The sequence below is a fragment of the Euphorbia lathyris genome, chromosome 2 (genome assembly GCF_963576675.1).
Source record: "Euphorbia lathyris chromosome 2, ddEupLath1.1, whole genome shotgun sequence".
Classification (NCBI taxonomy): domain Eukaryota; kingdom Viridiplantae; phylum Streptophyta; class Magnoliopsida; order Malpighiales; family Euphorbiaceae; genus Euphorbia; species Euphorbia lathyris.
In genome coordinates this window covers 107,838,357-107,910,445 of record NC_088911.1, presented here as the reverse complement: position 1 = coordinate 107,910,445, position 72,089 = coordinate 107,838,357, and the positions used below count along the sequence as shown (strand labels likewise).

The window sequence follows — 72,089 nt, the reverse complement described above, 5'->3', positions numbered from 1 at the left end:
AGATTTGACAGTTTGAATAAAAGATGCATAAATATATAGGTGATCAGCATTAACAAAATAGAACACACCAGATAAAACTACAAGTCAAGAACTAGGACTAGCCAATCTATTTCTTCCTATTGACTTGAGCTTGGTTAGCTAATCCTTTGCCTTTGGCAGTTCTTTGTTGCTGACTAGTTCCGGCGGACAGAGTTATCTCCCCCATTTTATGCTGAGTTCCAGCAGCACGTTCTTTCTCCCCCGTTTTGCCAACATCAGATAAAGGAGGAGTAAATGTCCCGTGAATAACATCACGAGTCAGCTTTGATGAGTACGCTTGAAGTTGACTCGTACTACCGCGAAGACCGTCGAAGACTGCCATGCCATCGGCCATAGTGTCAGCGGGGATCCGAATGTTAGCACCGAGCATACTCAAGAGATACTCTTGAGATTTCCCGATCCAAGTTATGGATTCTATCAGCTTGGCATAAGATTGATGATACATTTTGAGCAACGCAGCATCATAGAACTCACGTTGAGCATTGGTATACCGAACATGTTTAAATGTGGCTTGAGAGTACTGCAGAATCTCATTTGTCTTTACTTGGTCAGTGATGGGGGTCTAGCGTACGGGTAGAGTTTCTGCGACGAAATGTATGTATATGATAAGTGCATTACGACTATGTATGTGATCTTCCTAAATGCTCTATCTCTACTAGACGCCACTACTTAGGGGCAAGTGTACCTCGTCGTATCAAGTAATAATCCGATTAAGACCGGGTATCGAATCCACGGGATTTATAACTACAAGTATTAAACGACTCGGTTTTATAAGTTATCTAAGCGGTGAATACTTTGAGTTGATTCGGGGAACAACTACAAACTACTCCTAACTATGGGTGAGACAAATTTATATAACAAAAACTCTACGAAATGATGCGGATGGCGATAAGTTATAACTATGACAAACAATGACTCCCAATATATATACGGTTAATGATTTACTCTTGTAATGACGACTACGTGTAGTGTGACCGACCCGTGAAGTACTTAGATTACGTGGTTCCTAGTCAAGGTGTGTCTAATGCTTGGGACCAGAAATTAGGGCCTGTAAGTTCCGTGGTTTGTCAATTCCTACGGTTTCCGGAGCGTCACTTCCGATAAGGCAAACTCCCTAAAGATAGCCCGAATGGCGTCGGAAATCGCGTTCTCCTACACAATAATCAATTACGAGTATCAAAACAAGTAACAAACATCAACACATATATAGAAAAAGAGATTATGAATCATAAATTATAAATATGGAGAATGTAAATATGAAATACAACCAAGCCTAGTACATAGGAAGAGTACAAGCTAATTAGCAAGTGAAAAGGGAAGAATCCACCCTCGGAACTAGCTAACCGGACTCAAGGCCGTCTCTTAGGACTTGGAGGTGGAACTTTCGAGCTTGGTGAACGGAGGTGGAACGGAACTTTGACGGAATGCCGGAATCAACGAACAAGCTCTCAAGGTGATAGAGAATTGCTATGTAAATTAAAATCTCAAACTATAACAAAAGCTTAAACTATATTAAGAATTGTAAAACAAAAGCTTGGATCTCCAAAGTTAAAAAGTTGTATAAATGAGTGCTAGTCACTCCTATTTATACACATCAAGCTAGGGTAGATTTGTAATTTCACAAGATACAAGTATGGAGGAACATGATTTTCTGCAGATTTCCCATGACACGCCTCGCGTACGGTGGTGTACGCCCCGCGTATTTGCCCATTCCGTCAGAAATCTCCTGCATGTGGACCAAATCCAGATCTTGTTGTCTCAACCACGCCCCGCGTAGACTGGGGTGCGCCTCGCGTGGTTGAGTTTCTGAGATTTTATTGCTTGAATTGGGTCCTTTACACCACGCGTAGCTGAAACATGCCTCGCGTAAATAAGTCTCTGAGCTTTTTGGACTGAAGAACTTCCTTACACGCCCCGCGTAGGAGCAGTTGACTCCGGGAGACCATGCAGTCTGACTTTCAGGATTAGGCTTATCATTTCTGACATTTGTCACACGCCTCGTGTGGTGGTTGATACGCCCCGCGTATCGTGACTAGATCCCACGTGGTGCCTATGGATTGAACAATTATTTCTGACCAAGAGTTCCACGCCCCGCGTATGTCGGTGGATTTTCGCTCCTTGCTCGTACCTGAAATACAATTCTCGAGAGCCGAGTTAGCTTGACGTTTTATTTTCTAAATTAATCAAAAATAAGGAAAATTAACCGAAAGTACGGAATTTATTTTTATTTCGTTATTTCATTAAAACACTCTATTTTTGTAATTAAACTTATTTATTTCATCTAAAATTAAACCGTAAATCACACTAAAAAATAGGGACGAAACGCCCCTATCAGTCAGTATCCATTTCTTTTTTACTCAAGTTGAGTAGGCAAACAGCTTCAGTAATTTGCTCAATGGAACACTAGGAGGAGGAAGGGATTAATTCATGAGCTCCGGTCAGCTCAGAAGTTAGCTGGGTAAAGAGTTGATGAACCTCAGCAGAGGTTGCATAGATTGAGTTCGCAGTTGACAAGGTATTAAGTTGGCCTTGAATAGAGTTTATATGATTTACCATGGTCAGCTGGAGTTCAGCCAGCTTTACTATTGATTCTTGCTTGGGTTGTTGAGATTGAAAGGATGTCATGAAACTTAGTAAGTCCTTGAGACCCTTGATTTCAGTCAAAAGTTGAGTGATTGAAGAAAGTTGTGTTGGCTCAACATTAACAGACCCAGCATCATTGGCATTAGTTTGATGAATATCCTGGAGTAAGGCTTGAGCTGAGTCAATGATTCTTCGTCCAGACTCAGTAGCATGCAAGTAAGCATAGGATTCATCATTTCGTGGTTCAGATGCCAAAATTGGAATAGCAACGAATGGAGGAGGAGTTTGGTGTTGTCCAGAAGCACATGTGCCAGCATGGTCAACAGCTGGACTTTTGTTCAGGTCAGCAGCATGAACTGACTGGTTATCATTCTGCGATAAAGGATTTGGAAGAGGTTGATCGGCAGAGATATTGACTTGCTCAGGGTCAGTCTGAAGCTGACTAGTTTCAGAAATATGAGGTAGTTCAGAGCTGACCTGAGCAGGATTTTCCTTTGCTAACTCTGTGTCTTGAGTAGCAGGAACTTCGAGCACTGGCTCGGCAGAAATAAAACCTTGAGGAGCTTTGGGATCGGCTTGTTCTTCAGCTTGAGAAATAGAGGCTTGCTTTTTCTTGATTTGGTTCAGAGTTGGCTCAACGGCGGTGTTAAAGAACTGGAACTGGAGTGTGGTGAGGTCAGTAATCGGTTCCCTTAGTGGAGAGTCGTCCAAAAGATCGATGATGGGAGATTTCTGAGCTTTTCGTTTGAGTCGTTTGCCTGTGCTGCCCTTTTTGGTTTGAGGTGAGGGATCAGCAGGAATGGAGTCAAGAGACTCAGAAGAGGAGTTCAGTCCAGGGTCAGCATTGAGACCTTCCACAACATTGTCCTGTACAAGCTGCTCAGTTTGATTCTCAGTCTGCCCAGCATCAACTGTTTGATTTTGCTCAGCAGCAATTTCCTCACTTGGCTCAGCAGAGCCTGTCTTATCAGTAGGAAACTGACCTCCAAGATTACCCAGTTCTTCCTCCTAGTTAGTAGGAGTCTTTTCAAGGTCAATATCTTGACTTCTCATAAAGTGTGAGTCTTCAGAAACTACGAAATCAAGAGGAGGTGCGTCAATCGGAGTCAGCCCAGAAGTCTTCTTCTTCTTAGTCAAGGGTTGCTCAGGGGTTTCTTCACTCCCTTCCTCAGGCTCAACTTGCCTTTTCTCCGCTGACTTAGGTTCCCCTTTTTCTAGCTCAGCATCAGCTTTCTTCGCACTGGATATTATTCTTAGCTTTTTCGGAGCTGTGTTGACATCCTTTGCTGACTGGTCAGCTTTTCGCTTCTTGTCTTGCCTAGTGTGGTCAGTAGGTTTTACCATCACTTTCTTTCCTTTTTTGGTTAGCTCGGCCTGTGCTTCTTCAATCGCGGCCCCCTTTCCTTTATTGGGTTTGAAGGGTTGGTCATAGGCCAAACCGAATAGTATACCAGCAGTAATTTCCGTACCCCAAACATTAATTTCCTCTACCAAGCTCACTTGTTGGTCTACGAGTATCCGGGTGATAAGAGATCCCAGCCTGAGTGTGCCGGTACTGCGTTGAAATGCGTCGATAAGAAAAACGGGCATATTGAGTGGTTGGTAGGTCAGCATGTGCCAGATGAAGCACTGCTCGAAATTGGAAGCTGATGAGATGGAGTTGACCTTAGGGAATATGAAGTTGGTCAGGATGTAATGAGCCATTTTCTGATTCTGACCCATACACATGCTGGCTATTTCTCCTTTGTGGGGTTTTGGCTTACAGAACTCAACATGGTATTTGATTTTGTTGGAGTCGTTTGTGCATCTGAGTTTAGTTCCTTTATTTTTCAGTTTAAGCAGTGTAGCGAGATAGGGAGGATTGACGAAGATTTCCTTCCCCTTGACCTTGGTAACCATGTAGTCACAGTCATCATCAGCATCTCTTAAATTGGCGTAGAATTCCCTTACCAATTCTAGATAGGTGGCTTCACGGAGAGAAAATAGCTCGGTCCAGCCATTTTTCGAGATCCATTCGCAGAAGGGTTGTTCAGCTTCTACAAACCCCTTAGAGAACCAGCGGGAATGGTCGATCTTGCATCCCCTTACACTATTGAAAACTAGAGAATAAGTTCTTTCCATTGGTTTCTTGCCCTTCTCCTTTTTCTGTTTCTTTGATGGAGTTGCTTGGTCAACTTGAGGGTCTTTACCGGAGGTGCTGACCTTAGATTGGTCATGCTGACCATGACATTGAGACTCAGTTGAAGTCTCTTCATAATCCTGCTGAGCAAGAGAAGGAGGATTTTCATCGGAGCGATTTTGATCGTAATCGCCACCGGAGATGTTCTGGGAATCGTCAGACATGATTTTTGAGAGATTTTAGAGAGATTTTGGGATTTGAGAGATGAAGAAATTGAATGCCAAGGATTTCAGATGTAAAGAGAGATAAGTGGGAATTCATCCACCATTTATAGGAGTGCCGAGTTGATCTGAAACGTTGGAGTGACGGTTTGACCTCGAGATGATCAATCGACAGGTATCCCTGGCATTTATGACACATTCAGCGCATGTGTTTTCTAATTATTGTGCTTACGTCATCCTAGGTGGCTATTTAATACGCGTTCTAGCATTTATTGTGCTCGAGAGTTTTACTCAGTTTCGAGAATACTAAATGTTTGAGATTCTAGGAAGTCAGTTTTACGTAGAAGAATTTAGTCATGCTTAGTAACTCAGCTTATAATAATTACTCAGTATGTACGTCTACTCAGCATGCAATAGTTACTAATTTAGCACAAATCACTCAACATGGTAATCACCCAATATTCAATTAAGCATAGAATTTTATTGAGGAGGATTAGACATACCGATAGCTTCCCTTAGTATGTCAAATTGCTCACGAGCCAGAGGCTTTGTGAAGATATCTGCAAGCTGTTCATCTGTTGGAACATAGGTCAGCTTGATCTCACCCTTGAGTACATGATCTCTGATGAAGTGATGCATTATGCTGACATGCTTCATCCTGCTATGTTGGATTAGATTTTTAGATAGGTCAATGGCACTCTTGTTGTTGCATTTGACCTCTATTGTTTCCGTTTTTACACCATAATCCTCAAGCGGTTGCTTAATCCATAGGACTTGAACCACACAGCTTCCAGCAGAAATGTACTCAGCTTCAATTGTTGACAGGGCTACTAATGATTGCTTCGTGCTGAACCAAGATACTAGACAGCTTCCAAGGAAGTGACATCCTCCTGAAGTACTCTTACGCTCTAGCTTATCTCGTCCATAGTCAACGTTAGTGTATCTAATGAGTGTGAAGTCATTTGTATTCGGATACCATAAACCTGCATTAACTGAGCTCTGCAAATATCTAAAAATTCTCTTTACAACTATAAGGTGAGATTCCCTGGGGTCAGCTTGATATCTTGCGCAATAACATACTGAGTACTGAATGTCAGGCCTACTAGCAGTAAGATAGAGTAGAGAACCAATCATACCTCGATATAACTTGCTATCTACAGACTTACCTTTCTCGTCAGCCCAAAGGACAGTGTCAGTACCCATTGGGGTAGATATGGACTTACATTCTTCCATATCGAATTTCTTTAACATTTCTTTGGCATACTTAGACTGACTAATGAAGATGCCGTTCTTCCCTTGCTTAATTTGAAGACAGAGGAAGAAGTTGAGTTCGCCCATCATTGACATCTCGAACTCAGTTTGTATTTGTTTACTAAATTCTTTGCACATAGATTCATTAGTAGCACCAAAGATTATACCATCTACGTATATCTGAGCCAATATGGTATCCTTACCCTTTTTCTTAATGAATAAGGTTGTGTCAGCTTTACTTCTGACGTAGTTCCTAGTCAGCAGGAAACTGGTCAACCTCTCGTACCAAGCACGTGGTGCTTGTTTCAGGCCGTACAGGGCCTTTTTGAGTTTATAAACATGGTTTGGAAGTTTTGGATCTTCAAACCCTGGAGGCTGATTAACATATACCTCTTCGTTTATAAATCCATTAAGAAATGCACTCTTAACATCCATTTGATATAGTTTGAAATTCATGAAGCTAGCATATGCACATAATATACGTATAGCCTCTAACCTAGCAACGGAAGCAAAGGTCTCACCGTAGTCAATGCCTTCTTGCTGACTATAGCCTTGGGCTACAAGTCGGGCTTTGTTCCTGACTACATTGCCTTGCTCATCTAGTTTATTTCTAAAGACCCACTTAGTTCCTATGGTCTTTTGATTCCTAGGTTTCGGTACTAAGTCCCATACCTTATTTCTCTTGAATTGATGAAGCTCTTCTTGCATCTCATTGATCCAGAATTTGTCATGCTCAGCTTCGGTGAAGTTCTTTGGTTCATGAACTGAGACGAACGCAACATTGCTAAGATATCTCCTGAGTTGATTTCTTCTCATCAGATTGTTCTCAGCAGCATCAAGAATGGACTTCTCCGAGTGTCCTCTTGGAATTTTGATTTCTTTGGGTAATGTTGCGTTGTCAGCAGCAGGTGTTTCAACAATCTCTGCAGTTTTAGATTGGTCAGCATAGGTAATTTCGGGTTCGTTTTTACCTTTGGTCAGCCCGTGTGGTAATGACTCAGCGGCTCCATTTTGGTCAACGGAAGCTGAGCCTGGGTCATCTTCGGCAGACTGACTTGACTTACCTGTAGGGTCAGTTTCATCGAATTCTATATGGGCAGACTCTTCTACAACTTGAGTTCGTTTATTGAATACCCTATATGCTTTACTGTTAGTTGAGTACCCTAGAAAGATCACTTCGTCAGCTTTAGCATCAAATTTAGCAAGGTTTTCTTTTGTGTTGAGTATAAAGCATTTACACCCAAAGGCACGAAAGTAGCCAATGTTGGGCTTTTGTCCTTTCCAAAGTCCATAAGGGGTTTTCTTGAGTATAGGTCTAACTAAAGCCCTATTGAGTATATAGCATGCTGTGTGAACAGCTTCTCCCCAGAAATACTTTGGAAGCCTATTTTCGCTCAACATTGTCCTAGCAATTACAACTATTGTTCTGTTCTTCCTTTCAACAACCCCATTTTGTTGAGGAGTCCTAGGAGCAGAAAAATTATGGTCAATGCCACTGACTTCACAGAATTCGTCAAACTATTGGTTTTTGAATTCTTCGCCATTATCACTTCTAATATGAGCTATTTTTAGGTCTTTGTCAGTTTCAAGCCTTTTGACTAATGTGGAAAACATCTCAAATGTTTCATCCTTGCTACTCAACAGGATGATCCAAGTGTACCGAGATAAATCGTCTACAATGACTAAGGAGAATTTCTTACCGCCCAAGCTGAGTGGTTGGACAGGTCCGAAAAGGTCCAAATATAGTAATTCCAATAGACGCTTGGTTGAGACAATATTTTTACTTTGAAACGACTTTTTCGTTTGTTTACCTTGCTGACAAGCATTACATAATTGATCTTTTTCAAATCTCAGTTTGGGCAATCCCTCAACTAATTGCTTTCTTGCTAATTTGGCAAGGAGGTCCACGCTTACATGACCAGGTCTCCTATGCCATAGCCAGGAGTTGTCCTCCTTTGACACTAAGCATATGTTTTTCGAAAAATTCTTTTCCAAACTCAACATAAACACATTGTCAACACGAGGGGCAGTTAAAATCAAATTATTTGTTTTTCCCTCGAGTATATGACACTCAGTGGCATCAAATACAACCTTTCTACCGCTGTCACACAGCTGAGCCACACTCAATAGGTTATATTTGAGACCCCTGACTAAGGAGACTGACTCAATGGTAGGGTTACCTCCGATAGTACCTGAACCAACTATATTACCCTTTTTATTGTCTCCGAAGCTTACACTTCCACCTCGTTTACGCTCAAGTGTGATGAATTGAGTTTCATCACTGGTCATATGCCTCGAGCATGCGCTGTCAATATACCAAAGTTTTGACTTCTCCACGCATCTCAGACTCACCTGCATTTTGAATCATTCATCTTTAGGTACCCAATTATTTTTGGGTCCTCGTTGGTTAGCATAAACAGGTGACACATCATGTTTTAATTTGTGACGACATACATTTATTGTGTGGCCAGCTTTACCATAGAAGTGACAATAGGTTACCCTTTGAGGGTGATTTGGCTTTTGGTCAGCATGATTGTGCTGAGCATGCCAACATACCTTAGTGGTATGGCCTTTCTTTCCGCAAAAGTCACATTGGACATTCCGCCTATGATGTGTCCTCTTTTCCCATAACAGTCACACTGACTATTCTGCTGAGTGTACCATTTATGCTGACCAGTACCTTGATACTCAGCATTGGGATAGAACCCTTTCTTAGCCGATTTACTCAGCTGGTTCTGTATGGTTGTGATGTCCTTTCTAAGTTTCTTTGACTCAGTTTGGACTTCCGAGACAAAACCATGCATGACTTTTAGATTTTCATCTTGCCTGGTGTTGTCTTGGAGAAGATATCGGAGGTCACTCAGTTTGACCTCTTCAATCTCATCACATCGCCTGCTGAGTGCCTTTATTTTCTTGTTACACTTTTTAGTCAGTGTATATAGATCACTCAGGGCATTAACCATTTCATTTCTAAGCAAGAGTAGAGATGTTACCTCATGGGAGTGTTCCTCTTGGTCAGAACCGCCAGAGAGGTCAGCTTGCTCAGATTGGCTCTGGTCAGCAGCGTCATCGGCCATGAAGCATATATTTGCTGTCTCATTTGCATCAGCTTCTGATGAGGTTGACTCATCACTGTCACTCCATGTGGCCACCATTGCCTTTTTGCTTCCCCTCTTTTCTTTCTTTAAGTTAGGGAAGCTTGACTTAATGTGCCCAGTTTGATGGCACTCGAAGCATGTGACAGGCTTTGAGCTGTCCTTTTTGTATCTGCTGTCGATGGACTCAACTCTGTATTTGTCGCTTCTTCTGAATGGCCTTTTGCTGTTCCTGTCACTCTTTCTAAACAACTTCTTCATCTTTCTCGTGAACATGGCCGTTTCCTCATCATCTGATGAGTCAGCTTCGGTCGAGTCAGCTTTCATGACAAGAGATTTTTGCTTCTTGTCTTTTGACTTTTCTTTTGCTTCGGAGTTTTTCATGGAGATCTCATGGGTCAGAAGAGATCCGATCAGCTCGTCGTATTTGTACGTGGTCAAGTCCTGAGCTTCTTCCACAACTGTCTTCTTAGCTTGCCAACTTTTGGGGAGACTCCTCAATATTTTCTTCACCTGTTCCTCTTCGGTGAAATTTTTTCCGAGTCACTTGAGCTCATTTATGATATTGGTGAATGTTAAGCCCAAAATATACCTAAAATATCATCAATAATTACATCAATATTGCTACGAATTTATGCTATTTATAACTGTTTAGGAAGCTTTTACTCTCGAATATGTTTCTTTCTTGTAAGGTACATAAATATTTGGTAAAATCCAAATAGGAACGAAAAGAGCTCGAAAACAGAAGAAAAACCCTACAAAAGGAGTCGAAGACGACAGAAATTAATAACGCCAAATCGAGGACGCGAACGAAAGCAGAAGAACTGAAAAACGTTCCGTGCCGCGACCGCGGCCCCCAAATTCACGATCGCGACACGCGTTCCCCAGCTTTTCCTTCCTTCGTTTGAAGACCAATTGATGCTCCCCCATTCTCGATAGAGAATTTAATATTCTCGGTGCGAGCAGGAGTTTTTAGAAGCCTAGTTACACACTTTCGTTTTCGACGAAACGCGATCGTTCGGGTGGATAAAGACGTCCTTCCGCAATGGACAGGATCCTTCACAACGGACACGACACTTCAATCAAGACTCTTCAACATCTATAAATAAAGAGTTGATGGAGAGTTGAAGATATGTAGAAAAAAGAGATTAGTATAGAATTTATGCAGAAATTCCGAGTCAAGTGATTCAGAAGTTAGATTTTGATTCTGTTAAAAGCAATATGTTGTACACACATTGTTTATTCAATAATAACAAGTTTAGTAGCGTTTAGACATTGTTCCAGTTTAGTTTTCATTTTGGTAGTAGACTGACCCAGTCTCTATTACGAAGATTCAACGAGAAGATTGAGTAGAGGATCCGCCCCTGAGCCTGACAAACTCTAACGAAACCTAAGGAAAGGATTGACAACCCGTTCACTTGCAAGTCATCGAATGTTTCCATGCTCCATGCTCTCTGTAAACTTGTATCAATTTATATTTCATCTAATAAAGTCCGTTCTATTCGATAGATTTTTATGCAGCACTTATGGTAACCAATCCACTAAAGTGACTGCTGGTGTTTTCATTAAAACGTATTTAATCCAAAATCTTTACAAGGAAACTTTGTTGAACACTTAGGCAAATTATTATCTCGAAAGAGTTTTAATTTGATTAAGGGCAACTATCCCGAAAGGGTTTTGTCATGTTCAAAGCCAATTAATTAGAGGTTCCGTCATTTATTTCATCTTTATAATTCGTACAAAGTTTAAAGTTGTTTTCTTTGCTTAATGCAAACAAATACATCTGTTTACTTTTCTAAAAGTACTGAACGTTCCTATCTTGCAAATTCATTCTTAAATCAGAATATTTTCTAACGTTTTCATACTCTATCTAATTCTCATTCTAGCAATTTCAAAACCAAAACCGATTAAACGATTTTTCCATATTATAAACCTAAAAGTAAATTTAACCGATTATAAATAAGTTTTGTTTAAAAAACGTTCCCTATGGGATCGATATCTTTTATTACTACAAGCGTATACCGTGCACTTGCGGAAATCGCTCAACAAGTTTTTGGCGCCGTTGCCGGGGAACGCCAAAATTTTTGACAAAATTTTAAATTTTTCGTGTTTTATTACGAATCTAGGTTTATTCATACTTATTCAAACTTTTATATTTTATTTATTTTCAATTACTAACATATTTATTTTTCAAATTCTGTTTTGTAGGTAGTTTCGGTTCGTGCGAAATTTCAAGTTCATGCGCAGTTCTCGAACTTCAGGCACGTCACCAGATCCTATTGACCCAGAAATTGAAAGAACTCTTAAAAAGAACAAGAAAGAAAAGAAAAATAAAAACTAAACCCCAATAAAAACTAAAATTACCGAGCCAGAAGTTATGGCCACACTTATGGATTACGCTAGGCTAGGAGTGGCCGGTGTAACAAACAGTATAGTTAGACCCCAAATTAATGCACATCATTTTGAAATTAAGCCTGCGTTGCTTAATATGTTGCAAAATAATGTAACGTTTTACGGGTTACCTAACGAAGATCCTAATACCCATTTGACAAATTTCTTAGAAATTTGTGACACTTTTAAAATTACTGATGTAACTGCAGAAGCAATCAAACTTCACCTTTTTCCTTTTACTTTGAAGGATCGAGCCAAAGAATGGTTAACTTCTATGCCAGCCGCATCAATTGAGACTTGGGAGCAATTAGCCCAAGCATTTTTATCAAAAAAATTTCCTTTAGCAAAAACCGCAAGAGTCATTAAAGAGTTAACATCTTTTTCTCAAAATGATAATGAAACTCTTTATGAGGCTTGGGAACGTTTTAAAGAACTTCAACGTTTATGCCCACACCACCAATTGCCCGCTGAACTTTTAATGCAAACATTTTATAATGGATTAAATCCTACGACTAGAGGTTCATTGGATGCTATGTCTGGAGGGTTATTCATGAAGAAAACATCTGCCCAAGCAAGAGAACTTTTGGAGGAAATGGCAATCAACAGCAGTATGTGGCCCGCGGAACGTGGACACGTACCATTAGCAAAACCATCATCCTCAACTACTTCATCAGTTAAAGGTATAGTGAATCTTGATCCAGTAGCGATGTTGCAAGCCCAATTTTCTGTCTTATCGCACAAAATTGATAGGTTTATGGCACCGTGTGATTCTAATGGTAAGCCAATCCAAACGGATGTGGACTACGAAGGTATGAGTGAAATTGAACTGGTAAACTTTGTCCAAGGGCAAAACCAAAATAATAACCCTTATTCCAATACATATAATCCTGGATGGAGAAATCATCCTAACTTTAACTGGAGAGATAATAATAATGCTAATGCTAATCAAAATCGTACTACTAATTATCAAAATCAATCAAGAGATACGATTAGCACTTTATCTTCTAAAATCGACAAATTTATTGATGCTATGAGCGGAAAAATAAGTAATCACGACGATGGTTTTAAACGGATCGAGAATAAATTGGATCAGCTTATTAAAAACCAATCATCTAGCATCCATAATTTGGAGATTCAAATTGGACAACTCGCTAAATCAATTCCATCCCGCAAAGAGGGAAGTCTTCCAAGCCATACGGAAGAAAATCCGAAAGAGCATGTTAAGGCTATTACTCTTCGTTCAGGGAAAAATTACTTAGGCCCGGAAATGCCCGGAAATTCGACCTTACCTGGAACTGATTTACTGAAGCCCAAAGAAGATACATTAAAATAAAAAGATGCACCAATTGACTCTAGTACAAAAACTTTTGTACCCAAACCACCTTTTCCACACAAAGTCCGCAATAAGGACTAAGACAAACAACTTTTAACATTTTTAGACAAACTTAAGAATTTGCATATTAATTTAACGTTTATGGATGCGATTACGCAAATTCCCAATTATGGTAAATTACTCAAAGATTTAATTTCAAAGAAAATCAGTTGGGAAGGAATTTCATCCATTTCACTAACTGAAGATTGTAGTTCAATTGTGTCAAGTAATTTGCCCACAAAACTCAAGGATCCCGAATGTTTTACCATTCTGTGTAAATTGGGAGATATTGAATTTCCCAGTTGTCTCTGTGATTTAGGAGCAAGCATTAACTTGATGCCATTGTCTATTTTTAATAAGTTAGGCTTAGAAAAAGACATCAAACGTACCAATATGGTTTTGCAATTAGCGGATCAAACCACTAAAAGACCATACAGTATAATTGAGGATGTTTTAGTTAAAGTTGACAAATTTATTTTTCCTACCGATTTCGTTATTTTAGATTTTGCTTATGACGTAAATTGTCCGCTAATCTTTGGTAGACCGTTCATGAACACGGGACGTGCTCTAGTTGATGTGTCGGAAGGGAAAGTAGTTTTAAGAATAGGCAATGATAAGATTGAGTTTGATATGAATCAAGCGATGAAGTATCCTATGGAGGATTTCGCTTGTATGAAACTTGATTTAATTGAAGAATGTGTAAATGACATTATTCAAAAAGAAGAAATAATAGAACCTATAATGAGTGAGGAACTAGAAGATAAGGACCCAGAACCTTTGATTCGAGAAGATGGACCAGTTCCGCCTTCAATTATAGTTCCACCTAAATTAGAACTTAAAGAATTACCAAGTCATTTGAGGTACGCTTTCTTAGGCGAAGACGATTCTCTACCTATAATTATCTCTAACAAATTAACACAAGTCCAAGAAGAGAAATTGAAAGAAGTTGTTAGAAATAGGATAGGAAGTATGGGTTGGCAAATTTCAGACTTAAAAGGTATTAATCCGAGCATTGTAATGCACAGAATTCACTTAGAAGAAGATAAGCCACCTAAAGCGGATAGGCAAAGACGCCTAAATCCGAATATGAAAGAAGTAGTAAAAAATGAGATTACTAAACTTCTGGACAATGGAATCATCTACCTTATTTCAGATAGTGAATGGGTTAGTCCAATCCATTGTGTACCTAAAAAGGGAGGCATAACAGTTGTAAGGAATGAAGAAGGTGAATTAATACCTACGCGAACCACCACTGGTTGGAGGGTTTGTGTAACACCCCTTTTTATAAAACCGTCACTTTCTTGAACAGTAATAAATTCCATTTAATATACTAACAAAACTCAAAAGCGTAGCAACATTTCATTTACAAATGCATTTCAATAGGTTCAAATAAATGAACCCCAAACGTTTAAATTTACCAAAAGTACAGACAAGCTAGACTATTAGTAATATGAACCTAATAATGATGAATCTACACACTGGCTGATCCAAACGAGCATCGCTAAACATTTCATGACATTAACCTGACAAGAAAACTGATGGAGAGGGGGTGAGCTTGGGAGGCCCAGTAAGATAGCCAATTAAATACATAGCACAACCACACACGCATACAATTCAGTTTACATGCATTTAATATTTATTAGTTGTCAAGCAGAACATCCAATACTCAATGAATTACTATTAATTTATTCAAGGGCCCTGCTTACTCTAGTCTAGTAATACCCAATGGTTGCTTGGCCAATAAAATCATATCCTGGGATACCCTGTCGTAACAAATACCCGGTATCCCGTCTTCTAGGTACCCTATCGTAACAAATACCCGGTACCTTAACACTCTGTCGTAACAAATACCCGGTGTTTATATTTCACGTGATCACAATATTCCTTTTTCTCATTTCAATTGCAACCATTGAATATACTATCCTAGTTTAAGCTTTTATTCTCATATCTCTGACATTTCTAGAATCAAAATTACACATCTCATATATATATTTTACTCAATTCTCATATCATTATCATCATCATCCTTCTCAAATTTATTTATACCAACATGACTATTGTCAATGTACGAGATACACATGTTAAACACGGAGATCAAACCAACAGACAGTTTATCTCAACAAATCAACACGACGGCAAACATACAATTAACATACCCTATATTTAATTAACTACTCACATTCATTACAAGTATAACAGTCAATTAAAATAGACATATAAACAATCAAACAAAGAACTATGTATATAATTAACTACTTACCTCTACTCCGAGAAAGAACGCTAAATTACTATGCGACGACGGCCTATCTCCAAATTGATACATGTATACTATCTAAGAGAATAAATTTTCTTTTTCCAGAATATCAATGAGTTTTGCGGCTCTCCCCCTCCAAAATAAGCTTTCATGATATATATATATATATATATATATATATATATATATATATATATATATATATATATATATATATATATATATATATATATATGTAGGGAGAAGTTTACCCTAATTAAATTAATTAAAGTGAAACTATTTTTAATATATATATATTTTGAACAAATTAGTTTACAATGTAAACACCTCTACCTTGCCATTCTCGGACTCTAGAATTAATAATATTTTCATTTTATTTTTAATTTTCTTTTTTATAATAGTATTGGTAAGATTTTAATATTAATTTATTACTCTAACTACAAATCTATCACAATGAATTAATATAGAGAAAAAATATATTTTTCAAATATAATTATATAACATTAACATTTGATTTTATTAAATTAAATAAATCTTAATAATTAATTATTTTAGAATCCTAATTTATATGTATGCTTATAATGAATTTTTTTTCGGGGCGTTACAGTTCTTCCCCTCTAAAAAGAATTTCGTCCTCGAAATTTAAAAGAGATGTATTTTGAAATACATAGGCTTTAAGTATAAAAAATATATATTGAAAATTAAGTATTGTGAATAAATGTATAATGTGAAAGATGAAATTTCAGATAATCTAACTAATTATTTTTTTTTTCGAATTGGCCCAAAAGAAATCCATTTGGAAGTAAAACAAATAAGAACATTCTCATCCAGAGAACAAATCTTAATTGAAATAAGAGACCTACTTATATTAATAAAAGGAAGGTCGTTGAATGACCAATTATAAATAAGAAATTCAATAAGAGTTGGTAATCATGTTTAAAATTAATACAACTGATGATTATAACAATAGGAATTCAATGAATTCAAAATTGAGTATATATTAAAATAACAAATCAAATTTTATTCCTATGAAAATAGTTTTTTTCTTTTTTGGTTAAAAATAATTTATTTAAATTTTTGACTAAATTCAACAGAAATAGCAAGTAACTGGCTCAAAAGAACGAAAGAAAAAAAAATCTATTCATAAATATTTATTTTGTACCCAGAAAAAGAACAATTAGAACATAAACACCTTAAAGTGTGTAGAATAAAATGTTCATGTTTCGTTTGAAATTTGATAAACTAGGTGTATTATGAAGTGGCATAGATAGAACCTGAAACTTGAATTTCGTCTCAAATTAAAGGAGAAAAAAATATATATATATATGGACAGATCTTATTATGGCATATTTTGTAATCACTTGCTAAAATGGATTGTACTGGGCAAACAATGCTCTTTCGCATATGAATGGACTAAACAAAAAAAATATTATATATGCGCCTATAGGATATCACAGCCACAAACTTAACCAATGTGAAAAAAAAAATATCTTGAAACCAAAAACAATGGCAATAATAGCAACATCATATGTTAAATTAGAAAATCATATCAGTTGAACATGTAAATTTTAATCACATATCTTTCACAATACTTAATTATTTAATCAATGTAAAAGAAAAAAAAGTATAGCATTCACATTTAATTACAAGAAAAATGATAGATAGCGTAATCTAACAAGTTTATGTTGAGATCACACCTGATTCTTTTACTCGGAAAAATTCAGTCAAACATTAGCAAAGGTAAAAAGAATTAAAAGACTCAAAGTTCAAATAATGAGGATAAATTACATACTAACTGGTTTAAAAATTTACAAGTTTCACATGTTTTAAAAAAAATTCTTGAAATGTCAAATTCATATAAATTTAAACAACTTTATAATGGAAAATCACACTTATGGGAATTATCCTTATTTAAAAAAAAAAAAAAAACAAATCAGCTTCTCCATATCTCATGTCCAAGTGTGAAGATGAACCAAACCAACACCACCCAATTCAATCATTCCTACTGCCATCCTTCACATAGTAACCTTATTTAAAAGAACCCTCCATCTTAACATGAGGGTCACAACCAAAAACCATGTCAGAAACTAATCTTGCGTTTTCTGGTTTTTTTTTTTAATTTTACAGAGAATTCATAAATAGAATAATTTAATGTTAGATAACTGTTAATTTGATAAAATTAAAAATATTTGAATATAATCTGATAAGTACCTATGATAATATATAAAAAAAAAAGTGAATAGTTAATTGTAAAATAAAATCTAAAACTGACTTAATGTGTAACTTCCTCAAATAATGACCGTGTTCCCAAATCATATTTGACCTCTTGACCTGTTGAGTAAATTTTAAAACTTGTAACCAAGCATTTTAAAATTAAGATATGAGTTTCAATGCTTTAGATAATTTCATTAGACGCTCGGCTAGTATGTATCCTATATTCTGACACTGTGTCCCTAGGAACGTAGACCCGCTCTGATACCATTAAATGTAACACCCCTTTTTATAAAACCGTCACTTTCTTGAACAGTAATAAATTTCATTTAATATACTAACAAAACTCAAAAGCGTAGCAACATTTCATTTACAAATGCATTCCAATAGGTTCAAATAAATGAACCCCAAACGTTTAAAATTTACCAAAAGTACAGACAAGCTAGACTATTAGTAATATGAACCTAATAATGACGAATCTACACACTGGCCGATCCAAACGAGCATCGCTAAACATTTCATGACATTAACCTGACAAGAAAACTGATGGAGAGGGGGTGAGCTTGGGAGGCCCAGTAAGATAGCCAATTAAATACATAGCACAACCACACACGCATACAATTCAGTTTACATGCATTTAATATTTATTAGTTGTCAAGCAGAACATCCAATACTCAATGAATTACTATTAATTTATTCAAGGGCCCTGCTTACTCTAGTCTAGTAATACCCAATGGTTGCTTGGCCAATAAAATCATATCCTGGGATACCCTGTCGTAACAAATACCCGGTATCCCGTCTTCTAGGTACCCTATCGTAACAAATACCCGGTACCTTAACACTCTGTCGTAACAAATACCCGGTGTTTATATTTCACGTGATCACAATATTCCTTTTTCTCATTTCAATTGCAACCATTGAATATACTATCCTAGTTTAAGCTTTTATTCTCATATCTCTGACATTTCTAGAATCAAAATTACACATCTCATATATATATTTTACTCAATTCTCATATCATTATCATCATCATCCTTCTCAAATTTATTTATACCAACATGACTATTGTCAATGTACGAGATACACATGTTAAACACGGAGATCAAACCAACAGACAGTTTATCTCAACAAATCAACACGACGGCAAACATACAATTAACATACCCTATATTTAATTAACTACTCACATTCATTACAAGTATAACAGTCAATTAAAATAGACATATAAACAATCAAACAAAGAACTATGTATATAATTAACTACTTACCTCTACTCCGAGAAAGAACGCTAAATTACTATGCGACGACGGCCTATCTCCAAATTGATACATGTATACTATCTAAGAGAATAAATTTTCTTTTTCCAGAATATCAATGAGTTTTGCGGCTCTCCCCCTCCAAAATAAGCTTTCATGATATATATATATATATATATGTAGGGAGAAGTTTACCCTAATTAAATTAATTAAAGTGAAACTATTTTTAATATATATATATTTTGAACAAATTAGTTTACAATGTAAACACCTCTACCTTGCCATTCTCGGACTCTAGAATTAATAATATTTTCATTTTATTTTTAATTTTCTTTTTTATAATAGTATTGGTAAGATTTTAATATTAATTTATTACTCTAACTACAAATCTATCACAATAAATTAATATAGAGAAAAAATATATTTTTCAAATATAATTATATAACATTAACATTTGATTTTATTAAATTAAATAAATCTTAATAATTAATTATTTTAGAATCCTAATTTATATGTATGCTTATAATGAATTTTTTTTCGGGGCGTTACAGTTTGTATAGATTATAGAAATCTAAATAAAGCAACTAGGAAAGATCATTTTCCTCTTCCTTTCATTGATCAAATGATCGAAAGGATAGCTGGTCATGCTTTCTACTGTTTTCTAGATGGTTACTCCGGATTCTTTCAAATATACATTTACCCGGATGACCAAGATAAAACAACCTTCACATATCCTTACGGAACATTTGCATATAGGAGAATGCCCTTTGGTCTATGTAACGCACCTGCAACATTTCAACGTTGTATGACTGCGATTTTTAATGATTTCATTGAAGATATCATGGAAGTTTTTATGGACGATTTTTCAGTTTATGGAGATTCTTTTGATTCGTGCCTAGAAAACTTGGATAAAGTTTTGTCTAGGTGTGAAGAAACAAATTTAGTATTAAACTGGGAAAAATGGCATTTCATGGTTGACGAATGAATTGTTTTAGGTCACAAAATATCTGAAAAAGGATTAGAAGTAGATAGAGCAAAAACCTCAGTAATAGAGAAATTACCCCCTCCAACTACTATTAAGGGAGTAAGATCATTTTTAGGACATGCCGTTTTTTACAGAAGATTTATTAAGAATTTTTCTGTAATTTCCAAACCACTCACTAATCTACTCATGAAAGATTCTACCTTTGATTTTAATGAAGATTGCGTTAAAGCTTTCGAAACATTAAAAACAGCTTTAGTCAGTGCACCTATTATTGCTAAACCCGATTGGGATTTACCATTTGAAATTATGTGTGATGCAAGTGACTTAGCTGTCGGATGTGTTTTAGGACAAAGGAAGGATAAGAAACTTCATGTCATTTATTATGCCAGTCACACACTTTCCGGTGCACAATTAAACTACACCACAACTGAGAAAGAAATGTTAGTTGTAGTTTTTACGTGTGATAAGTTTAGGTCATACTTGTTAGGTTCGAAAGTTATTATTTACACTGATCATGCAGCATTAAGATATTTATTTGCTAAAAAGGATGCAAAACCACGTCTAATTAGATGGGTTTTATTGTTGCAAGAATTTGATATAGAAATAAAAGACAAAAAGGGAGTAGAAAACCTTGTCGCCGATCATCTATCGAGACTTGAAGATGAGAATGGTCCCATAGGTGAAACTAAAGGTATACGAGATGATTTCCCTGATGAACATCTCTATCAAATGAAAAGCGTCATGTCACCATGGTATGCAGATATTGCTAATTATCTTGCAGCCAATATTGTTCTGGAAGGATTAAATTTCCAACAAAAGAAGAAATTTTTCTTCGACATTAAACAGTACTTTTGGGAAGATCCTTTTTTGTTCAAGACCTGTGGTGACGGGATAATTAGGAGATGCGTTGGTGAAAATGAATATGAATCCATAATGTCGGAATGTCATTCTAGCTCTTATGGAGGACATAATGGAGCTAACAAGACAGCAGCTAGAATATTTGAATGTGGTTTCTTTTGGCCTACGATGTTTAAAGACGTCTGTTCATTTATTACTCATTGTGATAAGTGCCAAAGAACAGGAAATCTAGGAAGAAAAGATGAGATGCCCCTCACAACCATATTAGAAGTTGAAGTCTTCGATATGTAGGGAATAGATTTCATGGGACCTTTTCCCCCTTCTTTTGGTAAAACTTACATATTAGTTGCCGTTGATTATGTTTCAAAGTGGGTTGAAGCAATTGCAACCCCGACGAGCGATTCTAAAGTTGTCATTAATTTTCTTGACGATATATTTTGTAGATTTGGTTGTCCAAGAGTCATCGTAAGTGATGGTGGTACTCATTTTATAAACCAAAGTTTTGAAACACTTATGAAAAAATACGGAGTACGCCACCGTGTATCAACGCCATACCATACTCAGTCAAATGGTCAGGTGGAGATATCAAATAGAGAACTCAAATGGATTCTAGAGAAAACAGTTTCATCCTCAAGAAAAGATTGGTCTTGTAAACTAAATAATGCGTTATGGGCATACCGTACTACATTTAAAACACCAATAGGAATGACTCCATACCGTTTAGTGTATGGGAAGGCATGTCATTTGCCAGTCGAATTAGAATATAAAGCCTATTGGGCTATCAGGGAACTTAACTTTGATTTACGACAAGCAGGTAAGAAACGTTTGCTCGACTTAAATGAGTTAGATGAGTTACGCCATCTATCTTATGAAAATGCAAAGATTTATAAAGAAAAAGTGAAAAAATGGCACGATGCCAAAATTAAAGTCAAATACTTTAATGTTGGGGATAAAGTGCTGTTATTTAATTCATGACTTCGTTTATTTCCAGGAAAACTTAAGTCCAGATGGATAGGACCATATTTAGTCGTCAAAACATTCGATTATGGTTCTTTAGAACTGGAAGGTCCTAACGGAATTCGTTTCAAAGTTAATGGTAATCGATGTAAAATCTATTACGAAAATATTTCACAAATAGAAATTCCGTTCATAACAAGATTTTCTGACGTATAAATCACTCAGTTTCTCGATCATAGTTTATTTTGTTTTATTTCTTTTTATATTTTTGTTCATTTTATTTTATTTTATTTTTCAAATGCCAATTTTTGTGATTAGATAACTTTATGTTATGATTTATATGCATAAAATATGTTTATTTCATGATTTTAGATTTAATTTAAGGAAATTAGAATGAAATTGAAGTTTCAGGCAATTCTCTGCCGAGAATTCTATTTTTCAGACTTGTCCAAATAGGTTAGATTTTCTCTGAACTTACCGAGAATCATAAATTCTCTACCGTGAATCAGGACATAGCTTACGACGCCTGATTTCCGCAAGGAAATTAGCGGGTCGCGACCGCGAATTCAGAATTCTCGGTCGCGACACGCGTAATTCCTGCACCTTTAAAGTCTGAAACATCCTAACCCTTTCGACAAACCTCTTGACAACTGAAACCTTAAGTTTCTTCGTTCCCGAAAGGTGTCATTTTATACCTTTTCATGATTAAAACAACACCTCCTTTCATCTAAAACCCTTATAAATTAGTCCTAGAGGATTCAAGTTCTGTTACAATTCTTTTCATCTTTATCAGACCTCTGATTTCTTCAAAACACCATTTTTTATTTAGTAACAGAAACGTTGTTTCCTTCACACCAACACCATGCCTACCAAATACAAACCTTCAAGGCACAATGCTGCCTCAAGCAATAAACGCCTAGACTTATCCAAGCGATATGGGGCGCCTTTTCCTATCTTCAATCACGATGAAGGTAGGCGTTATTGGAATCTCCGTTACAAATTCTTCACCGGAATGTTGTATATGGATGAATTTCTTAACAGCCAATTAGGCATTACTGATGACATGAGCCGCTATATGGAATGCCTAGGGTGGACAAAATTCGCCCAAATGCGATTTCCAATAATAGGCGACTGGATACTCGAATTCTTCTGTACCGTGCGTTTCACTAATAAACGACGAGTACGTCTCAGTTTTCGTCGAGAAGGCGAAATCTTTACTTTCGGCTATCCCGAGTTGCATGCTTGGTTTGGTTTTCCCCCGAGGGATACAATCAAACGTCATCCTGGATGAGACATGACATCCTCGGACATTTGGAGAATGCTCACTGGTTTCTGGCGATTCAATTCAAAACTCGCCTATAATCACTCTTTTCGCTCCAACTCCATGCTGTATTTGCACAAATTCCTGTGTCACAGTTTATTCGGGCGCACATTCAGTAGTGTGGTCCGTGACACAGATCTTTATGTCCTTGGAGATATATTCCAGGGAAATGCAGTAGATTCTTCAAAGATTCTGATGGAGGGTCTTGTCGCCGCTTCTCGATCCAAGGATAAGAAGATTGGGTTCGACAATATAATCTGTGGAATAATTCTTGGTACAAAGGGTACCATTGATGTTCCCTGGAGTGATGATGAATTCTTCCCGACAATTGACTATGAATTTCTCGAGCACGAAGGACTTGTAAAACGTGTCTTCCGAGCAGGGCCTCACTTTCTGTCTGCACCGGAACATGAAACTTTCGTGCAGTTTCAAATTGATCGTATTAAGGCCAGAAATATCCCGCTTGATAGGGATGAGTATATAGAATAGTTTAGGTTTATAGTTATTTTTCTTTTTGTAAATATTTGTGTGTTTTTGTATTATTTGGTTTCATTCTTTGTTTCTATAATTTTATTTTATTCAATAAAGTTCTATTTCATTTTAGTTCATTTATTAATTTTACAAAGGTTAGATTATGTTTTCCATTTCCTATATAATCATGGTTAAATCTATATAAAATCTATAATATTGAACAATCATGTTTTCTTAATTAAAACATATATCCACACTAAATTCAATTTTCACAAACTTCATTTAGTTTAAAACATTAATTCATTCAATTGATTAAATTCATATTATTAATATATATTTATATGCACTTATTATGCACTTAATATGATTCTCTTAACTTATATGCATCAATGACAATTTAAGTTTCATTAATTATTCATAAACCAATTTATTACACTTTAATTCAATTTATTAAGGGTAAACCTTTGGTTTTCCTTGCAATTAATGTCATTTATTTTAGTTTTTAAGTGCAGGGACACTTTATATTAAGTTCAGGAACCAAATCATCAACAAAATTGCACAAACCATGTCAATAGGCACCCAAATAGGCCATTTTGACCAATTCTCTACCGAGAATTAATAATTCTCGGTATGAGCAGCAACAATGGACGAATTTCAGGGGCAAAATTCCCTGAAAATCGCGTGCCGCGGCCGCGGCTTTGCTATTCGCGGTCGCGACACGCGTGATATATGCCCTTTTTTATTCCGATTTTGCCAATATTTTTGCCTATTCCTATTCTTATTCTACCTCTACATTCACCTAATCACCCTATATAACCCTACCTCTTACACAAACCTCACATCACCTCTATTTTTACCCAATCCCTTACTCCAAACTCTTCCCCAAAAACCTACTTTTACTCTTCCCAATTTATTCACTCCAATTTCTATCCTCTTTTCTATTTCAATCACTTCCAATTCAAACCCCCAAACTCATCTTCAAGCTTTACTCTTTCTCTCAATTCCTTTTTCTTCTTCTTCTTCTTCTTCTCAAACCCTAAAACACACTAAACACCATTACCATGGTTAGGACTAAGCGTGTTGGTAACAAGCCCGCTGTTACGGAAGCTAATCGCCTTCGGGTTCAATGTGGCGCTTATTTCGACATCGCTTCGGAGGAGGAAGCCGTTCGTTTCAAACCTTTTTCATAAGCCGACCGCCAATTTGTGGATATGCACTTCTTAGACTTCCATTCGGTACGAACATTGAATTTCTGTACTCGAATTGATGCTTTTATTGAGGCATTAGGTTGGCAAGAATTCGTTAATATGCGTTTTCCACGTATTAATGAATATGTGGTGGAATTTTTGGTCACTTTGACCATGAACAAGAAGAAAACCTCAATCTCTTTTAGGAATAATGGTATCACATACACCATTGATTATGAAGCAATGGGAAACATGTTTGGTTTCCCTACTTCTAATTTTTATGATAAGCCTAAAGATTTTGATAATGATGCTGTTTGGCAAACTCTTTCAGACCAAGACTATTTTAATTCCAAAAACACTTCAAGCAAGCTGATTAAGGACAATTGTGTGTTCTTCTTTCACAAATTTTTGAGTTTCTCCTTGTTTGGTCGTGTGGAGAGTTCAAAGGTTCAGGTTCGGGATTTATATGTTTTGGATAGCTTGTTTAAAAGTTTGAGGATTGATAGCATTGGCATGATGTTCGATAATTTGTTCCGTGCTTCGAGGGCTACTACCATTCAAATCCCTCTTTGTAATTTTATCACCGCTATTGTGTTGGGAGCTCGGGGTGAATTGGCTGATTTTGACATGTCCACCTACCGTGGGTATGTTCCAGTTTGGACATCTCGGCTCTTGAGCGGGCTCATTTATTGCTACCACAAGGTCCCCCCGTCTTTATTTCGTATGCCTCCCGTATTGCCCACCTTCGTGGCACTATGGGTGGTGGCGCTTCAAGTTCTCAATTTGCAGGTACCGAAGGCGGCGGAGAGGCGGTAGGAGAGGAAGATGAACCCCGGGCTCAACCACAACCCCAAGCACCTCAAGCGGATGATCCGGTGGATTTGCGGAGGATTTTGGACCAAATCAATTCCAACAATCGTCAAATGAACTTAAGAATTGATGATTTGGTAGAAAATAACATGGTGATGAATGACAACCTCAACCTTTTGAGGCGTGAGCATAGATCGACTCGGCATCGGATGCTTTCCTTTTTCCGACGCCGAAATGTGGAGACTTCACCTACACCTCCGAATTCCCCGCCTCGAGCATAGGTTGTTTCATTTCCTTTTATTTTTATCTTGTTATATTTGGTACAATTTTAATTTTCATATGTTTGGTACATTTTCTCTTTTTAATTTTATGTTGAATGTTTAATTTCCTACACTTTCAATCTTTGTTTCGTATGCCTTATTTCGTATTTATTTTTTATGTTTTCTCCATTATTTTTGCACCAATGAGGACATGGTCCAATTTAAGTGTGGGAGGAGATATACATATATCAATTTCTATACGTATATGAATAAATGCTACGAAAATATTATTTTGCTAAACGAATAAATGCAACACATTTTATTTTTCAACACTAATATATTGCAACACATTTTTTTCATATGTTCATAAATTAACCATAAGTTAATATGATTATTTTTAGGTTATCATTATTGTTAGGGTAGTCCGAGAATTTGGTCCACCCTAGGCGTTTATTGTTAGAAATAATATTTCTATACGGGTAATATTTTTCAAAAATTTTCACAAATCTCCGATACGATTTTAAGTAAAATTGTCTCGAGTGAATGTATTTTAGTTTCAAAAATTCTTTATTTCAATCTCTATTTTATATCATGCAATTCATGATTCAATAAATCTTATTTTAAGTTTTCAATTAGGTTTATAGGCATTAAATTGAACTAACAATTTTTAGCTCGGGTTGATTTCGTCTTACATTAACACCAATTGAAGTTTTTAAGAAAACTTTAGCCATAATACATGTTGAATTTTAAGTCAATAAAGGATGAATGTGCTATCTTTCTTTTTCCCAATTTACAATTCAATTTTATAATTCATATTAATTAGTCAATTAGTTGAATTCTTAACTTTTGGCCACGATTGAGACCAACCTTATCACAATCGAGGTATGAAAGGGAAGAATAATTAAGTACCGTTTACTTTTGGCCACGATTGCACCAACCTTATCACAATCGAGGTATGGAAGGAACGTTTAAAGCAAAAAATTATAAGCGTGTATAAGTTTAAAGTAACGATTGCGTCCACCCATGGCATAGTCGGTACCTCTTAAGCAAACACAAAGCAATAAAATACGTATAAAGTTACGATCAAGACCACCCTTATCTCGGGCGTAACTAAGCAAATAATTAACCCAAGTACTTATTTAAAATAATATATCTCATATATTAGTTTAGGTTTGGGAAAGAAATTTTGTGCTTTGAAATGCCTTGAGACGAAAGACTCAATAACATGCGTGCTTATATCGTCCCGAATGCTTCAATTCAAAATTTGAAATACAAGACGAATGATATATCGTATTTATACTAAGTTAGTTTGATATTTTGCGTATAAATTTGCCATGAGAAGTAAGTCTTTTCGGCTTAACTAATTTAAAAGGTAATACAGAGATATATGTTTTATTTTCATAAAAAGATTAGTTAGAGAATAAATTTAGTGAAATTTTGCTCGGGACTAGCAAAAGATTAAGTGTGGAGATTTGTTAAGCCCAAAATATACCTAAAATATCATCAATAATTACATCAATATTGCTACGAATTTATGCTATTTATAACTGTTTAGGAAGCTTTTACTCTCGAATATGTTTCTTTCTTGTAAGGTACATAAATATTTGGTAAAATCCAAATGGAACGAAAAGAGCTCGAAAACAGAAGAAAAACCCTACAAAAGGAGTCGAAGACGACAGAAATTAATAACGCCAAATCGAGGACGCGAACGAAAGCAGAAGAACTGAAAAACGTTCCGTGCCGCGACCGCAGCCCCCAAACTCACGGTCGCGGCACGCGTTCCCCAGCTTTTCCTTCCTTCATTTGAAGACCAATTGATGCTCCCCCATTCTCGGTAGAGAATTTATTATTCTCGGTACGAGCAGGAGTTTTTAGAAGCCTAGTTACACACTTTCGTTTTCGACGAAACGCGATCGTTCGGGTGGATAAAGACGTCCTTTCGCAACGGACACGATCCTTCACAACGGACACGACACTTCAATCAAGACTCTTCAACATCTATAAATAAAGAGTTGATGGAGAGTTGAAGATATGTAGAAAAAAGAGATTAGTATAGAATTTATGCAGAAATTCCGAGTCAAGTGATTCAGAAGTTAGATTTCGATTCTGTAAAAAGCAATATGCTGTACACACATTGTTTATTCAATAATAACAAGTTTAGTAGCGTTTAGACATTGTTCCAGTTTAGTTTTCGTTTTGGTAGTAGACCGACCCAGTCTCTATTACGAAGATTCAACGAGAAGATTGAGTAGAGGATCCGCCCCTGAGCCTGACAAACTCTAACGAAACCCAAGGAAAGGATTGACAACCCGTTCACTTACAAGTCGTCGAATGTTTCCATGCTCCATGCTCTCTGTAAACTTGTATCAATTTATATTTCATCTAATAAAGTCCGTTCTATTCGATAGATTTTTATGCAGCACTTATGGTAACCAATCCACTAAAGTGACTGCTGGTGTTTTCATTAAAACGTATTTAATCCAAAATCTTTACAAGGAAACTTTGTTGAACACTTAGGCAAATTATTATCTCGAAAGAGTTTTAATTTGATTAAGGGCAACTATCCCGAAAGGGTTTTGTCATGTTCAAAGCCAATTAATTAGAGGTTCCGTCATTTATTTCATCTTTATAATTCGTACAAAGTTTAAAGTTGTTTTCTTTGCTTAATGCAAACAAATACATCTGTTTACTTTTCTAAAAGTACTGAACGTTCCTATCTTGCAAATTCATTCTTAAATCAGAATATTTTCTAACATTTTCATACTCTATCTAATTCTCATTCTAGCAATTTCAAAACCAAAACCGATTAAACGATTTTTCCATATTATAAACCTCAAAGTAAATTTAACCGATTATAAATAAGTTTTGTTTAAAAAACGTTCCCTTTGGGATCGATATCTTTTATTACTACAAGCATATACCGTGCACTTGCGGAAATCGCTCAACAAGTTTTTGGCGCCGTTGCCGGGGAACGCCAAAATTTTTGACAAAATTTTAAATTTTTTGTGTTTTATTACGAATCTAGGTTTATTCATACTTATTCAAACTTTTATATTTTATTTATTTTCAATTACTAACATATTTATTTTTCAAATTCTGTTTTGTAGGTAGTTTCGGTTCGTGCGAAATTTCAAGTTCATGCGCAGTTCTCAAAGTTCAGGCACGTCACCAGATCCTATTGACCCAGAAATTGAAAGAACTCTTAAAAAGAACAAGAAAGAAAAGAAAAAGAAAAACAAAACCCTAATAAAAACTAAAATTACCGAGCCAGAAGTTATGGCCACACTTATGGATTACGCTAGGCCAGGAGTGGCCTGTGTAACAAACAGTATAGTTAGACCCCAAATTAATGCACATCATTTTGAAATTAAGCATGCGTTGCTTAATATGTTGCAAAATAATGTAACGTTTTACGGGTTACCTAACGAAAATCCTAATACCCATTTAACAAATTTCTTAGAAATTTGTGACACTTTTAAAATTACTGATGTAACTGCAGAAGCAATCAAACTTCGCCTTTTTCCTTTTCCTTTGAAGGATCGAGCCAAAGAATGGTTAACTTCTATGCCAGCCGCATCAATTGAGACTTGGGAGCAATTAGCCCAAGCATTTTTATCAAAACTTTTTCCTTTAGCAAAAACCGCAAGAGTCATTAAAGAGTTAACATCTTTTTCTCAAAATGATAATGAAACTCTTTATGAGGCTTGGGAACGTTTTAAAGAACTTCAATGTTTATGCCCATACCACCAATTGCCCGCTGAACTTTTAATGCAAACATTTTATAATGGATTAAATCCTATGACTAGAGGTTCATTGGACGCTATGTCTGGAGGGTTATTCATGAAGAAAACATCTGCCCAAGCAAGAGAACTTTTGGAGGAAATGGCAATCAACAGCAGTATGTGGCCCGCGGAACGTGGACACGTACCATTAGCAAAACCATCATCCTCAACTACTTCATCAGTTAAAGGTATAGTGAATCTTGATCCAGTAGCGATGTTGCAAGCCCAATTTTCTGCCTTATCGCACAAAATTGATAGGTTTATGGCACCGTGTGATTCTAATGGTAAGCCAATCCAAACGGATGTGGACTGCGAAGGTATGAGCGAAATTGAACAGGTAAACTTTGTCCAAGGGCAAAACACAAAATTGAATTTCCCAGTTGTCTCTGTGATTTAGGAGCAAACATTAACTTGATGCCATTATCTATTTTTAATAAGTTAGGCTTAGAAGAAGACATCAAACGTACCAATATGGTTTTGCAATTAGCGGATCAAACCACTAAAAGACCATACAGTATAATTGAGGATGTTTTAGTTAAAGTTGACAAATTTATTTTTCCTACCGATTTCGTTATTTTAGATTTTGCTTATGACGTAAATTGTCCGCTAATCTTTGGTAGACTGTTCATGAACACGGGACGTGCTCTAGTTGATGTGTCGGAAGGGAAAGTAGTTTTAAGAATAGGTGATGATAAGATTGAGTTTGATATGAATCAAGCGATGAAGTATCCTATGGAGGATTTCGCTTGTATGAAACTTGATTTAATTGAAGAATGTGTAAATGACATTATTCAAAAAGAAGAAATAATAGAACCCATAATGAGTGAGGAACTAGAAGATAAGGACCCAGAACCTTTGATTCGAGAAGATGGACCAGTTCCGCCTTCAATTATAGTTCCACCTAAATTAGAACTTAAAGAATTACCAAGTCATTTGAGGTACGCTTTCTTAGGCGAAGACGATTCTCTACCTATAATTATCTCTAACAAATTAACACAAGTCCAAGAAGAGAAATTGAAAGAAGTTGTTAGAAATAGGATAGGAAGTATGGGTTGGCAAATTTCAGACTTAAAAGGTATTAATCCGAGCATTGTAATGCACAGAATTCACTTAGAAGAAGATAAGCCACCTAAAGCGGATAGGCAAAGACGCCTAAATCCGAATATGAAAGAAGTAGTAAAAAATGAGATTACTAAACTTCTGGACAATGGAATCATCTACCCTATTTCGGATAGTGAATGGGTTAGTCCAATCCATTGTGTACCTAAAAAGGGAGGCATAACAGTTGTAAGGAATGAAGAAGGTGAATTAATACCTACGCGAACCACCACTGGTTGGAGGGTTTGTATAGATTATAGAAATCTAAATAAAGCAACTAGAAAAGATCATTTTCCTCTTCCTTTCATTGATCAAATGATCGAAAGGATAGCTGGTCATGCTTTTTACTGTTTTCTAGATGGTTACTCCGGATTCTTTCAAATATACATTTACTCGGATGACCAAGATAAAACAACCTTCACATGTCCTTACGGAACATTTGCATATAGGAGAATGCCCTTTGGTCTATGTAACGCACCTGCAACATTTCAACGTTGTATGACTGCGATTTTTAATGATTTCATTGAAGATATCATGGAAGTTTTTATGGACGATTTTTCAGTTTATGGAGATTCTTTTGATTCGTGCCTAGAAAACTTGGATAAAGTTTTGTCTAGGTGTGAAGAAACAAATTTAGTATTAAACTGGGAAAAATGGCATTTCATGGTTGACGAAGGAATTGTTTTAGGTCACAAAATATCTGAAAAAGGATTAGAAGTAGATAGAGCAAAAACCTCAGTAATAGAGAAATTACCCCCTCCAACTACTGTTAAGGGAGTAAGATCATTTTTAGGACATGCCGGTTTTTACAGAAGATTTATTAAGAATTTTTCTGTAATTTCCAAACCACTCACTAATCTACTCATGAAAGATTCTACCTTTGATTTTAATGAAGATTACGTTAAAGCTTTCGAAACATTAAAAACAGCTTTAGTCAGTGCACCTATTATTGCTAAACCCGATTGAGATTTACCATTTGAAATTATGTGTGATGCAAGTGACTTAGCTGTCGGATGTGTTTTAGGACAAAGGAAGGATAAGAAACTTCATGTCATTTATTATGTCAGTCACACACTTTCCGGTGCACAATTAAACTACACCACAACTGAGAAAGAAATGTTAGTTGTAGTTTTTGCGTGTGATAAGTTTAGGTCATACTTGTTAGGTTCGAAAGTTATTATTTACACTGATCATGCAGCATTAAGATATTTATTTGCTAAAAAGGATGCAAAGCCACGTCTAATTAGATGGGTTTTATTGTTACAAGAATTTGATATAGAAATAAAAGACAAAAAGGGAGTAGAAAACCTTGTCGCCGATCATCTATCGAGACTTGAAGATGAGAACGGTCCCATAGGTGAAACTAACGGTATACGAGATGATTTCCCTGATGAACATCTCTATCAAATGAAAAGCGTCATGTCACCATGGTAGCCGAAGCATTATTTTATAGTTTTCTAAGGTCATCCTCTGACCACTCAGTTTCGCTTTTAGCGACTTTCTCGTTATTTACCATTTTGAAAGGCACAAATGGGCCTTGAACTATTGCAAGCCATGCACTCATGTTTGTAGCTTGAATAAAGTTTTTCATCCTGTTTTTCCAAAATGTATAGTTTGATCCGAAAAACAAGGGAGGCCGACTAATTGATAATCCCTCAGGGAGTATCTGTGTTGTTTGATTTCCTGGAAGGAAACGAGTGCTGTTCTCAACCATTTATAGGGATCAGCTCAAGATAGTTATATCTTAGAGTAGTGAGCTACTGAGCTCTGATACCACTTGTTGGTCCCGTGTGATTAGTTCCAAGGGGGGGGGGGGGGGGTTAGGAACTAATGTAATTCTTTGAATCACTTTACTTAGTTTTGGTCAGCACAACCGAGTGAGGTGTAAGACAGCTTTAGTCAGAAGCTGACTAGAACTGTTTTACTTGAGAGTTGGGAATTGACACGATTGTGGTCAGCTTCCAACTCAGCACTCTGATTTACTCAGTGTCAGCTTCTACAATTTATATCCTGAGCAATTTAATCAATCAACACATACATATATAGTTTGAGAGAGAGTTAGAAATTACTCAGTAGACTTATCCTCGTTCGGCCTCTGCGCCTACGTCCAGTCTCCATAATCCCTCCGTTCTTTTTCAATCCAATACTGAGCTCTTTAAAGGTAGAGCAAAAACCGTTTACAAGGCAGTTGAATATGCAAGAGTACCTTCCTCTATTCGTCTACTCAACTCCTACTAAGTGCTATAACCGAACACCTAGATTTCTCTACAGCTGAGTACTAAAACCGAGTACTCAGCACCACTCTCTTAATTTTTACAATTGATACAAACTTTTTCTTTCTAGATGAAGAACACTTTAGATGATTACAAAATCAATCTAGCTTTTACACAGAGATATAAATTTGGTGTAAGATCTTTTTCTTGTTTGAATATACTTTGTATGTATGCTCTTTTTCTCTTTTGTATTTCGGCAAAGGATCTAAGAGATGGTCTTGTCCTTTTATAGTTGATTCTGAAGCTCTAATGATTTGAATCTGGAAGTATCCGTTGGATTCAAACGGATTTATTGCATCATTTCCTTGGTCAGCATTCAGAATTGCAGGCCAATCCTGTCGTCTGAATTTAGCAGGCGTCAGGCTTGTCTTCTTCCGCCAGGTTCGTCTTCTAGCGCTAGTTTCGTCTTTTAGCTAGAGGACAGTTGACCCATGCATCTCAAAATTGACTCTGTTCGTAATTCCAAAGCTTATGTATTGGCGCAGACTTTGTCGGATCTTGTCTTTTAGCAAACGGATCATCGGCGCTGACCTGATGAACACTCAGCTTTGACATAATAGACGTTGTCTTTGATCTTTGCTATTGACGACGCTGAGTTTCATTCTACTCAGCTTCCTTGGTCAGCTTCGTCTGCAAGCTTTGGTTCTGAAGAAGACTTTTCCTCTTTTATCCAGAGCTATGTTTTACTCAGCTCGTGCTATGTTCTCATGCTGACTTCGTTCTGTCTTACTTTTGATTCTTGTTCTTATACATTCTTATACTTATCATTGAACAAACACATTAGTACAATTAAATCAAAGCACTTAAATTTAATTGTCTTAATCATGGATTAACTTAAATAATTTTGTCAAATCAAAATCATGTGGAAATGTGTTTCAACAGCCTTATCGGAATTGACAACCCGAAAACCATACGTATTGACGACCCACGGAACTTACGGGTCCTATTTCCTGAACCTAAGAATTAGAGTCATCTTAAGAGGGAACCACGACCTAAGTACTTCACTGAGTTAGTCGATTTACATATAATCGTCTTTGCAAGAGTAAATTGTTACTCTTATATATTATGAAATATTGTTTATCACATGTTGTAACTTAACATCATCTATATCATCTCATAAGGATTTGAAACGCATAAAAACTGTCTCATGTATAGCTTAGGAGTAGTTTATAATTGTCACCAAACCAACCTAAAGTATTTACCGCATAGATAGCATGTATAACTGAGTAGTTTAATATTTGTGGGTAAAAAACTCGTGGATTCGATACCTGAACTTAACCAGATTTATTACTTGATAACGACGGGGTACACTTATCCCTTAGTTAATGTTGGAGTAGGAATCACCGTGAGTGCATCATTACCCATCGACTCATCAGACCTCAAAACCTAAGAAGTCGGAGAATTAAAGTTGCTTAAAATAGCATTTAATGCTTGAAAATTTCATTTTGAAGTTGTTATCTGCCAAATTTGACAAAGTCAACCTAAAATGGCTTACGATATCAACCACAAGATTTGTTTTGTAACAAAAAAATACCACAGGTACCGATTTGTAAAAATGTGAAATCACAGGATTTTATTTGAAATTAACCATACAAGATATTCTTAAGATATAATTAAGATTAGCGAAATACAATTTTAGATTCATTTCACAAAAGATTAAGGTTATCTTTGTGAGATCTCAAAGGAGCTTATGTTCAGCTAGAATTTACATTCCTTGTTTGAAAATGTGTCTAAGTTTGCAATACCACACCATCAAAGATCTTTCACTCGAACTATTTAAAGCAACTGATGCTTCTGCCGGTGCCTTCTATGCTTACTTTGTTTTTGACAAAGTAAGCTTTACTTTGTTTTTTCCACCATTGGATGAACTTACTTTGTCAAAGTTCATCACCATCTAATGGTGGAAAAAACAAAGTAAGACTTACTTTGTTAAAAACAAAGTAAGCATAGCCTAACCCTGCTTCGGCCTCTTGCATAATCTCTCCCATTAGCATGTATACGTTTATAGCTAACTTCAATCATGCCTCGAATTATTTTGATAATACATTTTTCAATTTCACACCTAAGATCATCTAGTTGTCCCAATGATAAAAGATTCTTCTTTGAGCCCTCCACATTGCCGCACATTTTGAATAGTGTGAAGAGTACCATTGTATATCTTTAACTTGATAGCTTCAATACCGACGATCCTCCCGAGATAGGTTCATATTATGAAAACCATTCTCTTCATGAAGTCATGTGTCATGTAGCTCCCAAATCAAGACGCCACCCATCCTAAAAACTCTTTCTATGTAAACTTATCGTCATCGCTTCAGTACATAAAGTGTTGCCATTAACTAATGTACCTGAAAAATTTAATTGAGGATTGAAAATTTTCAAACTCCAAAGATGACATTTTTTTCCATAATAATAACATTTGATATTCTTTTTACTCTGTGGTTTTGATCTATTGTGACTCTGACTCTTGCTAGAGCTGCATTTCGTTGATCTTGCTCTCATCACAACCAAGGCTTCTTCTTGTTGCAAACCTGTCAATCCATCTTCTTTGTTCTATTGCCGACTTTCCTCGTTGATCTTGCTCTCATCACAACCAAGGGAATGGATATTATTCGTTAGGTTTATCATACGAATCTGGTCGACTTTGTTTTAGAATTTCAACATGTTCATTTGACTGTACTTTATATCCTATTGATGCAATGTTGTAAAAAACGCTAGACACTAAGCGAGCGAATAGTGCCATATATCGAGAATTAACTGGAGATTAGTCGGAGACTAATCTAGGATTTATCGGATTTGTGTTTTTGTATTTTTTATTTCTTAATCAATAACATATATCTTTAAAAATATGCAAACATCAACATTTCAACAACAATATCATTAAAACAACTCAAACAGATAAAATTCCTCATGAAAATCTTTGAATATTGATAGTTTTAATTACGTTAATATATATATATATATATATATATATATATATAAGTGACAAGGTGTTAAAATACCCCAAGCGTTTACAAGCAGGAACAATTTTACTCCTAACGTCTAAAATGATGCAATTTTAATCGTAACATTAGTAGTCAAGAGCTACTTTTCCCTTAACGTTGACAAGTTGGATCAATTTTAGACATCATTATAAAACACAGATATTTTTTTCTTTATTCTGCACCAATTGCATATCTGTTCAGTATATTTTTTTAAAAAAAATTACTTATTTTCCACGTCTAATCATATGTAATAATCTGAATGTAAAGTGTAGATAACAAGATTCATTACCAAGTAGACAGATTAATGAATGATTTTTCAAATTTATCCAACTTATCAACATCAGGGTAAAATTGCTCTTAACTGTTAATTTCAAAGGTAAAATTATACTATTTTAAACGTTAAGAATAAAATTACCCATGACTATAAAAGTTGAGAGTATTTTAATACCTTATCCCTATATATAATTATTTACTAAATATAATTAACATGATTAGAACAAATCTCAATTTTTTAAATTATCAAATATAGTCACTTTGTTATAATAACTGAAATGTTTTACTCCATGAGTAATACAAGTAAATTTTCCATCTAGCTTTGATTTTCGTGAAGATTATTTCAGTTTTGTACTCAAATATGTCTCATCTTAAAAAACAAGAAGAATACAAATCCGAGATGTCTAGACTTTTATATCCAGTTTGACGATTGGCAATTTGTTTATCTCAATTTATAGTGATGATGTAAACCAGAACAAGGAAATAGAATACAAATTGCAGGAACTAGGAAGAACAAATTGCCAAAAGAACGATGCACAAACCGGCATCGGAAAAAAATGGATGCAGAAAATAAGATGTGTGAAGAATTGAAAATAATGAGATAAAGAACAAAAATGTAAATTCGAGAAGAGAATATGCGTTGAAAGAAAAAGACAAGAAAGTGAAAGAAACCGTTAGTTATTGACGACTTGCATAGCTACACAAAAATTGCTGATTAGCATTTCATTTGTCCCCTTAAACTTAACATCCAAAATCAATTGAATCCTCATTCTCTTAAATCAATTGAATCCTCATTCTCCTCAAAACAGCAAATGAGTCTCTAATCTAATACCAAACCCACCAATTAGGCACAAGTTAACAATATCAAAGATAAGGACACACATAGTGGCCAAGAAGCCTGCAAAAAAAAGGCATATTGCAATCACATTCCACACATGATTAGTAAAGGAAAATATAAAAACAGATGAACTGTTTGATCACTTATACCATAAAAGCAACAAGTTGAAACAGATATAATCTAGCTTTAACATTCAACCTCCTTTTAAGCACAAGCCATTGGAGAAATAATCCCAAATCTCAACACATTAACTTACTAAAGAAACCTGAAATGGCAGTTGCATCACCAACAAAATGGCAATCAAAACGATACAGTGAGAAATAAAATGGCCCAATAATTGCAAAATCAGGAAGCAAATAAGCCTCACCATTATCAAGAAAGAAATTACTAGGAGTGTGTGAACATTGCTTAAGATACTGAATATTAGAAACTAAAAGCTGATCTAACAACGTTAAAAACAGAGAACTAAACATAAGATCAGAAGAAAGATCAACAGGAGTATGTGAACATTGGTTTAGGCAACAACAAACCAAGCCTAACTAGAAGAAGCACAAGAGAACAACTTGAACAATATTACGAACATTAAATTGATGCTACTTGATAGCTTTAATATGCTCTGTACGAGTTGGAGTTGGAGCAAGAGCAGGAGCAACAAGAACATCAACATAGTTTTGTTTATCAAGTAGAAGAAGGCTAGGCACATATTTATGCAAACTAAATACAAATGGACGCGCATCCACATCCATCATATTCTTAACAACTTCACTGTTAATATTTTGTGAAGCAATGTATCCACTTTCTAATAATCTAATAAACACTTCATTCTCATTTCTAAACCCCAACACCATTGTTGCATCGTTTATCCAAGTTTTACCTATACTTGCTAACTTCATCCATGATTCCACACATCCATATTCTTTCATCACCCATATATTCTTATCATAACCAAGCATAAAAGTGTGTTGAATAACAGCAATTGATGATTCCCCAAATTCCTTAACAGTGAGATTATGTGGTTTAGAATTTGCCAAACATTCCGGCAATGAAATGTGGTCAAAAGTCTCACTCTTCACATCAAACACCATAATCAAGTTACAACTAAGTTTGGCAATCCAATGAAACCCTCCATTCACAAAAATTGTATAGTCGTGCGTAGTCCTATATTTGGTGGGGATAGGAGAAGTGACAGGCAGAGGAATTGACAGAAAATGTCCAATTAAAGGGTTACAGATGATGAACTTAACAAATTCATCAACACTATTTCGACCAATAGTGAAGCAGATTAAACCGTTGAGAGACCCGACGATTCTAATAAACCAAGCGGGATAAGGAAGACGAAGTAACATGCAGCGGAAGTAATTTTGATTGTCAAAAGCCAATAAGCAACCTTCACTTTTATCATCGATATCCCATTGATGCAGAACAATTTGGGTGTTATTGTTATTGCGAAGAAGATGGTTTGAAATGAAATTAGCAGTTGAGATGCTTCTTTTCCAGTATAGAATAATGAGAGACGAAAGGAAGAAGATACTTATATTGCTTTAAAAAAAAAGAAGATACTTATACTAGCGGGCGGGCCGTGCCAGTTTTTCTTTTAAATTGTATAATTAAGCACTATAATAAGACCTGGCCATGGGCCAACCTGAACCAGACTCGGACCGGTTTTATCGGACTTTTATGAAAAAATACTCAGTTCAATTCAGCACTGTCTGTTATAAATTTAGACGGACTCAGATCGAATTAGGCTCAGTTTTAAAATCAAATCTCGAGTCCTGTCCATATAAATTCATTTAAATATTTTTTTTGAATCATAAACTTATCTAAATATATATACATAATTTTTAATTATAAAAAATAAAATTGATATTTAATATATAAATGTATAAATTAATTAGTTAATATTAATAGGCGGGCAAGGCTGGGACGGCCCGTGCTATTTTCATCAATCCCAAGCCCGCCCCAAAAATAGGCGGACTTTAGCAGGCCTGGACCGGGCCTAAGCTTAATTTATACTGTCCAAGTCTGGCCCAAGAGACACGGGCCGGACGGGTATCCGGACCTGTGGATAGGTCTAGTTAAAATTAAGGTTAATACATGATTTGCCTCCTGAACTTATCTAAAAAGTTTGATTGGTACTCTGAACTTTTGAAGTGTCTCGGTAGTCCCCTAAACTTGCATAAAATGTTCAGTTAGCCATTTGAATTTGCGTAAAATGTAATCAATTAATCACCCGGTTGAAAAAAAAAGTAAGTTAAATGCGGAAGATGTATTGTACATGTCTTTAAAAAAGTAGAACGCTCAAGATCAGAGTATATGATTCTAATATTAGAGAATAATTTTTTTATAATTGAGCAAGTAAAAACTTCATTTTTAATCTATTGTATGAATGATGTAATAACAATCTAATACATATTCCGTATTTAACTTTTTTATTTTTTTTCGCAAGCGAATGTTTAATTAATTACAAAATGATATGTTATGTCTAAAATTAATAATATATGAATGTACTAAATTTATCAATTAATCAGTATTCTTCCAAATAAAAAATAATCAATTAATCATTGAATAGAGGTAATGTAATAAATTATATTTTGAGATTCATACGTTTTGAATACAAATTATATGTGTTATCAATCTCATCACAACAATGATAAAAGAAGAATGAGTGCCGCCGCCTCTGGAACCAACTTCATCTTTATGGAGAACACGCCTGGAAAACCATCGGACCGTGATGGAGGGAATCTTTTTCAAACTTCGAATCCTACGGGTACGTCTTTTAAAGAATCTCTTATTGGTAAGGATTTAACGAACAAAGTAAGAACTCATATGGATTTGATTGCAAAAGGATTAACTGTTATCGAATTGATAGATGGTAACCGTTTAAACCCAAGTATGACCATTGCCTCCATCCTGGTCGAGAAGTGGACATGCCCATGGAAGCAAACTCTGATAGTCAAACTCTTGGGGAGGAATTTAGGATACATTACTCTGAAAAAGAGGGCTATTGAGCTTTGAAACCTAAGAGAGAGGTTGACATGCTGAACCTTGGTCATGGTTTTCATATTGTCAAATTTGGGAACAATTTTTGTTAAGGAACGTGTAATTCAGGAAGGGCCTTGGATTGTGGAGGGGAATTACTTAATTGTTCGATCTTGAACTCCGGAATTTTACCCCTCTAATGCCACAGTTGTTCTACTATGGTTTGGGTGAGGGATCCCGGCCTACCTTTGATTTTCTATGAGGATAATCTGCTTATGGCTTGTTGGCAACATGATTGGAAAATTGGTTCATGTTGATCGCACTACAACAATTGTTTCTCAGGGCCGCTTTGCTCGAATATTTGTTGAAGTAGACTTCACCGCTCCACCAGTGGCTCAATTCTGTCTCAATTGTAAGATTTATGAATATAATGAACTCCATATTGCTTGTACCACGTGTGCCAGATATGGCCATTCGAAAGAATGTTGTACCTTTGCTAGTGTTGTGAACCCAAAAGTTGTGATATCAAATGTAAAAACTTTGGCTTGCAATGCTAGTAATGATAAGAGCGGTGACTCCACACCCGTCCCTAATCTACTTAAGAATACCCCTGTGACTCAGCCCATAGCTTCAGAGTACGCGTCGTGGGTGATCGTCCTTAAGAGGAAGTTCAATGGCAGAAATAAGAAGAATGTCGAAGGGGAGAAACCTAGTGCCATGGAAAGCATGATTGGGGCTGGGAAATCAAATGAGACTGTGAAGCCTATGTTTTCCTACAAGGAGAATCTGAGAGGGAATGTGATCACTAAGTATGGCCCAAGGCCTTAAATCCTCTATTGGTGCTTCCCCACCTCTAGCTAAGAACCTTAATTTGAACAGGTTGCGTTTCTTTGACATCACTAATCACAACATATTGGGTGATTTGGCTCATGATGTTCCTGATAACACTATGTCTTTTGACACCAGACCTTCAATTGTGAATACGGTTAGAGGGAAGCGCATTACATTGGAAAATGGTGGCCCAAATACGCCTGGTACAAACTCCAGTGCTCCCCGAGCTCTTTTACTGATAGCGAAGAAGGATGGAACTGCTGAAAGCTCTTTGAATATGATTAGTGAAGGGACTAAAAGCCATGTTGAGGCAGCATATGCCATGGTAGGGGAGGAGGCAGGTTCCCTTCATGCTTAATCCCTTGTCAAACGTTTGTTTTTTTTTCTTCCGCTATCTCTATCTTTTCCTTATGAATATTATATCATGGAATCGCTTTGGAGCCGATGGGAAAGAGGTCTAAGGGCTTTATTGGAGGTATCTGGGTCTGCTGGCAGACTGTTTGTGTGACATATCTGCTTTATCTTACAATAGAAAATTCCTCCATATGCAAGTCAATCTCCGTAACGACTCTTTTCAGAATATCCCTTTTTTTTTTCTCACTGTTGTTTATGCACGCTCCCAAATGGCTTTCAAGCTCCTTTTGGAGGAGTTGAAGTACCTTCAGAAGAATTTCTCAATCCCCTAAGTTTTGTTAGGTGATTTCAACTGTATAAAATCTTCTCATGAAAACTCAAATCCCAAAGAAGATATTAGGACTACTAACGTTGGTTCCTTTTTGGAAAACATAGAAACTAGTGAAGCAAAAAGGGGACGAATATGGAATGCGCAAGACAATAAACTTAGAAGATCAACTATATCCTTAATTTTACACAAGAAAGCTAGACCCCCCACTATGACCTTGACTATCAATGTTGGTGCAACCTTTGAAGTGTACACGATTTTTACCGGATGGAGATAATTAGAAGAAGAAGTTCATGAACTGTTTCTAAGGAGCCCGACTTGATAACAAATTTACAATGCCCGGTGGCTTTAGGATTTAGAGTCTGTCCATGACGTTGGGGCCAGAGTGAATTAAATCAGGATCTACAATAGGACCCTTAGTAGAAGTATAAGCCACCTCCATAACATTAAAACATTTACCTGATTAGGTTTTGTTTGATAACGACTTTAATACATTAGCACGAGCACTTCAATTTAATACATTAAGGGTTCGTTTTGTTCGTGGAATAGAGAGGTAATAGAATAGCTATTCTTTAGCTATTACCACATTTGGTTAAATTTTTTTTGATGGAATGACTATTCCATGGAATCCCTATTCCTTGATTTCATGGAATAACTATTCTTCAATTTAGGTTAGGAATAACCTATTCCTAATATTGTATTTTTGTAATTTACAAAAGTACCCTCCATTAAATCTTCAATTTTCTCTCTAGTCACTTTCTCAAATTCTATAAATTTTGGCCAATCCATAATTTATATCATAAAAAAACGTGAAAAATGGAAAAATGACGAAAACGTTAAAAAATATAAAAATACGAAAAATATGAAACACGAAAAACGGAATAACGTGAAAACATTACAAACACGAGAATATGAAAAAAAAAGCGAAAAACATGAAAACGTGAACAAACGCGAAAAATAAGAAAACGCAAAAAAAGCAAACACACGAAAAAACACAAAACAAGAATAACATGAAAAAGTGACAAAACACGAAATATACAAAAGCGTGAAAAATACAAAAAACACAAAAACGCAAAAAATGCTAACACAAAAACATGACAATACGTGAAAACGCGATAAACATAAAAATGCGAAAAACGCAAACAAAACACGAAAACTTGAAAAAATATATAAAACACGAAAAAATATGAATAACACGAAAAAGTAACAAAATACAAAAAATACAAAAACACGAAAAAAGGAAAAACCGAAAAACTAAAACGTGAAAACGGGAAAAATGCAAAAATGCAAAAAATATAATAACGTGAATAACATGAAAACGTGACAAAACGCGAAAAATACGAAAATATGAACAAATGCGAAAAACAAGAAAACTTACAAAACACGAAAAAATGTAAAAACATAAAAAAACGTAAAAAATGCAAAAAACATGAAAATATGAAAAAACGTTATAAACGCATTTTTCATATTTTCATATTTTTAATATTTTTTTACATTTTCGTGTTTTTCATGCTTAAGTTGTTTTTTATATCAATATTTACCTTAATACAGAGGAAAATCTTCTATGGTTCACTAAATTCTGAACATCGAATCCCATAAACTCACTGGTAAAGTTCCCAATAACTTTGTAGAATGCTCGGAAGAATAACCAAATGGAACATTTGAAACTTTCCCCTAGAAATCCACATTACCACCAAGGTCCTCCTTCAAGGACTTTTCATGATATAACACAAACAATAAGAAAACGTCATTAAGAGAGATATGTAAATGAACTCAAAGGTTCGTGCAAGTGTGCCCCTAATCCAATGGTGGGTCGATTGCAATCCTACCTACACGTCAGAAAGTATTTCCTCTAGTAATTAGTTAAAGACTTAGGTTCTGTTTGATAACGACTTTAATACATTAGCACGAGCACTTCAATTTAATACATTAAGTGTTTATTGATTATAACTTTAGTTAATAACACAATTTAAATATTTTAGTTAAGTCACAGAGTCAACTTATTCTGGTAAGTCAAAAAAATTAACTGAAAATTTTAAGTTGAACATTTATCCACTAATATTTTTAAATTGAGTACTTATGTTTAGCATTTATCAAACAGTTAAATTATTCAATACTTTTAGCATTTATAATTTTCGGCATTTAAAATTTATTACTTATGTTTTTAGCATTTAGAAGTCACATGGGTGGCCGGAACTTGGATCGGAAAAAGGCACCATGGTAAAAGGGAAGCTGGGAAGCAGCCAAACTCAAGACTCTGATACTTGTGAGTATATATATAGGAATTGCTATTTTCCTCATCGTAGCATTTTCGAGCATTGAATAATGTCTAAAACAAAAGGAGACCAATATAGAGACCATGGATAACAAGAGCAACATCAGACCCAGAAAAAGCTTCATAGGCAGGTTTTCAGCAAAATCAATTACCCTGAAACTTGATGTCCGGAGTGCAAGGAAATAGAGCAGCGAAAATATAGAGAAACATAGGGCCATAAGTCCAGAGAAACAGTAGAAATCAAATGCCGAAACACCTACGAACTTTGGGTTGTAGGAACCAACAGCAGGAGTGTCAACTGCCGATGTTGCAAATGCTACTGTTGCTATCAATGCTGCCACGACTGAGCATGACTCCGAGGTCTTCAATAGCCACTCGCTGCCGTTTCTTATAAGTTCTTGATGTGTAACGATGAACACATCATCTGCAGTTAGCCCAGACAAGTTTTGGAGAGCCACGATCTCAGGTGGCGTTTTCTCCTTCACTTCCTGTATCATATCATATCAATCATAATTAGAAATTCACAATAGCGGAGCCAGAATCAAATAGCTGGTGACAATAGAAAAAAATGCGTTACTAAACACCAATCATGGCTATTTAATCGCAGTGTCCGTCGCTAATTGAAAATCTGTTGCAGAATCTCAATATATTGAAATTATCGACTGAAATTGTAATTTCAGTGTAGTTCTATATTTTTCTTTATGTCTACCCTAAGTAGGGGTTCACAGATTATTTTTGTCCCAAATTCCATCAGTAATACTACTATATCCATGACAAATTCTTGATATATCAAAATTATGGAAATATTTAGATTTAGCGACGATGGTTATTTCCATGACGCTATTCGAAATCTGTTTGTAAATAATGCAACATTAATATAGGGATAAGGTGTAAAAATACACATAATGTTTACATCTAGAAGCAATTTTACCCCTACCGTCTAAAATTATGTAATATTACCCTTAACGTTGGCAGCAAAAAACAATTTTATCTCTAGTGTTACAAATTGGATCAATTGTAAAAATTACTTATCAAATTACTTTTTTGGTCATAAGTCTTGTCATCTAAACTTCATATTTGTGTCACTTTATTACTCACAAATATATGATTATACGTGAATTTAAAAATATACTGTATTTTGTACGAGTGGGACAAAAAAATTGAAATATTTTGCCTAATTTACAAAAATTAATTTCTAATTCTATTATTAAATAAAAAAAACATAAAATCTTTATTTTAAAATCAACGTGCAATTTGTGAAAAATAATGAACAAAACATTCACGTTTTGTAATAATGTGAAATTGATTCAACTTACCCACGTAAATTGCTTCTATCCGTAAATATTTGAAGTATTTTTACAACTTATCTTTATCGGTTGAATATAAACAAGTACCTTGTACCAGGAGTATTCCGCTCGCAAATAGGATGCTGGCTCAGGAGTATATAAAACCATTTCATCATGGAATTTTGCACAGTGGTGCAACACGCTATTTCCTTGTTTGTCCAACTGCACCATCATTCGCTTCATGGTTTCTGGATATTTGGCCGCCAAAAATTCATAAAATCCTACTCGTTTCGTATCAGCCGCTAACATCGCTGCATTCTTGAGTTCCGAGTCCACGTCAAAAGCGGCTACTGGGAATTTATTTAGGATTAGGTTAACCACTTCCAGAACTCCCCTTTTAGATGCTATTAAAAATGGAGTATCCATCTTTCTAGGCTCATCTTTTTCTGCAAGAATAATACTAGAATCAGTGGCGGAACGGGAACAAAATACCACGAGTTAATGGACAAAAAATTAAGCAAAATACATAATTCTAGAAATAGCTAACTTACTGACGGAATGTTTATGTTTCTACAGAAATCGTCATCAGTAAGTGTAGTTTTGTTATTTTCGGCCTCGACCGACGGACCCTTTAGGATCCCCTCTAGTTCTGCCTCAAACCAGAATTAAGATAAAGGCTGGCTAAAAAATGAAGGGATAACCTATCAAAATAGGTTAAGGTTTTTGGAAAAGTATCAATTAGGCTCTACGTATGAAATAATATTAATATAGGCTTAACGTTTAAAAAAAATAATATCAATTTAGGTTTCGATAACGGAACGCGACACGTTATTCATATTACTCCGTTAAGTTCTGTCAATTGTATGTGAAGAGAGAAGAACTTAACGAATAATATGAATGACGTGTCATATTTTGTTACTGAAACTTAAATTGATAGTCTTTTTTAAACGTTAAGCATATATTAGTGCTATTTTGTACATAGAGCCTAAATTGATAGTTCTCCGGATACGTAAGACGTATTTTGGTACCTTGTCCAAAAATGAAATTAATGATTATCTTACTGGATTCATCTTGTTGATGATTGGACAATGCTCCATGATCATGGGGACTTATGTGTGGGTTAAGATCACTCCTATACATAGAAGAATGGCAAACCAAGTCTTCCAAAAGGATCCGAGCCAATATCCATCTAGTTTTCTTTTCTCTTAGACTGTTTCTCTTCTCTAACCCTGTCCATGACAAAACAATTGTATACTCTTATTGCCAATGTGTTAACTTAGAAATATAATACTTTATTTTCTGTAATGTATACAACAACTTAAAAAAAAAAAAAAAAGTCTTTAATACTAAACAGCTTCAAAAGTTACCACTGTAGATCCATAAATAATTGAGTATTTTAATATTTAGTTGTATTTTTTTATTAAAAAAATAAGATAGCAAAGCAATGATGGCAAATGAATGTCAAAAGATGACCACATTGCCATAAAAAAAAAAGCAAACAACTGTTAGAAATCTTAGATTTCATTATAATATTAGATAAACACTAATTGCCCAGATGTTCGAACAAGATGATTTTCACAAACACTTAATAACAATCAGAAGAGCGTACTTTGATCCATAATAATTATAATCGAGTTCTTCTGGAATCACGAGAATTGTGTTTCTCTCACTTAACCCTTTAGACTTTACAGATTTTCTAGATGGAGAGAAAACGACTTTTAGATAAGTTAGAGAGAGGACCAATTCTGATTATGTTCTATAAATATACCTTCCATCAAGGTATCTCTTCATCCATAAGGTACCTTTTCATTAATGAACCAATAGGATTCAACGTACCCTTTGGTTAATCAAACATGATGATTGATCATACCCTTACGTGAACTGACCAATAGCATTTATTGTTTTATTTTATCAAACTACATAAGTATATAATATACTAGGACCATATTCTAACTTGATATAAATTATGGAAAATCCAACATTCTCCCACTTGGTCCGTGTGAAATTATATATATACAGTTTAATAACAAACATAAGGCGCGCATTAAAAATAAATCCATTATCATACTGGTCACAACATAAAGTCATTGTTAAGCAATAAGACTAATAAGGATCATAGCGGTTGTATGTCAGTTCATCGACATAGTCCCTTCCATGTATCACAATATAAATCTTATACTCAAAATGAATTATAATAAGGTTTTCATGATGGTCCAGCTATAATGTCTTGGTTAGAGACTATATCCTGTTTAATTCCCATAATGCATTCATGTATATATACTATTCATAAGAAAGAGGATTCATAAAAATTTATATCAGAAACAATATTGAAATGAGCTCAGAGTGTCAAATACATTATAACGTAAGATATAATAATAACATCATTAGTGATATCCGATAATCCTCATTCTTTCAACATGTTCCCTAAATACCTTAGGGGATAATCCTTTTGTCAATGGATCCGTAACTATAATATTTGTGCTAATATGTTCGATTGACACTCTTTGTTTCTGAACTTCCTTTTTAACAACAAGGTATTTGATTTCCATATGTTTAGCACCTTGAGAATACTTGTCGCTTTTAAAAAAAAAAAAACTGCTGCAGAATTATCACAATAAATTTTCAGCGGCTTGGCAATACTATAAAAAATTCCAAGTCCTGAAATAAAGTTCTGCAACCATATGAATCGTGGCCTCAAAGCATGCCATGAAGAATCCTTTTAATATATGCTTTCTGAGACAATCCCAATAATCTTTGTGATCTGTCATGAAATATTTCTATTCCAATCACATAGAATGTCTCACCCATATCTTTCATTTCAAATTTCTTTGGTTTGACGTAAAAAAAAAACCAAGATCCTTAGTTGCAAGTAAGATATCATCAACATACAGAACTAGAAATATAAACTTACTCCCACTGATCTTCAGATATATACATCGATCAACAATATTTTCCTTAAATCCAAAAGATGTGATGGTATCATGAACTTAAGATACCATTGCCGGGAAGCTCGTTTTAGTCCATATATTGACTTTTAAGTTTACGCACCATATTTTCCTTTCCTTCAACCACAGATCTTTCTGGTTGAACAATATAGTTCATATGAAATGGACCATACTCAGGAGGTAAGGAATTAAGAACAAACGTTACTAGGAAATTTTCATTCACTTCCATTCCCATAGACTTTAGTCTTGTAGAAATATTAGACATTTCAATAATATCTTGATGCATGGTACAAGAACCATCAAACTTAATAGTGGTTAAAGTACCCATTAGTGACCCCGCAAAAGACTTATCAGTAGACTCAGACTGGGAACATTCTTCCACAAATTTCATAAATTCTCTAGCACTTTCTGTTTTATTTATTGTGGACTTGATGTTGTTTGCTACTGTCATTCGCACAAACATTAAGCTTAGTCTGTTAGATTTTTTTTTCCATGCTTTATAGGCAGATCTTTGTTCGGCACTACTAGTAGCGGTAAGTGCATTAGGTGCATCAATTAAGAGTGCCAAATCAAGATCTAAAATGCCAAGGTGAAATTGAATTTGTTCACACCATTCAGAGAAATTAAGTTCATTGAACTTAGTTACAGACATAGCTTGCGAATGAAGAGAAACAGGAACAGATGCTTTAAAGATATATAAATATACCCATCCATTAATGCTTTGAGTAATAAATTTAATTTCAATAATATAGATCCACAATTTTACCATCATCAAATGTATATTGAAATTCTCCTTTGGGTAAAATAACAATATACAACAATGAAACACAACATAATTGATGCTTAATTTAATTACATGTAATTTGTAATTAATATACTCCAATTAGATATATTTGTTATCTTTGGATATACTAAACATGTCTAACCAAGTATATCAATTAACACGTAATGCTCATAAAATTATAAAATAACTAATCAACCTTTGGGTGATCCAATAATATTTTATAACAATGAACGTCAATATACTCAGGATAAAATGTTTTGATATATCATAATATCATCTCAGTTATAAGCATCACATACACTTGAGTAATTGAAATTATTTTCTTATGATACCTATGAAATCTTTCTCATTTGGCCACTTTGGTGACTAACAAATTACACATAATATAGATATCAAATTATACATAATATTATACAATTAAATATGTATAAGACCTTAATATTTAATCACTTTGGTGATTAAATTCATTACTGAATTTTAAATTATACTCCACTTCATATATACATCATGTATATAGATATTGTAATATACACAAAACAAATATGGACAGTAAGCATAAAAGTAGAATAAAAAAAACTGATTTAATCCATAAGGCTTTGCAAACTACAAAAAATAATTGCCCTTAATCAGCACAAACCGATTTGCCCACTAAACATTAATTCATAATTAAGGTAGTCATCACATTTGAATAGAATAAAACATAATGGAAAACAAACAGAGATAAGAAAATCTGATTAATGGGTTTCCCAAAACAATCAGAGATAAAAGAAATCAAATTAATGGTTTCATCTTTCTTTCAATAACAAGTAATCAAAATCTCGCATAACATCATAAACTTTCATAATCAATATTCATGATTCAACAAATCAAAACAATTACAGGAAATAGATTTTGATTAAAGCATATGACACAATCATTTAAATCAAAATTGGTTTCTGTAATAAGAAACAATGATTAAAACATAACATCTCATTCTTATAAAATGGAAAAATTTGTTAATCAGATTATTTATAGAACAGAGTTCATAAGGAAGCATTAACTATTAAAGCAACGGATAAACATGTTAAACATAATTGGAAAATCATTATTCAAAACCAGTCTCTGATACCACATGTTAGAAATCTTAGATTTCATCATAATATTAGATAAACACTAATTGCCCAGATGTTCGAACAAGATGATTTTCACAAACACTTAATAACAATCAGAAGAGCGTACCTTGATCCATGATAATTATAATCGAGTTCTTCTGGAATCACGAGAATTGTGTTTCTCTCACTTAACCCTTTAGACTTTACAGATTTTCTAGATGGAGAGAAAACGACTTTTAGATAAGTTAGAGAGAGGACCAATTCTGATTATGTTCTATAAATATACCTTCCATCAAGGTATCTCTTCATCCATAAGGTACCTTTTCATTAATGAACCAATAGGATTCAACGTACCCTTTAGTTAATCAAACATGATGATTGATCGTACCCTTACGTGAACTGACCAATAGCATTTATTGTTTTATTTTATCAAACTACATAAGTATATAATATACTAGGACCATATTCTAACTTGATATAAATTATGGAAAATCCAACAACAACTACTGCCTCTCCAATGCAAGGCATTCTTGTTGGAGACACTCTAAGGTACTCCGTTTTTTATTATATACCGTCTTAGACTTTTTAATTTATTCTTTTATATATATCGTTTTGTATTACCAGTGCACTTTTTGTAATGTTTTTTCTAATTTTGCCCCTATTTATAATAAGAAAGAGGTATAACTATTAATGCAAATAACTTTAATTAAGCCACAAAAATTAAGATGAGAGAGAAATTTCCACATAAAGTAGAGATTAGAGAAGGATAAATTAGTCATTTTTTAATAGTCTCACTAATATTGCATTGGTTTTAATGAAAAACCTTAAACAACATATAAAAAGAAGCGGAGACAATAATAGATAAGAGAAAGTAAAGAAACATATCTCTTTGTTTTGTAATCGATGACTATTTGTCATTATGAAACAAAGGACGTCTACCTCAAGTACAAAGTTATCAAAACCAATCTTATTGTGAGAAAGTTGAACGTTGTTTGAGAATGATTCTACTTCTAAACATAAAAGACAGATTGTTGGATAATTGCCAAAATATCTAAATAAACAAATGCAACCAACAAATATTTGATGTTCTAGAGAAACTAGAAAACAAAGGGCTAAACAAAAATCCAACACACGTAGAGTGTGAAGCCTCTACCTTAAAATTTCTCTTTAGTAGAAAGAGTTGGTAAGAATGCAGATCAATAGATTTGGGCAATAAAAAAAATTGATAAAATTGATAGGAAAAGGAACTAACTGTTTTCCCTCTCAACTCTTCAATGGTAGAAGGTAGTAGGACACCTCATTGAACAGATTAAACAAACCGTCCATCGATATCTTGACATGGTTGCTGAATCAAACTATGCATCAAGGATAGTCTGGGACCTCTCCCTTAAGGAAGAAAAATAAAGTATGATGTGAAAGATTAAAGAAAAGGAACGGGAGAAAAATAACAATCATGTACCACCACCGACCATTTACTAGCTAAAACCGATGATCTAGCGAGAGCTTAGGACTGGGAAGGAGAAGTCACCTCAATAAAAGTCACTCTCACATTATTGGCTTGACGGATGTTGCCTTCCATTTTCACAGTAAAATTGAGTCATGATTTTGTCCATTTTGTGTGTTCTTTTATTACTTTAGTATAAATTTTGTTGAAATTTACTTCAATTCGCAACTCCACGCACTATCACGTAATTTTAATTTAATTCACGAGTTTTTAGTTTATTTTTACACCCTCACGAGATTGACAATTTATCCTAGTGAGTTACATGCGAGAACCGGGACGCATTCCGTGAAGAGACGACAAAACGACAGTTCTTGGACAATTTCAATGTATTGCAATTGATTCGCACAAACCGTTGCAATTGGCTAAAGAGCACTAGAACCAAAGTCCAGGGACAGGTGTCGGCGAGACCTCCCAAATTTCGCCCAGAAAGAGTTGTCACAGGGACATGACTCGGTGAGACCTGCAGTCTTCAGTGAATAAATAGTAATTTCCCGCATTTTATTTGACTTATGTCATTTATTTAGTTTTCACTCCCATTTTAGCACTTTTGTTACTTTTTATGTCTTTTTAGTCATTTTTAGTTAAATAATGTTAAGTTAACACACACCTAAGCTTTCCTTTAATTAATTTTGGCTAAATTGGTTCACCAAATGTCAATATAAAATAGTATGACACTTAATTCTAAATTTTGGTGAATCAATTCAGCCTTTGGACTAATGTTTGTTGGAGTTTAGTGCGTTTTTGCAGGTCAAATGTAGAAAGGGCAAGGTTGTCATACATCAAAATCGCGTTTCGGGACCCCCAGGTGTAAACTCAACGAGTTGGGCAAGCCAACTCGGTGAACTGACTATCAAGGGAAGCTTTTGCTTCCCCCCTAATTCTCACTCTTGATATACGGGGATTTCATATTTTATTCTTCCACATTTGAATGCAATGTTAACTTTCAGTTCAGAGTCTATTTTCAGCCTATAAATAAACTTCCCTTTCAATTGTAATTTTCATCTTTTGTTTGTGTAATTAGTCTTCCCCTACCTTGAGAATTCATCCGAAAATCCTCCATCTGCTATTGAAGCACCAAGGTTTCCTTCGTCTCTAGTTTCTAGGATTCTAAAGTTCCATCATCCAGTCCCACAAAGACGACCGCTTTAGTCGACAAGTGCCTAAAAAGGGATTTCTATTCTCAATTAGTTTCTCTGTTTACTTTAGATCCTTTCTATGTATTTTGGATTGGTTGTATCTGTGACAATTGCTTTTCCATCTTTAATATAAGTTTCATTGTTCATTTCTCAATTGATTTCTTATTCTATCTGTTTATGCTTTGCTTAATTGGTTTAAATCATTCAAAAGTCCAGAGATTAACTAGGTTCATATTGTGAGTCGAATTTGATTATCTCTAATCAAAGACCTGTGAAATTGACAATTTCATAGTTGATAAGACCCAATTCCTAAACCTTAGAGCTAGCTATGGCCTGTAACAAAGGAATAGGGTGCTAGTGACCCTAGAAGGATAAGTATGTTTAATCGCCTTAGGTTTAAGCAACTCATAATAGGTAATTGATTAATTGTTTAAATTAGGTTAATTCTTACATTATCATATCATTCCATTCCCTTAGTTGATTAATTGTTTGGCTTAAGATCACCATAGGAGTAGAATAACTTAATTACAAACCCTCAATCCAACTTTCCACCGCCTAAATAACATTAGAAGCCCAGTAGTTTGGTACTTGCGGTATAAATCATGTGGATTCGGTACCTGGACTTGTCCAGATTATTACTTGATAACGACGGGGTACACTTATCTCTTAGTGAGCTCTTGAGAGACAACTCGGGGCGCATCATTTACTTAACTCCCTAACAGGAACATAATTGGAAGATATGTATTCAAGTAATCCTTTCCTATTTGAGCTTATAAACTAATTCTACAAATTCTAATCTCATCATCTTGCATCTCTTCCTCCATGTGTATGATTATATGATGGGAAGTTCAAAAATTCAATTTATAAAGCCAAAAAAAATGAGAAATTGAATGTGTCTAGATGAAGAGACTCCTGGAGTCCCTTGGATATTGTTCATACACGTGTCAAAAATTTACAATTCATACTATTAAAGAATGGATTGTGAATAAGAAACATTGAGATCGAAATGTCATACTAATTTTTAAGATATTTTTACCGTTTTAAGGGGGTGGGGTGGGGAAAGCTTCTATAACACTAGGAAAACTGAGAGATTTCTAAGAGATTCTTAGGCTGAATGTCCTATAAAGTACCTGGGAGGGTGTTCTAAAAAGAAAACGAAGTAGTGAAGAAGAGGGCCTAGTTTCGAATGATATGGCCTAGAAGAGGAACTCAGAACCTCACTTAATAAAATGTATAAGATAAGTCTAATAGAACTGAATCTAGCCCATTGATATGCACGCTAGCCACACGTAAAAGGATTGCTGGTGTGAAAACAAATCCTACGAAGCCTTATACACGAAGGGCTCTCATTGGGACACCAAGGCGAACCAATAGGAATGAAACACTTATAAAACTCTAATAGGGACCAACAACCTATAAGTATATGGGCTTAAGAAAATCTTTCAGGTCTGTCAATAATCATGCCTCCTTTATGTTATTATCTTCTAAGAGTGATACTAACTTAGGCATTAGAGTGCTTACATTAGGCTTATGAAAAATGAGGGTTAAATAAGACTCTGTTTGTTTGCTTAGAAAAATAAGTCAACGAAAAACTTTACGTTAGTCAAGAGAAAAATGTATAAAAGTGAGGTAAATAGTTTACCATTTTCGAAAAGAGTAAAATGTTTGCATAAATTATTGCAAACCTACTATTTATTCTTACCATTTTGAAAGTGTTAGTCACTAACTATTTTTTCTTTCCATTTTCTAGCATTGTAGGCAAACACCAGAAAGTACAATTTTTTTTTATCAATATTCACCAAAATACAATATTTTTTAACAAACAAATAGATTTAAAGTAAATTGCATTTAATAATTAAAAAGATAATATTATGCAAAAGAAAAAATAATAATAATATGACTAACCATATTTGATTAGATAGTGAATGTCTAGCCATCCGAAGCCAGCCAATTTGAGGAATGTTTTTACTAAAAACCAGCTCACGTGCCATATGAAAGCAATTGTCGTAAACAAAATAGAGATAACAGTAACGCACAAAAATTTCAACTTTCTTTTTCCATTTCCTGCAAGGAAAAGCCTCATAAAAAGCCAAGTCTTACCCTTCAATTACTTATAAATAAAATACAAAAAAAAAAGATATGAAAAAATGAAAATAAATTATTAACAGAAATAAACCAAATCATTTCCGGCACCCTAGAGCAAAAATAATGATAAGTATAGACATAGCGAAATCTTAGCGTCTCTCCACCGCCACCATCATTTATGGCATCATGTGAGAGTTTTGTTGCCATCTCTCCTCCTTTAATCTTCTGGGTTGTGAGAGTTTGGTTTGTTTTTCCACTCTGTATCTGTGAGGGTACGTTTGTCTACTTATCGCTGTTTGCATCTGGTTTCTTGAATCATTTCTTGCGATTTTTCCCTTGGGTCTCTGTTCTCGTCGCTTCGTCGAGGGAAGAAAAGGTTGGTGGTTCTTGCAGCTTCCCTTGGTGCTGCTTGTCTGGTGAGGGCCGGTTGATTATGAAAGTTGTGGTCGTCGTTTCTCTTGGGCTGCCTTGCGATTCTGATCGTTAGTTTCAGACCTGGTTTCGTGCTCTCTGATTGTTACGGCTTTATTACTCTCCTGCTTCTGTTTTGCTGGAATGGACTCTGCACTCAACCAGTTGACGTTATCGGATGGGGAAGAGGAGGAGCTCGACCGCAACGGTCCATCCTCTAACCCGATCGCTAAAAGTAGTGGCTTATCGTTGGTTGGCAGGTTTCTGACTGACCGTAATATCAATACTATGGCTATGAAAGCTCGGTTATGTACCCTTTGGAGACCAGGAAGAGGTGTGGCAATTTCAAAACTGTCTGCTAATAGGTACGTCTTTGAATTCTTTCACGATATTGATAAATCCCGTGTACTGGCTGGAGGGCCTTTGATAACCATTTATTAGTACTTGCTGAATGGAAGAATGAACCTTCTCCAGAAATGGTTGAGCTGAATTTTGCAGATTTCTCGGTCCAAATTCACGATTTACCTATAAGTTCTATGTCTGAAATTGTGGGTAGACAAATAGGAAACTTTATTGGTAAATTTGTCGAATATGACTTGAATAATAATGTTGGGATGAAAAGGCAATTCATGAGGCTTAGGGTTTCTATTGATGTTAGGAAACCCTTGAAAAGAATGAAAAAGATTCGTAGGGGTAAGGAAGATTTGGCTTATATTTCCTTTAAGTTTGAGAGATTGGGTACATTCTACTATATTTGTGGCTTGCTAGGGCATACTGATAAGTATTGTGAGAAGTTGTTTTCGCTTAAGCCTCAGGAAATTACTAGGGAATGGGGTGACTGGTTGAACGCCCTAGTGAGAAGATTGGGCGATGTTTCCAATATGAAGTGGTTTAGAGAGCCAGGAGGTCAGGTTGGTGGGTGATAGGGGTCAAAAATCCCTATCTTTGGGTACGGTTTTAGGACGGTTTTTAGTGTTAATTCATAAATAAGCGAGCAATTCTCGCATTTATATGCTTTTGTGTGAGTTAGTTAGGAATTGGAAATGTTTTATTAACTTTTCGTTGTTTAGGCTCGTTTTCTGATCATTTTAGGCAAATAAGGCCAAAATGGCATGTATGTTATAATTCCGTTATCTTTTATAGCTAATTGATCCGCCAAAAGTCGCACCAAACGGAGCGTTTGCTCAAAATGAGCGATTGGCGGGTCAATTTAGCCTTGAGACTAATGCTATTTGGAGTTTTCATGCATGCACAGGGATAAGTTCGGGCGAAAATTACATCATGGGACATCGAGCAACCGTGCAGGGCAAAACCGCTCGTCCGATTGGCCTTTTAGGCCAGCTCGCCGAGCAGACCTCCAGGGGCCTGCTCGGGCGAGCTGGCCATACCAGCTCGCGACGAGCTGGCCTTTAGGCCAGCTCGGGCAAGCTGGCTATGCCAGCTCATCGAGCAGGCCTCTAGGGGCCTGCTCGGGCAAGCTGGCCATGCCAGCTCGCGGCGAGCTGGCCTTTATAGGCCAGCTCACCGAGCAGCGCACCCTGCTCGGCGAGCTGACCTGCGGGAATTGGTCAAAAATATCAGTTTTGCCCCCACGACTCCACGACCGGTCCCACAACTTCCCACCTGCATAAAGACATGAAATAGGTCAAAAAGAGGGCCCGAGCTGCGTCTAAAAATAAGAATTTCCAATTGTAAATTAGATATCTTTCATTATTGTAATTTACTTTAGCCTTCCCCCTTGAGAAATCCTCTCCACCTCTTCCATCTTCTCCAACCTCCATTGAAGAAGCTCCGAAGCTCCGCATCTCCACCGAGCATTATTCAAGGTCCATCCTTAAGACCTAGGAAGCCGGCTGCAGAGTAGACAGGTTCCCTGAAAGGGATTTTCGTATCTCCTTTTATCTTTCCTTGTTTGTACTCTTTGATACAGTCTATGAATCCTAGTCTAATTGTATCCTGTGACATTGTTCTTCGCCTTTAATAATATTTTAGCTCTTATTTTGTTCTATGATTATTTGTTTAATCTTTGTCTTACGCTTTATTCTATTGGTTTAACTCATTCAAAAGCCCCAAAATCTAGTAGGCACATATTGTGAGCTGAATCTGACCTAGTCAGAGCCTAGAAGATTGACGACCTCTTAGTTGATTAAGCCCAAATTGCTGAGCCTTAGACCTAGTTTCGGCCTTACAAGAGAATCACGCACTAGGAACTTCAGGAGGGTAAGTAGGGTTAATCGCCTTGAATACAAGTGACTTAGATTAGGGTTTTAATTAATAGACCTAATAATCTAACTTCATTATTATCGTTCATACCATGTTCCTTCGGGTAATTGCATTAGTGAAAGATCACCTAGGAGTAGTATAACTTAATTAGGAGTAGTTTAACTTAATTAGGCGTAGAATAACTTAGTTAGAATTAGTGTAATTTAGCTAGGAGAAGCGTAATTCACCCTAGGAGTAGATTAACTTAAACAAACAAACTCAAAACCCACAAAGCCTAGATAACACCTGAGACCAAGTAGCTCGATACTTGTGGTAAATAAGTCCTATGGATTCGATACTTGGACTTTCCAGATTTTATTACTTGATAACGACGGGGTACACTTATCCTTTAGTCAGCCTCAGCGGAACCGAACACCGAAAGCCGCTGAGGCGCGTCAAGTTTTTGGCGCCGTTGCCGGGGATTTATTTCTTCTGCAATATCGAACCAAAGGTCGATTTGTTAGTTTAGGCATTCGTTTGTGAATATCCTTTGTTTATATCGTTTATACCTAAGTATATATGACTCTTCTATACTTGTTTATATCTACCGTGTTTATTCATAACATGTGTAGTTGTTCATACCTATACTCGTTTATACTTGTTTATACAAACGTATGTTTATACTTGTTAATATCATCTATACTTGTCTATCTATACTTCTTTATATCGTTTATACTTGTTCATTCTTATGCTTATACTTGTTCATATTCTGATTCATACTTGTACATACTTGTTTATCTCTACTAGTTTGTACCATGTACACCAATCTATATCTGTCAATATAAACCGATAAGAACACTTGTATAAAACTGTGTGACCTTGTATGATAACACTATAAAATGTTTTATATGTTTATACTTTTCTTCCATAGGAAAAATTTCTGCTTTCATTTATTTCTTGTATTTATTTCTTCTCAGCATATGCCTACACGATCAGCGGGAATACCGTGTGTCCCTCTTAACCTTGAACTTGAACGTACTCTTCGCAGGAGCAAAAAGATTGGAACGCTGAAGCAAGACGAGATCATCGAGCCTATCAAAATGGCTGAGACTACTCCTCCTAACAATGACCGGAACACTGAGAACACTAGACCAGAAACTGACACTCGTCTGATGAGTGAGATTCTGGCACCACACTGACACCAACATTTTTTCGGCATTGCTGCTCCGAATATTCCGGCCAACACATACAAAATCAAGTCAGGCATAATTCACTTGATTCAACAAACCGGACTGTTTGGAGGGAAGCACATGAGAGCCTGAATGATCATCTGGATCGCTTCCTAATGTGTGCAGACACTGCGAGAACAAATGGGGTTCCCCAAGATGCTGCTAGGCTGAAGTTGTTCCCATTTTCTCTAACTGGGCAAGCTTTGGAATGGCTAAGAACACTGGAGCCCGGATCAATCACAACTTGGGCAGGATTGGAAAAGGAATTCTTGTCCTACTACTTTCCTCCCTCGAAGATAACAATGCTCAGGGGTGAGATCACCTCATTCCACCAACTGATAGCTCCCATGTATATGAGGATTTTAGGATCATTTGGGGTCGTTTTTGCCTTATTTCTGCTTAACCACATACCAATCTGTTATCTTTTAGCTAGAAGTAATGATTTCCGTTACTTACGGCATTCTCTGTATTTTCAGGTGCTTTTTAGGACGTTTTGAGCATTTCAGGACATTTCAAGGGCCACCAGATCAACTGCTGGAAGCAAGGACCGAAACAGATGCGTCCAAGAGGGGTTCGTGGACTTTCCAGCACCTGTCTCGTCGAGACAGTGCCTGTCTCGACGAGACAGGCCCGCGACTCGCCGAGACACTGTTAGTCTCGACGAGACGAGGCAGCCCGGCGGTTTCCAGAAGAGGCCATCGCGTGGTGTCTCGACGAGATGACCAGTGTCTCGTCGAGACACCAACTTGTCTCACCGAGACACGTCAGGTCTCGACGAGACGAGACGCTAGGATCATTTTCCCAGCGCCTTCTCACCTCTAGGGCGCGAATTTTGGCCAAAATAATGCCCAAAATACCCCCAAAGCACCTGCTGCTATAAATAGAACATGATGCCTCCTTTGTGAGGGTTACTTCTTCTTTTTATTTTTCTCTAGCGGCATTGTTAAATTTTTCTTCTTCTTCTTTCTAGCTTTGAGAGGAATGGAGAGTTTTAAAGATCGTAGTTGTTGATTTGAAGATTGGGAAGGAGAGTTCTCTCGATATTTGTAATCAGAATCAGACAAATCGGGTTTTAGATTTCTAAACTCATAACTCTGTCTTTTACTTTTCGCTTCTTAAGTCAATATGCTTCATATTGATGATTTATGTTTCTGCAAGTTGTTTAGTTTGACCATGAACTAACCCCCATCCAATCTGGGATGGGGATGGAATTGATTGTGTGACCTAGAATGGTAGAGATTTGGGTTTATGGGAGTTATTCCCGATTGATCAGATTATTCGAGCTTAATGCCTCAAATTTGTCAGACTTAGGAGTGGATGTTAGAATGAGAATCGATGATAATCAACTAACCTAAAATTAAGAACAACAAGCTCTTCGAAGTTGACAAGTTTAGGATGGTGGATAGGTGATCCCTGACCAAGGAATCGCTTATCCGGAACCGGAATGATCTGACCTCGCTAGAGACCACTAGGAGTGCGGATTTGTGGCTGGGCTACGACTCTAGCCTTGATCACTATTGAACCTGACCTTTTGCATGACCTAGGATTTGCAATAACCAAGTTTGAGCGAAAGGACCACTTAAGATTGACAGACTTGAAGTGGTAAATTCTGTGATTACCGTCAATTATCATTAGGATATAAACCTGAATCCCGTAAGCCATACTAGGGAGCCAATCAAGGGGAACCCTCATCCCGGATTGCTTCATCAATTATACTATTTCCTCTCACAGTAAGTTTCTTTTATGTTAAGTTTTAAAACAGTTTGTTCATTAATTCTCAGACATTTACACAACATCCTGAACAATTGCTAGTCTTTGTTAGCTGAATAATTAATTGTGACAACTAGTCCTTGTGGTTCGATCTCGTGCTTAAGCACTGTACTACTTGTTGAGATAGGATTCACTTCTCCTGTTTATCGCTATACACTTTAGCAGCATCACCAACCCGAGCATGAAGCGCTCCACACATCTTGGACCCGATTCAGAAAAATGTTGCGCATGTGCCCTCATCATGACATACCCAAACATCAATTGGTGAGCGTCTTCTATCACGGATTGACACCCACTGACATGGCTATTGTAGACTCCGCGGCGGGTGGAGATTTGTTCAGAAAGACAGCAACAGAGGCGTATGACATGATTAATGAGCTGGCTAGGAAGAGTGTGCAGTGGCAAGAGGAGAAACTCGCTGGCCCCACAAGGCAGCGGGTGTTTGCTGTGGAAGAACAAGAACAAAATCCGGGTGTTGCGGATTTGAGTAGGAAGATGGATGTCCTGTTGGCTAAATTCAGCCAACCTCCCACCTGTGTGCACTGTGACGACGACCACCATGGAAAGGACTGTCAAGCAGGTAGCCCTTTCGCTGGAGATGGGGTGGAAATGGTCAATTATATTGGGGGGCAACCGAGATACAATCAGAACTATAACAACTACAACCCCAACAACCACAACTCCTACAACAACTATAGGAGGCCTCAGCACCCGAACCTATCTTACGGAAATTCAAATCAGAATGTGCTTAGACCTCCCAGCGGTTTTGTTCAGGAACACAGAGAGCAGGGGCTTGGCATGCCCCCATATCAACAGCAGAACCAAGGGCCAATGCAACCTCCTAAGGAATCTGACGAGGTGGTTACTCTCTTGAAAGAGATTTCGGCTAGGCTTGCCAATAATGAATCTTTATGCAAAGATCTAAGCAATCAGGTAACCCAGATCAATAGGGACAGGCAGGAAAGGCCACAGGGTTCTCTCCCGAGCACAACAGAGAAGAATCCAAAGATCCTGAGAAAGGATTGAGTAAGGGGGAGAAATCGGGTTCTCCTCGGTTTAAATCCAAAACTTGAACAATTATTTCTGCAATTTTCTTTTCCTTTTGTGTTAATTTTGGTTGTTATTTTTAATTCGCATTTTTGTTATTGCATTGTCAAGTTTTGCACCCCATACTCTAAAAAAAAAAAAAAATTCAACCAGCACCCCAGCTCGGGCGAGCTGGGCTCTGCCTCCCAGCTCGCCGAGCTGGTCGGCCGAGCCAGCCAGCTCTGCTGACACGGGGCTGTTCGGGATTTTTTTAAATCCCGAACTAATTATATATATATATATATATATATATATATATATATATATATATATATATATATATATTAGGGGATGACTCTTCATCCCCTTCCTTACCTTCTTCTTCTTTCTTCTTTTCTTTCTTTCTTTCTCTCTTTTTCTTTTTCTTTCACAACCTAACCCCCCAAATCCACCATACTAACCCGAATTCAACAAACGAGGTATGGATTCTTACCTATTCTTGATTTCTAACATGTTTCTAGGCTTAGATTTTAGTTTAGGGTGTTAATTTTTGAGATTTGAGATAAACCTAGGTTTTGGGGATTTTATCCTTTTTCTCAAATAATCTCTTATTTGTTTTTAATTCTTGATCTTCTTGCAATATATATTAACATTATGATCAATATGTGCTTTGGGTATGATTGTAGTTCTTAATTTGTGAATATTTGGAGAAATTACCCAATTTAGGTAAAGTCTCCATTTTAGCTCAAAATTCAACTATTCAGTTTATAGTTGGAAACTTGCCAATGAGGTTCTATTTCACATTCTTAACACGTTTTGGTCACTGGGCACCTCTGATTTTGCACGAATTTAGGATTACGGGTGAATTACTTAGGGACTGAAAGCTTATGGTTTTGGTCCCTAAGTTTCTAAACTATGGTTTATGCCTCTCTATTGGTTATTTGGGGGTTTATGTTGTATTTTCTTCTAATTAGTCTGTTTGGTCTATCTCTCAGGTACTATGGGTAGAAAAGGCAAGGCCAAGGTCACGATTGACAATGAAGCCGATTCTGACATCGAGTTCAACGATGCCCTGCAAGCTAAGTATAATCCTCCTTTTGGATTAGTCAATGAGCGTGAGGGGTTGTTATATGACCGGTTTTCTAAGCAAGACCTTGCCACACGAATCATCATTGATCCGAGGTGTCTAGCATCTCTAGGTTGGGAAAAGGATTTCATCGAAATCCTGAAATTCCAGGGGTGGTATAAACTAGCCACAAAAAGGACCCTAACCTATTATGAATACACCATAGAATTTCTGACCACCTTGAGAAAGGAAGGGCACATAGGAACTAATAAGTACTCCTTCAGACTGAATGGTACACCTTATCGTCTCAGTGATACTATGATAGCAGCTTTGATGGGAGTCCGTAAGTCACCAGGGGCAGTCTCGGGTTTTAAGGAACCCGTGACATTGTCTGATGCTTGGCTCCAATTAACAGGGTCATCAGATTATGACAAAAACTTGATGCGCCCTCACCTAAGTTAGAGATGAGAACTCACTAAGGGATAAGTGTACCCCGTCATTATCAAGTAATAAATTTCTGGTTAAGTCCAGGTTATCGTCCACAGGATTTATTTCTGCAAGTATCGAGTTACTTGGTTTCAGGTGTTATCTAGGCTTAGGGGGTTTTGAGTTGGTTTTGCTAAATTAATCTACTCCTAGGTTGATTTATACTATTCCTAGCTAAGTTATCTGATTCTAACTAAGTTATTCTACGCCTAATTAAGTTACTCTACCCCTAAGTGATCTTTTACCAATGCAATTATCCAAAGGAACATGAAGGGATACGATGATAATGAAAATAGATTGTTTAAGCAATTGAATTAAAACCTAAGTCACTTGTGTCCGAGGCGATTAACCCGACCTATCCTCCTAAAGTCCCTAGTTCGTGATTCCCTTGTAAGGCCGAAACTAGCTCTAAGGCTCAGTAATTTGGGCTTAATCTTCTATAGGGTCGTCAATCCTATAGGCACTGACTAGGTCAGATTCAGCTCGCAATATGTGCCAACTTGATTTTGGGATTATCAAATGAGTTAAACCAATCAGACAAAGCGTAAGACAAAGATTAAAGCATTAAAACAATTGAATGAACAAGAACTATAATATATATCAAAGATGGAAATATTGTCACGAAGTTACAATAAGCCTAGAATTCATAACATGTATCAGAGGCTAGATAGAATGTAAAAGAAGAAAAATCCCTTTTAGGGAACCTGTCTACCAATGCATGCGTCTTTCTAAGACTTAAGGATGGAGCTTGAGCAATCCTCGGTGAACGGAGCTTCGGAGGTGTCTTCAATGGAGGTTTGAAGGATATGGAGGAGGTGGAGAGGATTTCTCAAGATGAAAAGCTAAGAAAATTACAAAGATAAAAGATATCTAATTTACATTAGAAAAACTCTATTTATAGGCGTGGCTCGGCCCTCTTTTTGACCTATTTTCGTGTCCTTATTGGTGTAGGAAGTCATGGGGTCCATCGTGGCTTCGTGGGGGCGGAATTGGTCTTTTTGACCAATTCCCGCAGGTCTGCTCGCCGAGCAGGGCGAGCTGCTCGACGAGCAGCGCCCTGCTCGGCGAGTAGGCACAGTGCCTGGGCGGTGCCTGGGCTGCTCGCCGAGCAGCGCCCTGGCTGCGCGCCGATGCTCTATTCGCCGAGCGACTGCCGGGGGTCCCCGAGACTCGATTTTTGCCTGAAATTGATCATGTTTTAATCTGCACACGCACATAAACTCCAAACAACATTAGTCCAAGGGCTAAATTGACCCACCAATCGCTTATTTGAGCAAACGCTTCGTTTGGTGCGACTTTTGACGGATCAATTAGCTTCAAAAGATAACGGAATTATAATATGCATGCCATTTTGGCCGTATTTGCCTAAATTGATCATAAAACGAGCCTAAACAATTAAAAGTAAATAAAACGTTTCCAATTTCTAACTAACTCACACAAAAGCATTTAAATGCGAGAATTGCTCGCTTATTAACTAAATAACGCTAAAACCCGTCCTAAAACCGTACCCAAAGATAGGAGGTTTTGACCCCTATCACTCCCGCACTGCTAGCCCTGTCTCTCTCCGAGACCCAATGATAAACCTGATACACAAGTTTGTAGCACACAACTTGCTAGGCAAAACCGAGAGCAATGAGGTCTCGAGCACAGAATTGCTCATACTGTGGTGTGTGGTCAATCATAAACCCGTTGATAATGTCAAAGCCATCTTTGAAGGCTTTCAAACCCAAACAAGTAGGAAACGTGGGTCGATTGGTCTTGGATATTTGGTAACCAACTTCCTTAGTAGCCAATTCAAAGATTTGGAAATTAAGGAAGATGGTTTTTACCCTACTTTGCTTGACTCTAAATTTTTGGGAAGATCTACTTTTCATGCAGTTTTAAATAGGGACCCATCTGGAGGAGCAAGCTCAAGCGGAAGAGCGCGGAAACGAGCGCGGAACTTGTTGAAACACCTTTCCACATGATTTTGATTTGACAAAATTATTTAAGTAAAATTAAATATATTCTAAACACACTAAGTTTAAATGCTTTGATTTATTACACTAATGTGTTTTTTCAATGTTGAGTTAAATTGTTTATAAGATATAAAGACTAAAAGGCTTAAAGCACAATACGGAAGTCAAAGCCCAAGTCAAACAGATCAAGACCACTCGGCCCGCGTATGCAAAACGCTGTCGTTATGTACAAAACGCAGCTCAGCGGAAGAAGGATCGAGAAGACCTTCGTTGAACAACTTCGGAACGAAGCTGCTGAGTTGTATCGACAAAGAGTACAAGACAGCAGCTGAGCAAGAACAACTTCCAGACAAAGTATTTCTACTTTGGGTAAAGTTCAGAAGACACAGAAAGCTGTCTAGTTGACCTTACCAGAAATGGAGAGACATTCTGCCGGACTGACTAAAAGCTGCTCAGCACTGACCGAAGACAGAAGATACTTGAATCTGATTGGCCGAGAGCACTGAGCAGGACTGAGTGACAACGACATGAAGCCGTTTCCCTCCAACGGTTATTTCGAAATTCGAAATGACTGATGCCTCAGACGTCTCTATAAATAGGGCCTTTCAGTTGCTTCATTCTACATAAAACTTTATCAAGCCATTACGCTGACCAAAATTCTACTCAAGTTCTGTGAGAAAAAGCAAAGCAAATACTTACACCAAATTCTATATCTTTCGTGTAAAAGTCTAGAGTGATTATTCAATCATCTAAGGTGTCTTAGCAATTGTTGTTCATGACAAATCTTTATCATTTCTAGAGATTAGAAAGGAGAGGCTGAGTACTCGGTTATAGTACTCAGCGAGAGATTAGGAGTGAGTAGAGGTATAGAGGAAGGTACTCTTGTTATACTCAGCTTCTAAGTTGTAAAAGGTTTGATGCTCTACCGTTAAAGAGCTCAGTAGAGAATTTAAAAGCTCGGAACGTGTTCCGGGGACAGGACGTAGGCTTAGAGGCCGAACCTGGATAAATCTGCTGAGTAACATCTTTCTAACCTTAAACTCCTTAATATATATATTGCTTGCTTAAACAAAACTGACCAAGTAAAGAGGTCACGCTGAGTTGTACACATTGAGTATCTAAGTTCAGGAATAGACTCAAGTGCTATCTCCTGACTCAAAGAAAGAAGCTGACTTAGTCACCAGTTGACTAAGCTAGTGTCTTAATTTACTCAGCACGCTGTGTAATCCTTTTTCAAAGAAAAAGAAGTCAGCCTTAACGTACTAAAATTTTAAATAGTTCCTATCCCCCCTTAGAACTAACTTATTACGTTATAAGGGACCAACAAGTGGTATCAGAGCTTAAAAGCTCACTGTGAAAGGTTTAACTACCTTGAGCTGATCCCCACTATGGCTGAAAACAGCACTCGGGTTCTCCTAGGAAACCAGACAACTCAGATTTTACCTGAGGGGCTGTCCATTACTCGGCCTCCCCTATTCTTCGAGTCTAACTACACCTTCTGGAAGAATAGGATGAAAAACTTTATTCAGGCAACAAATATGAGTGCATGGCTTTCAATAGTCCAAGGCCCATTTGTTCTTGTTGAAGTTGTGGCTGGCCAAATAGTTGTCAAAGCTGAGGCCAAATGGACAGAGGATGATCTCAAGAAGCTACAAAATCACGCTTCGGCTATAAATATGCTTCATTGTGCGCTTGATGCTGCAGAATATAATAAGATATCAGGTTGTGAGTCAGCGCAAGAGATCTAGAAGAAGCTGGAGGTCACCTACGAAGGAACCAACAAAGTGAAGGAGTCCAAGGTGAACCAGCAGATGAGACTATACGAGCTGTTCGAAATGAACGATGATGAAGGAATCTCTGACATGAATGCAAGGTTTACAAACATCATCAACGAGCTCAAGAGACTTGGGAAGATCTTCACTGAGGAAGAACAAGTCAAGAAGATTCTTAAGAGTCTTCCTAAAAACTAGCAAGCAAAGAAGACCGCTGTTGAGGAAGCTCAAGACTTAACCACCTATAAGTATGATGAACTCATCGGCTCACTGCTGACCCATGAGATCTCGATGAAGAATTTCGAGGTGAAGGAAAAGTCTGAAGACAAGAAGCAAAAGTCTCTTGTCATGAAAGCTGACTCCACTGATGGAAGCTCAACAGACGATGAAGAGATGGCTATGTTTACCAGAAAGATGAAAAGGCTGTTCAAAAAGAATGACATATATTCTAAGAAGCCTTATAAAAAATTTGATAAGTACAAAGCTGACTCCAGCGACAGCAAGTACAAGAAGGACAGCTCAAAGCCCATTACTTGCTTTGAATGTCATCAAACTGGCCATATCAAGTCAAGTTGTCCCTCGCTAAGGAAAGAAAGAAAGAACGTCAAGAAGGCAATGGTGGCAACTTGGAGTGATAGTGGTGATTCATCATCATCTGAAGCTGATGCCACTGAGTCAGCGAAGATTTGTTTCATGGCTGACGAACTTGCTGAGACATGTGCCTCTGAGCATGCTGACCCCTCTATTGCATCCGACGATGAGGAACAGTCAACTGAGGTAATATCACTACCCTTGCTCAGAAATGAAATGGTTAATGCCCTGAGTGATCTTTACACACTTGTCAAAAAGTGTAATAAAAAGGTTAGAGCACTTAGCAGGCGATGTGACGAGGTTGAGGAGGTCAAACTGAGTGACCTTCGATATCTTCTTCAGGACAACTCAGATTTGCATAGTAACATTGGAAGTATGCAAAAGTTCCTCTCTGAGGTCCAATCAGATTCTAAGAAACTGAGAAAGGACGTCACGTCCATTCAGAACCAACTAAAGGTTCCAAACAAAAGAAATATTCCTCTGAATGCTCAGTACCGAAGTACTGGTCATCAGAGAGGGAATCCTCAGCGGAATGTCCAGTGTGACTTCTGTGGGAAGAAAGGACACACCACAAAGGTGTGCTGGCACGCTCAGTACTGGGGTGCTGACTAGTCAGTGAGAAATCCTAAACGGAAGGTCAGCTGTGACTTCTGTGGAAAGAATGGCCATACTGTCCAAGTATGCCGCCATAAAATAAAATATGATGCTTTACCTGTTGAACCTAACAAGCAAGGAACCAAAAAGAATTGGGTACCTAAAAGTAACTAGTTACATTGCAGGTAAGCCTGAGATGTGCTGAGAAGTCAAAGATGTGGTATATTGACAGCGCATGCTCGAGGCATATGACTGGTGATGAAACTCAGTTCATCACATTCGAGCGTAAACGAGGAGGAAGCGTAAGTTTTGGAGACAACAAAAAGGGTAAGATAGTAGGGTCAGGAACCATTGGAGGTAATCCTACTATTGAGTCAGTCTCCCTAGTCAGCGGACTCAAATATAACTTACTCAGCGTAGCTCAGCTATGTGACAGTGGGAGAAAAGTTATATTTGATGACACTGGATGTAAAATATTCGAGGGTAAAACTAATGAGTTAATTTTAACTGCCCCTCGCATTGATAATGTCTTCATGCTGAACTTAGAGAAAAAGTTTTCAAAAACTGTATGCTTAGTTTCAAAGGAAGAGAATTCCTGGCTATGGCACAGGAGACTTGGTCATGTAAGCATGGACCTCCTGGCCAAATTAGCAAGAAAGCAATTGGTTGAGGGACTGCCAGAACTTAAATTTGAAAAAGATCAACTATGCCACGCTTGCCAAGCTGGAAAACAAACCAAACAATCTTTTCATAGTAAAAATATTGTCTCAACTAAGCGTCCGTTAGATTTACTACACTTGGATCTCTTCGGTCCAGTCCAGCCGCTGAGTCTGGGTGGAAGAAGATTTTCCTTGGTCATTGTAGATGACTTTTCTTGATACACTTGGATCATCTTGCTGAGTAGCAAGGATGAGACCTTTGAGACATTTTCAAATTTGGTTAGAAAACTTGAAAATGATAAAGACCTAAAATTGGCTCACATCCGAAGTGATAATGGTGGAGAATTCAAAAACCAACAGTTTGTTGAGTTCTGTGAAGCCAGCGGCATTGACCATAATTTTTCTGCTCCTAGGACGCCTCAACAAAATGGGGTTGTTGAAAGGAAGAACATAACCTTGGTTGAAATAGCCAGGACAATGCTGAGTGAGCATAGGCTTCCAAAGTACTTTTGGGGAGAAGCTGTTAACACAGCGTGCTATATTCTTAATAGGGCTCTTGTTAGACCTATACTAAAGAAAACCCCCTACGAACTTTGGAAAGGACGAAAGCCCAACATTGGATACTTTCGTGCCTTTGGCTGTAAATGTTTTATTTTAAACACCAAAGATAGCTTAGCTAAGTTTGATTCAAAAGCTGATGAGGCTATCTTTTTAGGCTACTCAACAAACAACAAAGCATACAGAGTTTTCAATAAACGAACTCAAGTCTTAGAAGAGTCAGTACATGTTGAGTTTGATGAAACTAACCCTGCAGGAAGATACCTGCCGCTGACCGAGGATGATCCACACTCAGTACCCGCTGATCAAGATACAGCCGCTGAGTCATTCCCTCAAGGGCTAACCAAAGGTAAAAGTGAATCTCAAATTGTTTTCACTGACCAGTCTACACCTGCAGAGATTGTTGAAACACAGACAGCACAAGACATCAATCTACCAAAGGAGATAAGGATACCAAGAGGACACTCAAAGAGTGCCATTCTTGATGCCGCTGAGAATACCCTGATGACAAGAAACCAACTCAGGAGATACCTCAGCAACGTAGCCTTCGTCTCAGTTCAGGAACCAAAGAACTTCGCTGATGCTGAGGAAGATGAATTCTGGATGAGCGCAATACAAGAGGAACTTGACCAATTCAGAAGAAACGATGTATGGGAGTTAGTGCCACATCCAAGGAGTCAGAAGACCATTGGAACAAGATGGGTCTTCCGCAACAAGCTGGATGAGCAAGGAAATGTAGTCAGGAACAAAGCAAGACTTGTAGCTCAAGGCTACAGTCAGCAAGAAGGTATTGACTACGGTGAGACCTTTTCCCCAGTAGCAAGGCTAGAGGCTATTAGAATTTTATGCACTTATGCAAGTTATATGAACTTTAAACTGTTTCAAATGGATGTTAAGAGTGCATTCCTTAATGGAGTTATAAACGAGGAAGTTTATGTTAATCAACCTTCAGGGTTTGAGGATCCTAAATTCCCAAACCACGTTTATAAACTCAAAAAGGCTCTGTACGGCCTCAAGCAAGCACCACGTGCTTGGTATGAGAGGCTGACCAGTTTCCTGCTGACTAGAAACTATGTCAGGGGCAAAGCTAATACAACCTTATTCATTAAGAGAAATGGTAAAGATACCCTACTGGCTCAAATATATGTTGATGATATTATTTTCGGTGCTACTAATGAGTCAATGTGCAAGGAATTTAGCAAGCAAATGCAGACTGAGTTTGAAATGTCAATGATGGGAGAACTCAACTTCTTCCTTAGACTTCAAATCAAACAAGGGAAAAATGGCATCTTCATCAGTCAGGCTAAATATGCCAAGGAGATATTGAAGAAATATGATCTTGAAAATTGCAAGCCAATATCTACTCCTATGGGCACTGACACTGTCCTTTGTGCTGACGAGAATGGTAAGTCGGTAGACATCAAATTGTATCGAGGTATGATAGGCTCTCTACTTTACTTAACAGCAAGTAGACCGGACATTCAGTTCTCAGTATGCTACTGTGTTAGATATCAATCTAACCCTAAGGAATCTCATTACATAGCTGTAAAAAGAATCCTTAGATATTTGCAAAGCTCAGTGAACGTAGGTTTATGGTATCCCAACACTAATGGTTTTACACTCGTTGGATACACTGACGCTGACTATGGACAAGACAAGCTTGAACGAAAAAGCACCTCTGAAGGATGTCACTTCTTAGGAAGCTGTCTTGTATCCTGGTTCAGTAAGAAGCAGGCGTCAGTAGCCTTGTCCACCACTGAAGCTGAGTACATTGCTGCTGGACACTGTGTTGCTCAAGTCCTATGGATTAAGCAACAGCTTGAAGACTATGGTGTTCAAACAAAGACAATTGAGGTCAAATGTGATAACAAAAGTGCAATTGATCTATCAAAGAACCCAATTCAGCACAGCAGGATGAAGCATGTCAGCATAAGACATCACTTCATTAGAGACCATGTACTCAAGGGTGAGATAAAGCTGACCTATGTCCCAACGGATGAGCAACTTGCGGATATCTTCACAAAGCCACTGGCTCGTGAGCAGTTCAGCATACTGAGAGAAGCCATTGGTACTCTTCAGTAAATTCCAGCTCTTAATATATGTTCATGCTGAGTGAATTACCATGCTAAATGACTTATGCTATTACCTGCTGAGTGGATAGATGCATGCTGAGTGTTTAATGCTAAATGAATGAATATCACATACTAAGCAAATATGCACACTGAGTAGTTATCTCAAATTGAGCAACCAACTACTTAAACCATCCGTTTGTATAAAACTGACTACTTAAAATATAGAACGTTTAGAATTCTAAACGCTAAGTACAAGATCCGTTGCATTTAATGCTAAAGCACGCGAATAGCCACCTAGGATGACGTATGCGCCGAATGTGTCATAAAAGCCTGGATCATTGTCGGTTGACAATCCCAAGGCAAAACTGACATATGGATTCGATAAGATCCACCTTTCACAGCTATAAATAATGGGCAAATCCCCATTTTTATCTCTTTACACTTACCGAATTCTCTGGCATAAGCACTTTCTCTCTAAAAAACTCTCAAAACTTCCAAATCCCTCTCTGAAACTATAACTAAGGTTTCCGTGAATATCTCCGGTGCCGGTCACCCTAAGACCAGTTCCGATGAAACTTCCAGGCATTCTACTCCACCTGAAACGACTAAGGCCACTACACCGAGCAAAGGAAAAGCTGGCCAAGCCACCTCCTGTAAAGGAAAACCGACCAAAGTCAGAACCTATACTAAGGTCTTCGAAGACGTCAGAGAGTGCAAGATAGACTTCTCAAGATGGTTCTCTGAGGCCTTCGTAACAACCGAGCAACCATTCTGTGAATGGATATCGAAGAATGGCTGGACCGAGCTGTTCTCAATCAGAGATCCCACTTACCCTGACTTAGTAAGGGAATTCTACCATAATCTGCAGGTTGCTGACGATAACCAGGACTACCTAGTCACTGTGGTAAAAGAGAAAACAATATTTATCAACCCTACCTACCTTGCCAACCTGCTGAAATTGAAAAATGAAGGGACAAAACTAAGGAGAACTGGTGATCATGAAGGAACTGGGTACGTAGCCACCTTCTGCAAGCCCCTTGGCCATTCTGGAGAAATCTCCAGTTCCTCAATGGGTCAGCACCAAAAGATGGCACACTACCTGCTGACCAATTATATCTTCCCAAAGATAAATTGCACCAGCTCAGCAACAAACTTCGAGCAATGCTTCATATGGCATATGCTGACCTACAAGCCCATCAATATGCCAGTTT

The 72,089-nt window shown here is 36.7% G+C and overlaps 1 long non-coding RNA gene and 2 other non-coding genes across 3 annotated transcripts; 1 reads left to right on the top strand and 2 right to left on the bottom strand.

Annotated features, from left to right (window-relative positions):
- Positions 1-12,054: 12,054 nt before the first annotated feature.
- Positions 12,055-12,161, bottom strand: LOC136221080 (small nucleolar RNA R71). Its single transcript, XR_010684871.1, has one exon. It is a non-coding gene; the product is annotated as a small nucleolar RNA R71 (small nucleolar RNA).
- Positions 12,162-29,286: 17,125 nt separating this feature from the next.
- On the bottom strand, positions 29,287-29,393 carry LOC136221214 (small nucleolar RNA R71). Its single transcript, XR_010684994.1, has one exon. It is a non-coding gene; the product is annotated as a small nucleolar RNA R71 (small nucleolar RNA).
- A 25,205-nt stretch (positions 29,394-54,598) lies between these two features.
- On the top strand, positions 54,599-56,903 carry LOC136220922 (uncharacterized). Its single transcript, XR_010684763.1, has 2 exons — positions 54,599-55,260; positions 56,151-56,903. It is a non-coding gene; the product is annotated as an uncharacterized lncRNA (long non-coding RNA).
- The last annotated feature ends 15,186 nt before the right edge of the window (positions 56,904-72,089 follow it).